Below are 68437 nucleotides of genomic sequence, written 5' to 3'. Positions count from 1 at the left end.
CTTTCCCAGGGCAGGTTGCCAACTCCAAACTCTCTGAAAGCCTTAACCCGCAGTGCAGAGGGTATTCTGCATCTCACAATGGCTGTATCTGGTTATTCATGTTGTTGTTGAAGGTAGTAACTTTGTTTAAGCTAGCAGGGATCAAGCTGGCATGGTTTACAGAAAGGCAGGTGCAATTCACACACAAGGAAGAAGGAATTATTGCATCGCGTGGAATGGTGCCATGTGCCTTGACAAGTGGCTTTGCTGGAGAGTGACCAAACCCTGTCTATTATCATGCACATATATTTTATATATGTGACTGAGAGATAACACCAAGAAATACATTACTAATATAAAAATACCCAAAGAGGAAAATCTTACCTGAAACAGCCAGTTCACATATTTCTGTGACTGCACTTTGCCTGATAATAAATCCTTTCTAGGGTTTGTGTCTTTAAGTAAGGTTCAAGGCTGATTGTTCATTAGCTACCTGTTCACAGGTTTTTGCTGTCAAATTTTGACAGGCTCCATTGAGTGATTCACCTGTGAGTTGTGGTCTGTATGCAATGTAGTATGCGGTGAAGTATGGTCTGTGCAATGTCTTCAACACAGCACTCTGCCACACTGACTGCCTTTAGTCTTAGAATGAAGTATTTAAAAGTAATAATGTCCTTATTTCTACCATTGGATGAGTTATAAATGGTGTATGTAAATGTGAAGACCAAGGGCATTTAGCTCCAGAAGGAGTGCCAGCTGAGTGAGGCTATTTCAATGGGCTCCAAGTCCCTGATTCAGTTACCATCACTTAGATGTCTGGTGCCATGTCATATGTGATGCTGTATCCTACTTGGCCTCCATCTGTCTTTCCAGAAGTGTGCAGGCCTCATCATGTGTTGTATATACCACTACAGGCAGATGTTTTAGATACTTTAGGGTGTCTAAATACCTATGCTTACACAACACAATCAACCCCCCAGTTTTCAACTTCATTCACCTAAGAGTGCAATTTGGCTCCAAGGCACAAAGTACATACACACAGCGAAATGTGAGCCACAGCTGTGCAGAAGCCTCACTGTCCAAAATCCCATTATAGTCAATGAGAATCTAGTCAGCAGATTCTAGAAAACCACACATACGCTTTGAAGTTGGTACCTACATTAGATCTACTGTAGAAGAGCTACTGCAGATTCCTAAATTAAGATATTTTAATCTGGATATTGTTCCCATGCTACATGTCCAAAGATGCAAAGACAATAGAGACAAATGTACAGGAACTTAGTCAGAAATATGTGAAACTAACTCACAAGAATTCAGAGCACAGAACAGAAGTAGAGTGTGTCCAAGACCAAATAAATACTTTTCAACCCGAAAATAGTAAGTAATCAAAACTACTGAAGTATACAGAACAAACCATGTGCCACTGGAGAATGAGAGAACACAAGAACAAAAAGCATAATCTGATAAAGATCAAGTTCTCAACATGTGTCTCAACCTTTTCCAGTTTGTGAACTTCAATGGGCTTGCATCTGTAAGCCTATCAGCTGTTTTTGTCTGCCTATAGATTGATTCACACACTAACTATATAGGATAGGTAACAATGTAATTTCCTAATTATGGCACAACATGAATCATTCTGTTAACTAGGATTAATCTGACTACCATATAGTGCTCACACCTATTTAGACAGAAACCTAAAACCTTAATAAGGCGCAATACTTTAAGCTTTAAAAATGTAGATCTAAAGGGATGTGAAGATTTTAAATTAGTAAGTGAGCATCACACCGGTCTAGGCAACACGATGAATCATTATGAATCACCTGGCAGAAACTGCAACCCAACTTCAAAGCAAAAATTAGTGGCTTGGACCTCTGGGTGGAGGCAGCCATAAAATACTAACATCAGCTTTTGTATGGAGCAAACTCATTATAGAAAGCTAACCCTGCCCAGTATCTTGTATCCTGGGACTCTTGCAACTCATCTTCTTTTCGTATGCTCTCTTTCAATGTAAATGCAAATGAAAAAGGTAATACCACTGCAGCATGTGAACAGTTTCTCTCTCTGCAGCAGTCTTTCACTTTTTATTTGCTTTGCTCTCTGCAGCAGCTTCCTGAAAGTTCCAGTTTCCAGGCCCAGCACTCTCAGAGGAGGATTCCAAAATCATTCTTAAATCGTTTGACCAGCCTTCTCTAGGATATTCCTCCCCTCCTGTTGTGTTCAGTTCTCTTATCATTTTAAATTGTTACCAACAAAACTGAGTTCAACAGATTTCCTGAGGTTTGAGTATTTGGTGGAAATCTGCATGATCCATCCACCTCTCCTCCACCTTGATCTTCTCCTTACTCTGTAAAGCAGATGAAGAACAACATTTTCTTTCCTCATGTCTTTTTTGAGACTTACTACTGAAACTAGGCTGGAAAGACCACCTAGAAGCAACAAAACTGATTTTAAAATTATTCTCAAAGAATCAAAGAGTCAAACTTTTTTCTGCAACCAGGTGTTTTCCAGAACTCTGGCATGTGTAGAATGAATCCTAGGGATAGTTTTAAACAGTTTACACTGTCAGAACAATATATTCAAGCCTTCTCTCAGTCTTGTATAACTCAGCTGTGGGTATGTCTGCATGCACTAAGACTTCAGTAAGAGTGAAACCGGACTGAGAAGATACCTCCCTACTTAAAGAAAGCTAATTAAAAGATGGAATGCAAAATAAATCAGCTAACTCATCTTAAAAGGCAGAGAAGCACAGCCCACGCAGGAGAAGCAGCCAAACTACTGCCATCCTCCTTCCAGGGGATAAAAGAGGACATCTGTGAAAAGTCCTCCCTTCAGTTTTTTCAGCATAGCAAGGGCAGGAGTTGAGAAGGCATTAATCACATTTCACCCGTTGTATCTGAGGAAAAAAAAAAACCTCGGTGGGGGGAATAATACGACTGAGAGAAAACACCTAACTTTGGGATGAGATTTTGTGATGAAATATAACTACCTCTTTGTTGAAGAGATTCTGAATCCCTGTGTCTGCGTTAAGTGGAAAGTCAGCTGTGTTTCTCTATTTTACAGAGGGAAAGATTCAAATCTCTCTGTCTCAAGATACCTTCCAGGAATGGAGGGGGAAACCTGTACAGACGGCTTGCAGCCTAAGTATACTCTTAAGTTGTCCTTTCAGATAGTATGTAAATTCAGAGCTTTGACAGTCACCACTGGTGACACCACCCAGTTAGTGCCTCTGTTGTTAGATCTTTCAGAGGTGTGTGTGCTCTGTAATATTTTCATTTGAATATGATTAGTGTTCTTTACTTTCTAGCTCAAGCTTTTTTCTTGTGTTGCTTTGCACAGCAGTAGCTAAGCTTCCCATGTTAGGTGAGGTGATTCACGAATATATATTATGTCTCTAAAAACACTTTGGGATCCTACAGGATAAAAGATACATTTAGAAATGCAAGTCATTCTTATCATCAATAAATTGGATGTTGGAGATACAAAAGCCAAATTCAGAGGCATGAACTCTTTTTTCAGTCTCATTTGTATCTAAAAATATGGGCGATATACACCACAGTGCCCATGTAATTCTTCAAGCTGATTTTAATAACAGTCATTATGTTAAAAGATTAAATTCTCCTTGTGTCAGAGATGAACTGGGAAGAAACAAAGAAAGAGAAGTAACTCCTGCAACACCTTTGTGCCTTTCTAGAATTGCTGATCATCATTCTTTCTTTCAGCAGTTCCCTTGCTCCTTTTGTGTAAAAAGTACCACCATTTAATGAAACAATTAAGGCCTGATGGTTTAAATATGCTATTCTGTTCTTTCCAACCATAAGTGCTAACCATCAAGACAAACGCTACCCACTGCTTCACTAACAGCAGAGCCATTGTTATCCCAGATAGAAAGCCCTAGAAATAAAAGCAATTCTGCATGTGCAGCTTCATCAAGTCAGGTCATGTCAGCCCCTCAGGATAGACAGCACTGTACTAATTCTATTATTCTATTTTTAAACATGACCTCCTTAGATCTTTTAGTGTGTCCCACATAACAATGCAGAACTGACACATTGTACTCAAGCTCCTGCTCCCAGCCACCCCCAATTTCTGAATATCCTACCCAGTCAGTATGCGTGCTGTCCAAAACAATGATGAAGTGGTCACATTTGGCTTAATGACACGTGTTGTGCTTTGCTTGACTGTCCAGGGGTCATGAGATCAAATCAGAATTACTATCTACAAGATTGATCAGTGTTACCACTTTAGTGGCCTACGCACTATATTTCACAGAAGGCTCCACCCCCAAAACCTGAACTGAGTTTTATAAGCCCATTAACACAGTTGCATTGGGAGGGTTTCATCCTGATTTACACCAAGATATAATAGTTAGAAGTCACCCTAACTATGGAGGAATCTGGGGGACCGACGCTGGAGCAGCCTGTTCCTTAAGGACTTTACTCCATGGAAGGGACCCACACTGAAGCAGTTCATGAAGAATTGAAGTCCATAGAAATTACCCCCATTAGGGAAGCTAATGGAAGACTGTCTCCCGTGGGAGACACCCCATACTGGGGCAGGAAAGGAGTGTGAGAAGGAAGGAGCAGTAGAGACAACGCATGATGAACTGATGGCAACCCCCATTTTCCATCCCCCTGCATTTCCCATCCACCTGCACAGCTCAGGGGTAAGAGGTGGAGAAACGTAGAGTGAAATTGAGCCCAAGAAGAAGTAAGAGGTTAGAAAAAGGTGTTTTAAGATTTCATTTTGTCCTGACTGATCTGACTGCTAAATTTTAAATAAATTTCCTAATTTAAATCTGTTTAGCCCATGATGGTGATGGCAATTGGTGGGTGATCTCCCCGTCCTTATCTCCACCCATGAAGTTTTCATTTTATTTTTCTCCCATATCTAGTTGAAGTAGGGGAGTGATAGAGCAGCTTGGTGGTCCAGCCATGATCATCCCACCACACATGGTAATATCCTCCCAAGGGAGTTTTGCACATGATAACAAGATCATAGAAGACACTAGGTTCTTAGAAAGGTCTGGTGCCTGCTGCACTGCACCCACTGGCTAATGCCCAGCAGGGCTTCTACAAACTTGACAGGGTGCTACATACTTGGTTTTTGCTGTTGTTGGGGTTTTATTTATTTGGTTTTTGGGGTGGGGGTTTTTTTTTTTTTTTTTGGTTGTTGTTCTTTGGGGAAGAGGGTGTGGATTTATTTTGTTTTGTTTGCTTGTGTTTTTTTTTTTTTAAGATTTTACTCAGTTATCTCTTGGTATGTAAACGTCTGCAGCTTGTATTGTGTTTTGGTTATTTATTTACTTTTTTACAGGGGCAGGGGGGATGTCGGCCAGGAAGGAAGGAAGGACATTAGCCCAATATTTGAACTGCACATTAGGAATTACTTAATGTCTCTCCCCACATACCTCATTAGGTAAGCAAATAGTAGTGAAGCAGGACTTAGAGGTGGCTATCATCTCCTCTCCTGCTTGACTACTTTCACAAAAACATATTTACCTTAATACATGTAAATGATCATCTAACACAGCAGGATGATGACCTGCAAGAAACCTTGTTCATCTGGTTTCCAAAGGCTTATCTGCCAGAACAAATCTGGCTTCTTCCAAAAATGGCGGACTGTAGAGAACAGAGCATGTCTTTGTAGAAGTACAACATCATGAAAAACATCAAAGCTAACTGTGAACAGGACAATTTTAGGCAGCAGTATGTCCGTGTTAACACAGCAGCCAGTCTGACACACTTGGCTGTTGGGCAGGTTTGCTCAGGTGATTTTTTTTTGCTCCTGTAGCACAGTTATGCTGTTGCCAGTCAGCCAAGTGGCACAGAGCCAGGAATCATACCACACAAATATCAGTGTTATCAGAGGGATCAGTGTTAATTGGTCAGATATTGACAAAGCCTGACAAAATAGGAATGTTCTACCTATTTATCTCAGTTTGTCATTCTGTCTGCTTTTATTTCATGTTCTCTGCTTTATGAATGATCAAGGCAACGGGGAACAAAAAAGTATGAGAGACCAAAGGTCTGTGTTTATCAGACCGTCTGAATGACTTGCTGCCTCCTGAATGTTTCTCTCCATAGGAAACAGCCCTGATGTGTACTTTTGCTGTTGGGCAAATCAACCTGTTAGCTCCGCACTTACACCACTTAAGTTTTCTCAAATTTACTTCTGAGAAAAATGGAGAAAAGACATACCAAAAACTTCTCAGGAGCATTTTCACATTTCTCTTTCAACATGTTTTGTAGGCAGGCAGAAGAATGCTGAAGAACAACAAGCTACGGAAATGCTAATAAACATACTTGCGTTAAATGTGTATTAAAAGATGAGTTCATGCTGAAGATATGGAAGTATGTTATTTTAATCTGTCTCAGCAACATATGCTTATGCTTCCTGTCCTAACAGGCAGAGATTTCTCCCCAGTAGAGCTTTTAGAGTCTGAAGCCTCCCTACATGGCCTCTGAGATTTTTGTTCCGGCAATTCCTGTCCAGTCCTATTTGCTGATATAAGCTTCAAAACTATTGCTAAATGGCAGTTCTGCTATATGTACTGTGAGAACTCAAATCCCCCCAAAGTACAAAATGCAGTGAAATGACCTTTTCTTCTGCTTGTTCTGTTGCAGCAGTGTGTTCATGTAATGATTTTCAGGCCTGGTAGCTGACTATTTCTGTAGGACATTGGCATTCATTGGCATTCTTTTGTTTCTGGATGAATATGTAAAAACAAAAGTGTCATGTTGTTTAAATAGATTTCTGGCCAATCTTAATTTAAAACTGGAGTGTGTGTGCATAGTTGGCTACTTCAAACTATCACTTACTCCAAAAAGTTTGCTTTGTTTAGTTAAGAGGCGAAAGACGAGAGTCAGCAGGGCTAATTCTTGGAGGCTGGAATTATCATATCAAACAGTGCTTAAACTTGCGACAACCCAATGCGTCTTCATCTGGCTTGTGCTTTTGGAACAAACAGTGCATGACTTCTTAGACTCAGTTTTCATACACATCATAAACTCCAGCCAAAAGCAAAAATAAGAAGAAACCCCTCTATTGTTATGACATGGCTATAAATGCAAACAGTGAATTATAACAGTAAAATATGTTATGCAAATTACAGCTAATTTTAAAATAGCCCAATCTGACTGCTTACAGAATGAGTGAAGAATTATAGAGCATTTTTCAAACTCTTAGTTAATTTTTGACTCCTTTGAATCATTCCTATTACTCCAAGTTTTTCAGTTTTAACAGCCATTAAAAAAGGATTTATATTGCCATATAAAAATAGATCTTGGCAGATTTGTTAAGCACTCCAAGTTACAGATTTTTTCTGTTTTGCTTCAGGTGGGTAGCTAGTGATTGCTTCTCCTTGCGCACATAGAGCTTCTGGTGCCTGCGCCTTTCTGTGACATTAGAGAGATTTACACAGATACCATTTGGCAGAATATTTTAAAGACATTTGTTTTAAGATGAGTGTTTCTTGAGCGTGAGGCATCACAAGTGGTTTTAGCTTCCCAGCTGTGTTTCTCAGCTGGCAAAAGCTGCATGTGATGTGACAGCACAGAATTAAGTTTGAAACAACACTTAAAGAAAAGGTTTGAAGAAGAAAACAAGGTCGCTATCCATCTGATGGAAATCACACTGGGTAAACAAATTTAGTACGAGGTCAATGAATTCTGGTTAAAAAAAAAAAAAAGAGATCTTTGGACTGGCAAAAGACACCGCTTAGGATCCATTTAAAGAGACCATACTACTTGTCACTGTCCCTTTCTAGCTCTGTCTGTCCTCTACTTCATGTGACATATGCATTACAAAAAAAGCTTCATGATTTGGGAAATATCTACCCACCAGATAAAATGCTTCATCTTTCCTTCCACCTTGCAAATGCCTGGCCAAGGCAGAGCTAATTACTATCTACAAAGGGTTCCAACAAAACAGAGATGGGTGGGGGGAAGGGAGAGAGAAGGAAAACTGTATATTGAAAAACATTTGGGGAACCAGACAGGAAGCAATGCCAACCCCTGATCTTAAAGCTAAAATATGTTTGTCTTAGGGGGCTTTCCTGTCTCCAAGTTGCTGTGTGGAGGGCCAGGCAGGGTTCACGGGGGAAAATCTCAGGTTGGGGTGAACTAAAAACTCAGCAGTCCCCAGAGTGTCTACTGTCTATATCTTTATCCTGCCAGCACGTCCCCAGTGGACCCACTGCCTTTGCAGTTAATACATTTGGGCAAAATGGAGCTCTGTTTCCTGTGTTCAATAACCAGGCTCAGCACAGACTGACAATCTGTTTACAACTTTCGTTATGGCCTTGATCACTCTTAGCCACAAATATGTAGTTTATCACAGTCATGGTCATCTTCCTCTGTTAAAAATAGTACATATCAATCATATGGGTTTTTGACTGTGCAAAGGCTTTTAAACCATATGTATGCATCTACACCTACCCCTCTGCCCAAACAAGTTTGTCACAGTATCTTTCCAGGCCACCTATTCTACAGTACTACCTAACGACAGAATGCTTTCAAGTTTATTTACTAAGAAATGATTGGCTTTTAGGGTTGGACAAAAGGGAGAGAGTACCCTGGATCACAAGGAAGAGCCAATGTATTTCCTTCATTCTACTGTGTTTCCTGCTCCCAGTCCATTCAACAACTGTGTTTCAAAAGATTCAACTTCTGCCCCTAGGTTTTCATTTTTATTCTTAATGGTGGAGTTAACAATACCTGAAAATAAATAGGCAAATTACACAGCTTGATACATAAAACACAGTTTGTGAGTGTGCGTACATGAGTGTGTGAGTATATTTGTCAGTAGCTGGATTAGAGGACTGTCTACAAGACATACTTTGTGTCATAATACAGTTTTTAAATTCTGTTTTTCCAGCATGCCCCACAGACAGAATTGCGATTAGATATGTTACCTTCTCTTCTAATTTAGTTGGAGACAGACCAGAAATTAAAAGCCAGGGATCACAGCATGGCATCAGGTGCCCAATTCATAAATTTTCTCTCTGTTATTGCTAGATTTCAAACACTTGCATTGTTTCTTACTTGCCCTTTTCAACTAACAGTAGATACTCCAAGGTTAGATGCGACATGCTGTTTTCCAGGCATGGTATCAATCACTCTGTGCATGCAATAAGCAGTGTAGTGTGTTGATGTAAACAGCTCCCAAATCTGGTGTGTTAATATTTCTTGCCTAATTTTTCTAAATGGAAACTGCTTGCCCAGTGAGTCACTCTGTGTTTTCTCCCTCCTTCAGAAGATTTTTCTCAGGAGTCTCCACACCCTGATGCTCTACCACAAGAATGTTTTTCTTTTTTCATTTCTCTGTAGGACGCCCAATTAAGACATTCCTTTCCTTTGGGTTGTTTGTTTATTTGTTTGTTTTCCCCAAACTGTGTTGCCAGATTGCACTTATTTTCTTTTTCCATTTCTGAAAACATTATGTTTTCCAATTCCCCAACCACAGGTTAGTGACTGGGATATATATTCTGAGGACTTGTCCTGGATTATAGCTGTCCCTGTTCCTGCAGATACAGCAGGTGCTTCACATGGCAGAGCTGTGTATTTTCATTCTAGTCTCATCAACTTCAGACTTCACAATTTATTCAGAAGAGGAATAGGGAAATACAGAGATCCTATAATGTATTCAGCCTCCTGAAGCACAAGCAGCTAGAAAGGTGTATTACATGTCAAAATATGAGAGTTTTATTATTTCTTAGCGTATTAAATCACACATTTAAAAGAGTTATCAGTTGCCTGAGAAAGCTGAAACTAGAGTGGTGGCTGCAATCTTTAATTTACTCCTTTGTGATTTTCTTGTTTTAATTATGTTTGAAACAAAGTAAACAGCTTTTGTGATGGCTTCTGGGATAAGTTTTCACTGAAAGGATGCAAAAAGAGCAAATAGCTGAAAAGAACAGTGACAAGACATCCAGATAATACTTCCAGGAATAACTTACTCCATGATACTGGTTGTGTGTCATGTATAAAACCACAAAAAAACGGATCTACCAATTTCATAGGAAGGTTATTACCCCCTAAGGAAAATTTTAAAAATAATATAAAAATAGTTTAGTTGTTTATAATCAGAAAGAATTTTTCTTCACTTCTTTTTGACAGTATTAGGCATAACACCAAGTAAACTTCTATATGGAGAAGACAGCAAGAAAGTTACATAATTTTTATGTTGATTTATTTTAGTATGCACTGCAGATCAAAAGTCTTCTTTTATTTCCCTGACTGTCCATCCATGTAAATAGAATAAATCTTTTTAAAAGCACTCAGCTGTGGTTTCTTTTAAATCACTGTTTTGTTTTAATTTTTATTTCCTTTTTTAATGAAAAGCAGTTTTACTATAATAAATTCCTTTATTTTGCCTGAAATGCATGTGATATCATCTGTTTGTCTAATTCATATAGAAACCAGCACCTTTTAACTCCTACTTTGAGAGCAAGGCTGCTGTCAATGGCCCAGTTTCAGACCAGATCTTCACCACGTGTACAGTGAACTGTGGCAGGCTAACTCACAATGAGCAGTGGGGCACAATCCTGAATACCAGCCCTGAAGGACAGGTTTGGCCAAAGGTCAAAATTCTGGTAAATGGGTTTTGGTATCTCCAAGTGGAAAAAAATATGAAAGGAATAGCAGCTACTCAGTATCCAGTCCAAGTTCAAACTGAACATTTTTACTGAGAGTGCCAGCAATCTGACAACAGGACAGCGCAGGAAGGTGTTGGCTAAGAGAGAAAAGGTGAGCATATAGGTCTTTTAAGTGAGTGTTTCTTTGTTTACTTGTTTTACATTGCTTATCTACATGGGCATTGCCTGACACCTGCTTCCACAGCTCCAGCACACCTAGGTATAGTAAGCATGTAATAAACCCTTGCTCTAAAATTCATCAGAGGGTAAAATGCTCAGCGTTCCTTCTAAGAGTGCCATTATTGCAACTTTAAAACATCTCACTTTGGCATTAAGAGTCGTAGGCTTTTAGTAGTTGTGGCTACAGACAAGCATGAAGAGGGCTTTAGTCTTCAGGACCTTACAGCTTCCCTGTACCTTGCCAAAGGTGAGACCTTAAAGCAATCTCCCTTCAGCACCATTCAATCGGAGCAGGAAGGAGCAGGGATTGTCCTTCCCTGCCTCAGCTCATGAAAACCATGCTGCCTTGACTTAAAGCCCACAGTGCTCGGTATCTTGCAAACACTTGCCAGTCAATTGGTCGTGGAAAGACAAAGCAAAGGGGCAGCTTCAGATTCAAATGCAAATATTTCTGGAGAGTATATGAACTAACTACCAGTATTCAAAAGTTGAAGGTCTGTCCTTAGCGAAAAGCCTTGAGCTTCCTTAAATGAAGCATGTAAGAAGTGGCTGTAGCACAAAGCATAGATAAAACACCTGCTTTCTGCAAAGCTATCTGAAAGATCTGCATGTCCCACCAGACAAATTTTGGTGGTAAAGGAAAAGGAAGGGAAGGGAGGCATGCACTGCCTGCTGCTGTCAATGGAGTCCCCTGCTAGGAAAGGTTGCTATATTAACCACTTCACTGTTTTGTAGCAATCTCTTTATCTGTTATTCTTAAATCCTTTATTCCTCATGGATGCAAAAATCCCACCATTAAACCAGCATAAATATTAATACAGCGTGCATTTAATTTAGCCACTTGGCAAAACTTCACTGGAGTACAGGGGTTTTGAGGAAATCTGGCTAATGAGACCAGAGCACAGGAAGCATGCATGGGTTTTCCTTTCTTTTTACCTGCAAATATAATGCAGAATAACTAATTAAATAAACAAAAATAAAAGGGGCACACATTCACTAGGAAGGATAATACATATACTTGTTTTGGCTTTTGTTTCAAGGGGAACACAAGGCCTTTTGTAATGTAGGCATGTGAAAGAACCAGGATATTGTAAAACTAATGTACAAAGCCTCATAAGCATCTCTGCATGGGTTCATCAGCTTTGCCTCACATTTAATGTCTAACCATTAACACTGGGCATGATCCACCAACCCATTTTAAACCAGCGCAGCCATCCTTTTTTGCAGTCCTCCTAAACTGACATGTAGATATATCCTGCTCCCAAAAAGTCATTTTATCTGTGCTCTGCATTACTGATTTAGTTTCAGGATTTTTTTGATGGCAAAGATATAATAACAAAAACTTACTCCCAAACCCAAGTTTAAGAGCCACCATTAAAGGATTCGCTACACAGAGCACTCAGCAACAGGGGGAGAACTCTCACAAGGTCCTGATTCTTCAAAATCCTGAGCTGTCAGCTCCACATATAACAGCTCCAGATACAGCCTTGGAGAAGCCTTGGCAATTGCAAGGTTTCCAAGATCTTTCTGTGTTAGAATGGCAAGGTGGGGTATATGTTTTTAAGTGCCAGTGGGTTTTCAAAACTGATCAGTGTTGGCCTGGTTGAATGGTAAATCTCTCCCTGACTTCCACAGCAGAGCTTGACCAGAGAACCACTTCTAGAAAACACAATCTGTCACCTTGCAGGTTTTCTTTTTAATGCTTATATGAATTTCAACAAATAAGCAAGACATTTACTCATGGACAGTTTACACCAGTAGCCATTTCCTTAGCTCGAAGTCTGCTGTATACTTCCCACTGAATGAGCTCTTTCTTCCCCACCCTTTTTTTCATCCCCATTGTAGCAGAAGGGCTGGGATACAGGCAGTGCAATGTAAAGCACAGCATGCCAAGTTTCCACTGAAGCATTCACACCCAGCCAATGGCCAGATTCTTCTGATCCTCCTCAGGCAAGGACAGTTGCTGCAGGACCACAGCTTGCCATTTGCAACATGTAGCACTCAATTTATTCCCAGTACTCAAGTATAAAAAGATCAGAACTTCAGGGTTGTGAATTTAGGCTTAAAGATGGTTTGCTTTTGTTGTATTCAGTTTCTAGACTTCCTTTTCTTTTGTTTTGCAATAGGTGAAGTGACAGTGAGGCAAGAAAAACAAAACAAACAAGCAAATAAACAAACAAAAAAAAAACCCACCAAGAAACTTCCTAAACTTCTTGGGCTAGGTGGTCAGAGATTAGTTGAACCTTTATTTAAAATACTGCAAGTAACAGTACATGAGAATGAAAGGCACAACTAGTTCTCAGCAATATGAGGAAGGGAGGAATGCTTATACCTACAATATCCTATTCGTTTGACCTTTCCTTTTACAAATACGACTCAGACAAAAACTTCAGTTTTGCCAATAGCAGTTTTGTCTGTTGATAAAAAGATGTGTTTAAATGTTAAAATTAGTACTGGAAAATGTATATTGCTAAGTGGGCAAGTGTGTCCCGCAACATAGCACTCAGCGCATGCTTTGAACGTAAGAACTCATAGATGTGTGTAAGAATGCACTCGAGATTGTATATGCATGAAGAGGTACCTTCCTTCTTTCCTTTACTTCAGAGATACATTACAGTGTGCATAAGCATCTAGAAATCACTCTATCCTCTTGATCTTGAATGCATTATTCTTTCATAAAGTTCTAGGCAAAACAAAATTCTTCTTGCCCTCCAAGAAGACATCTAAGTTGCTGCCCTGAAATTTCATGTATTTATATTCCTCCTTGTGTAACTAAGTGACATGAGAACTTGCTTGAAGAACCATCATAGGAAAAATGAGTGTTTCAAGATGTGCCGGTGGCTGCAAGAGTTATCCTGTGGTCTGAATTCTCCCAAATTAAATATGACTGTCAGCTAACATTTATCTGTGGGGGAGAGAATCAACAAAAAAACCTGCTTAGTTCTTCAACATTTTTGCAGTATCACTTCCAATTTGAAGTTTGCTTCCAAATTGAATTTCCTTCAAAGGATATTTTGCATCTAAAAAACACTGTTTTAAAAGCTAATATGTGGTCTAGGAGAAAATGTTAACAAAAATTTTAAATTGGTGATACTTCAGCTTGTTTTGATTTGTAGTAGCAAATCGAAATGGTGATGAAAGCAAACAAACATAAATAGCTGTCTCATACAAGAACTGCCTGTTTTGCAGACTTTACAGTGAAGATAGAGCCATGATCTGGGCTCTTAGGCATATACTTGTAATACAAAGTTAAATTGTGTTTTAAACTAAACTTCCTAGCAAGGGTAAATGCTAACAAAAATAAGAGCCCTAAGGAAGGGGGCACTTTTCAATCCTGTGCTGTCAACACCTGTAAAAATTTAACTATCCCAGTTGGTTACCACATCTCTAACGTATATAAATCAAAGCTTTGTTTTGAATGAATAAAACCACTTCGGGATACAACCATATCTAGTGGTAAGATACATGCCTGAATATTCCTAAAAATGCCCTCAGAGGTACTCTGGGAGCAGTATTATTCTGCAGAAGGAAAGATGAGGGAGCACAAAGGCCCATTGTGCACGCTGATGCAGAAAAATGAAATCAAATACCATTCTCAGCAAAAGCAGAGTGTCTTCTGAGCAAAGGCTATTAAGTGTGTCAGACTGCAAGATATTTTCTGGACATGGCTATTATGTTAAGACATACTGAACATGTGTCACTTATAACCCTGCCCTGGTTGTAACATCACAGCTCCAGAGGAAAAAAGTCTGGTTCATCAATTCTTTGTATCAAATACTCACACTTCTCCTCTCAGCAAGCTGTCACTTCTCATTTGTAAAGAAGGTTAGAGTAAGTTATAATTAGTACTTTCTGCCCTGTCAACTAATTAAATATAATAAAAAGCTTTCAGAGAGTTTAATTCTACCATGGTGTAATTACAGCTGAGTTTTGAATGCATGCTGCATGTATTATAGCTTTTGGTATGTGCCCCGCACCTTCTGTGACCTAAATCTTGAGGTTAAACCCATCATATGATTAGAGAGTGGGCACCATCAAAGACAACCATTTCAGACCTAAATACAAATCAAAACACCAATCCAGTCCTGTGCATTTTTAGAGCCACTATGTCAGCCTGTAGGGGTGAAGGTGAAAGTAAGAAAGAGGAGAAACAGCCAGCCAGTTGCTTGCTTCCCCATTTATACTTTTCCCTTTAGGAGGCACCCTTGCTCAAATTCTCCCATCCACAAAGCTCCCACTGCTCTGAGCCCTTTTCATCTTTTTTGTAAAGAAAAACACAGCTGAGATTTCAAATCCACTTCCAACCCCATCCCTTTGGCAGTCTGAGGGGCATTCTGGGTACAGGAGCACCTTATGCAACTGCCTTGTTTGCATGCCCTTGGAGCTGGCTCTATTCCTCAAGAAGCCAGAGTTAGATGATGCGACACCCAGAGGAGAAACGACGACTGCTCAGGAGGCCCAGAGGAGGGCAAAAGTGATGATGGAAACCATGTAATGCTTCAGCACATGGTTGGCATAATTCCTTACACTCCCAAGTATCTGGAAGAGCTATGAACACAAAAAAAACATGAAATGCAGCCAGGCTTTAGATCAGCCAGATGTTGGTAGTAACAGCTCTGGATAGTCAGTTGTTGTGCCCACTGCATTCTTCACACTTTCCCACTCATACTCCTCGTTGCTTGCCCCATCCCTGGAAATATTCAAGGTCAGGCTGGATGGAAGTCTCAGCAACCTGATCTTGTTGAAGATGTTCCAGCTCATTGCAGGAGGGTTGGAACCAGATGACCTTTAAAGGTCCCTTCCAACCCAAACTGTTCTATGATTCTATATAAGGTAGGTGCAATAAGCCCCCAGACTAAAGACGTAATTAATGGAACAAAAATATAGCCTAAGAGAACCAATTAAAATGATGAAAATCTTTAATTTTATTTAAGTATAATTGTACGGACACGTGTATATACAAATACAGATTTTATGGGGCGGGGATTTTCGGTGTTTTTTGTTGGGGTTTTTGTTTTGTTTAGTTTTGTTTTTTAACATTTTCTTTTAAGTTCATATAATGTAAGCATTTCAAAACCAGCACTCAATGAATAAGTGCAAAGAAACTGCAAAGCAGGGCAGTACAAGCACAGGACCACACGAGCTGGACTTTCATACCCAGATCCATACACAATGAGTGTCTTCAATGGGGTGTCAAGAGTAAGCATGGAAAGCAGATTTCGCAGACTCATGGGTAACCTCCAACATGCCAGCATCTATTAAACTGTACAGACAATGGCAGCAAGCCTATTGTAGGGAGATTTGTCTCACATCCGAGAAGCTCAAGGGCGAATGCATGGGAAAAACTCAGTGATGCCAGACCAGAAACAGGTCTGCCCATTCATAGCTCCAAATTAGAAAAGGAGAAGGGTGGGAGGGGAGGAAAGGCAGGAAGAGGGAAGAGAAGTGTGGAGGGTTGTACATTAAAACTGGTGATTACAAAATCCAAGCATAATGAAAGGAGGGGAAGAGTTAACACTCTAAGCCTCTGAAAGTGACTAAACCATTGCTCTCACAAGGCAATGGATTAAGTTCAATTTTGAGGGCTAGGGGTGGGAATCAACAAGTACAAATACAACCATTTTCCTTCCGCAATTATATAGGAGAGGAAACAATCTACTTCATCTACTCTCAGTACCTCCCAAATTTGTTTCTAGTTCTTTTGGAACCAGGTACATACATACATCGCACATGACACTGGCAAGTTCCTTTCTGGAAAAAACTATTCATAGAAACAAAACCAGAAGGAAAACAGGAGAAGAAAGAAAAAAAAAAAAAAAAAAAAGAAGAACACCCCCCAAAAAACAAAAAAAAAACCAAAAAAAAAAAAAAGAAAAAAGAAACAAACAAATAAAACAACGGAAGAGTTTCTATATCCCCAAAGTCTTTTTGGAACAAACATGATACAAAAGAACAAAAAATAACAAAGAAACCATAGGGCTCCAACATCAGACCTTTAAACACTGAGGACAAAACACTGATCATCAAGTCATGTTGTTCCAGGTCTTGACATTGTGAAGTCTTGCAACAGATGAATAATTTCCAAAGATGAGTCCTATATGCTGCAGTGTCATGGCCACTTGTCTCTCAGTTCTCAGCCATGATCACACTTGATGCTTCAAAGCTCTGTCTTGTAATCAACATATGATTTTAATATCCTGAAAGTCTATTGTTCTCACTTACAAAAGACATAAGAATCAAATTAATACTTTATTATCAAACACTATATACAACAGAGGTTACTAATAATACAGAATTTAAAGAACATAGCTTTAAGTTTTACTTGTCTTTCCTTCACCATCCAGGTAAGTACAGTACAAAACAATATTCTAAACTAACACGAAATGTTACCTTGTCTATTAAAGGATACACAGTATCCACTAAACTGACTGATCCCTATTTTCCCTGCTTCACATTGAAATGTCCTTGGCAGCCAGGAGTACACGTCTTGGAGATAAGTAAGCCACCTAGGCTGAGGGAGAATCAGTCCCTCAGGCTTGAGCCAGGGTAGATAAAGGGGAAAGGAACAGAAATCTCCATTAATTTGCACCAGCATCTGCATTTAAAGCATCCAGAGATATGAAATGCAACACAAAGCCCATCAGCGTTTATGTACTTGTTATGACTGGGATTGCCTGATGCCACTGAGTACCAAACTGACAGTGTCTGGTATGCTCCCAGCCACACCATATCAGACAGGGCAGGGATCTGTCTTGCATCACTCATGGTGTTCCTCACCTACCTTACAGGTTTCTGTGATAAAACAAAGGAGTGATTTTCAGTAGTGTTCAGTGACAATCCTTTGCTGTAGATAAACATATGTCTTGAACTCTGAAATCATTCAGAGATAAAGAATGAAAAATGAAGTCACCATTTCTACATTAAATTGGCACTACTGGTATGACTGCCTGTGCAATTGCTATGAATAGTTTTAATATGGTTACCTATAATGTGATATTATCTGTACTCTGGTTAATAATCCATTTGATAAGGTGCATTTTGATTAAGCTTACCTCATCCAAAGCTTTTTAATTCCTACCTACAGGAAATATTAGTGTGTGTACCAGGCACATCCACATTAAAGTAAGAAAAGTACCAGATAGCCTGTAATGAGATGATGACTTCCGCCGTTGTTTAGACTGCATACCTTATTGTGTGCACTTCATACTAGAGGAAATTTCCTACATTCCTCCTATTAGCACAGGCCCTACACTAACATTGTACGATATCAGACAAGCCCAGATCATAGTTTAGCATGCACAAACCTCCCTTTACTTCTTAAATTTATTTCCCCCTTTCCTCCTTTTTTGGATAGTGGGCTGCTTCAACTTTTGAAATGCTTTTCTTCATTAAAAAGAAAAAAGCCCACAAAGTGCTGCCAATTAATGGTATCACTCAATTTTGTTACAGCAGACTTCAGAATTAATATAGAAAACTTTTATTCTGCTTGATCCCAGTCCATATTTTGTTTTTCATTTAACATAATTATCACAGTTTTTGTTAGAAAAGCTTTGTTTCATTCTTGGTCTGCTATTTCCCTGATTATGCTTAGCAGTCCAAATTTCATGGCAGCCTAGCAAAAAAATATCCCAAGGCTTGCACTTCCTGGCAAATGACTTAAAGTTCTATGTTAGCCAAGGCTCAGATTCCTTAAACAGGGTCACTCCTAATTCCATCCAGCAAGACAGTCCCATTTCCTAATTGCATCAAGGGTTACCACTTCTCTCACATGTTTAAATAGGACAAGCATATATACTTACTCTCAGCATAAAGTATATCTAAATAATGTATATTCTATTCTAGTGGATTTTTAAAAAAATATTTTGTTAAGTCTTTGGGAGCCCATCTAGTTTATCTCTGGCTGATAAACACGTTTCCTCTACTCTTCAAACTGTGCTGGAAGGGGAAAAGATAAAAAATCAACACTTGAATTCGTAGTCCACACTTCTTTCCTCCCACCAAACAATGCTACTACTGTCCTGGCTTGTTCTACATGTGGTTGGTTCCCATGGTTGAGGAACTTGCAGGAGAGACAAATCAAGAGCACACTGGAGATCCTGTGTCACAAACACGTTTCCTCAGGCCACTTACGTCCTCTCTTAGCATGTATTAACACCCAGAGCAGCATCCAAGGCTATCAGCTACTAAGTCAGTGCTGGGGAAGGTCACTTTATTCTCAAAAGTGCCTCTGCATTTCAAGAAAAAAACTGTAGCACCACGGTGATTTGTTTTAAAATAAAATAATCCGGTGTGCAATATCCCCTTAAAACGAAATAACAGAGGCACTCACACCCCCAGTGAAGTTTCCTAAATCCGACCTTGCCTTCTGTGTGCCAACATTCCTAAATACGAACTTCCTCCTCTCACCAAAGACAGCATTTCTACTCATGAGCACAAATTCTACTGTCAAAGATGTTTCAAGATAGTCCTATAAGAAACATGTTCTTTCCCTTTCAGAAGCCTGTTCACTTAGAAACTCCTGGAGGAAATGGTGTTATATTATATCTATTCTTAATATTTCCCTTCCAGTCCTGACATGGTGACATGATGCCTTGCATGATCATCTTACAGTGCTGAACGAGAAGGCATAAATATTGTACCAGAGAGAAAAACTCTCTCAGGCTTTAACACACTTTCCTTATCCTTCACTGACTGCATATGCCACTGTTCTTCCTTGTCCACATACGGATGACACAGTGAGCTGACAGAGGTGACTTCTTAAAGGAGAATGCAGAGGAAAATAAGAATCACTAGTGTCACTATTATAGTTTGGCATTTTCATTTGGAGTCCTTTTATTTATATGGAGGGGTTAAGAAAGTCAAGGGTAGGTAGGGGTGGGTGTTGAAGCTAGTTATCCCCTTCAAATTTTTGCTGAGTTCAGGCTAAAGGGAGAAGAAAAGGGAAAAGGGAAAAATAACAATTTGACATCTGCAAAAACAATAAAGTCCCTTTCCTGGGATGATGAGTTAGGTGGATCTTTGATGTTCCAAGATCCTGGTATTTTCTGTGACAGGTTGCTGGAGCATACTGTGCTATAATATCAAAAGCATTGCCAGGAGGAACAACAGAGTTGCCAAAAGCCGGCTGGGTATCCTTGGTGTCTGTGCTGCATTCTCACCACGGGATGGCTCGGCTGACTCATGTACGGTATCATCTGTTCAAACAGAAAGCATACATTCCAATGAGATTTTGCATCCTTAATAAACTCTCACTGAGCCGACAACTGTAAGTAGATTTCAGTGCCTTTATGAAATAGGGCAATGAACCTTGTGCTGTCATTGACTTTCACAAGCGTGTAATACCTCATTATGTAACCAACTTGGGGCCAAGTCCTGCACTTCTTACTGGCAAAACTCCCACTGAATTCCAGAGGAACAGAAAGTAAGTCTGATTTCAGAACATTGAGGAATGAATGATTCTTCTTCTAATAAAACAGTGTAGCTCTAGGTTTGGATGGCTTCTTAGGTAGCAATGTCAACAGGGAGGCAGTTAAATAAAAACACCTGATTTTCAAAAGGCTTTGAAGAAATGCTGCATGTGATCAGAATTAATTTCACAGTTAATACTCTTACTGAGTTATAGGTTTTGGCTCCTGAATTTGAAATGACAGCCTGTAAACCCAGGTATATATTCCACTTCCACGCATGAAATTTCCACTGATGTGTAGCACATTTGAGGATGTACAGGGGGTATAAGATCAGTTTCCCTTTCTTGAAAGAGAATTTTAAAGGCTAACACATGATAATCTCCAATTCTATAGAACACCTACTCAATCTGGGAAACCTTGCAGGTAACAGACTACCTTTTATGATACAAACCCCCCCCAGATTTACATATACACTGCTAAAACTAATGCAAAAAAGAACCAGCTGTGTTAGGTAAACATGCTTATACATTAGTGACAGAAGATAACACAGTAGCGAGTACTAAATTTATGATACCAGATGAAGTTCTGTTTAGTTTTTGTAAACCAAAGATCAGCCTTAAAACCACAGCTTGTAACATAAATGTAGGTAGGTGAAGTAAAATTCAACTTTAGTGTTGTTATAGCTGTGGTATTTGCCTCTGCAAAGTTTTGCATATCCACAGCTATCTAATTTGGCTATTTTAAAGTAATCTGTCTGAGGCTTGCCATAAAAATTCATCTCTGGATTTCTATTTTCTTAGTACCAAATGAATTAAATAAGCTAAACCTTTTTAGGAATGATGAAGTGGCCTCAAAATTTATTCTGAAGTTATTTTAGAGTGCCTAAGTTTCCAGGAAAATTAACAGTATCTCACTACTTAGTGTAATAAGCTCCCCCATTTTGTGAGATATGTTGACATATCTATGATGTAGCTGTCTCATAGTCCCCATCTAAACAAATTGCACTGCCAGCGTGACCCTGGGTGAGAGCTGTGCAAATCCACTTAAAGGCAGGAGTCAGGACACTGGGATCACCATGCTGCTTTGGTGTGGAGCTTTCCACGTTACCTCGCTTTAGCTAGAAACAAGATCCTTTTTTTCATAACCTTGTCAGCTAGCACAAAAGCAGTTAGAGCACAAAAGCATAATTTAGGTTAATAGGCTCTTCAGCCCCAGTTCAGTTACACAGAAAGATGCATAGTAATCTGGATTAGTAATTTATAACATTTTTTTTTTCCAGTCCTAACTGATGCACATCAAGCTTACCAACAGGTCTTCAGGACTGCTCAAGGCAAAAGTATGAAAGGCAAGCACTGATCAGCTGTAAATATGTTCACATTTGTAAGAAAGGGACATCATCAGATGACAGAGCCACTGATGACAGTGGGAAAGGCTGGCTGGAACAACTTTGGTTACAGTTCTTCACCATGTACAGCAGGGAGACCTCACCAGGCACTTCAGCCCTGAACAAGGCCCTTTCAGTGAATGCTGGCTACTGAAATGTTCCAGTTCCAGTGGTTGCAAGTACCAAAAGCTGTCTCGCATTTCACTTCTGAGTTACACTTCTGTACTTTGGTGACAGTGCAATGAGAGTACAGTATTTCACAAAAGCAGGTACTAATTAAATCATACTCTAAAAAGTTATAGGGAAAAAAAATCCCTATTCTATGGGGAAAAAAATATCCCTATTGTAGCTGTTAACTCTTCATTCATATATATAGAGTCAGCTCTTCCCGATTTGGAAACATTTACTCACTGCTGATGAACTAAAACTGAAGATGACAATGAGGTGCAGTACCTTCCACCTCTTGCATCACCAATAGAAATGCAAATAAGTCTGATTTGCAATGTCGAGTGTCAACAGTTTTGTTCTAATTACATCCATGAGTCAGCACTAAAACACAATAGGGCAAAACTAGCATAGAGCAATAATAAATTTTCATTCACTTTGACTATCAGATACTGCCATGACTGGAACACTGGCTACTGCTAAAAAAAGTCAACAAAAAAGTCCTAAACTAAAAAGATTACTTCTTTTACATGAAAAATATGGAGATTTCTATGGTGTCATTTTTATAAAGCCATTCTTCACAGAGGAATTAATTTTCACGCAACATTAATAGGTTCCTTTCAAGAAATCATGGGGGTTTTCTGTCAGCACAGTCCCAAGGTTTTTGTACTCGTATGTTAGAGCACATGGTTAATCTGTGGTTCTCAAAATCACTTCACAAGTACAATTTTCCTTGGAGGCACACAGTTATAACACTGCACAATGTTTAATGCTTGGGAAAAAGGTTTCGCTTTATTTTTAACACTGAAGGCAAGTGATGAAGAGTACAAAATTTGTGCTTAAAATTTGGAAGGTCACTACTTAAGACTAGGAATGCCAGAAGAAACTAGAAAAAATTATTTCAATTGCCACGAATTTTCGTGATCACATAGGTTTACAACGTCTGCTTCAGGTGTAAATTTTCCGGATATGCACAGCTGCAATTTTTGTTTAGGGACTTTTTATATTTACTATTAAGGATGAAGAGAGGGGGAGGACAGGAGTAGACCAATTACTTTCACCTTTTCTGAAACAGGTGTAATCTCTGTAGACATTTTCATACAAGTTTGTCAACTGACCAATGTAATTACAAGTGTTCAAAAATTACACAAATTGTGATTTTTAAAAGAAAGGTGACAGCAAATAATCTGCTGAACATGACCCTCTTGCCTCCCAGTTTTCTGTCTGCTGTGGAAGAAGACAGTGGCAGGCCAGGGGAGAGCACAGAAGCAGAAGATGCATGTCAGAGGCAGGTAAATTAGTACATGACACAGATCACATGCAACAAGATCCACCAAGGTAGTGGCAAGTCTAACAGCCTAATAACAGATAAGTGTGATAGCAGTTGGCAGATGTAGGAATGACTGATAATCTAATGGTGACTGGTCCAAATAATAATGCAAATATATACTGATGTCAAGAGTGGAAACTTTCTACTACCAAACCTTCTCATTAAATCTATTATTTCCCACTGATAACAAAAACAGTATTTCATCTCAGACTGCAAGATGTCTTTGTATGATTTTTGTTCCCTGGTTTGCCTGCTGCTTTCTAACAATATGGTTTTGTGATGGTGCTAGTTAGGTATAGACATTCAATGGGAAGACAGCAGTGCTGCTGTAAGAAAAATGTTTAAAATAAGTTCGCTAAAATCAGGCATATAGCACTCAGATGATTTCTTTTGTAACAGGAGAAATGCACATTAATTTTCCCAAGCTCACCAAATCACAAAACATAAAGAAATTAATTGAATTTCTAGATTCATAGGTTACCTAGAGGTAGGGAAAAATCATCCTAATGCTTTCTGTAGAAGAATGCTGTTAATAAATGTACAAATATATTTTAATGTAAATGCACTCTCCTTGCATCTAAATTTGTTTAGAGAACATCTTTGATTCTAAAACCTGGTATTTTTAAGAGAGTTCCAAAAATTCTCTTAAAAGGAAAATAGTAAAATCTATTGTGTACCCATAGGTAAATCATTCAAATTGGATGACTTATGGAAGCATTATTTAGTTAAAGAAACTGTAAATAACAAAGAGAAAAAAAAAATTGTATGTTGTTTCATACCAAAAAGGAAGTCTCTTTCAAATAGAATAAGAAGGGAAAAAAAAGCCCAGATACTGGTAATCTGTTCTTCAGGGTATGTACAAAATGTGTGCAATTCTTTTTTGGTATATTTTTTTGTTTTTTTTAACTGGTTACATTAATTATTGAGGCTTGAATACAATGTGTGAGTAATGTGTAGGATATAAAACAAACAGGTAATACTACTATTGCAAATACTCTTCCTACATATCCACCTAATTTTAATGTCATGAACCATCCCACTGAACTTGGTGGGATTACTCACACCACTAGAATTAAAATGTTCCTGCCACAAACCTGAGTTATACAAACCATATATATGCACTTTCCACACAGAAACATATCAGCTTGTGATGGTGGAGGTTAATGTAAATTTGCCTTAGGCTACTGAAGGGCTTTATCATAGCAAGCATTATTCTTATTCCTAACGCAGTGTTTTGCAAAAAAGGACAGAAAAGCCCCCCAAAACTTAAGTTTGTTTCAATAAAAAAAGTATAGGAATTTACAGATATCAGAGTGTGTATGTGTTTGTGTGCACACATGTGTGTAAAAAATTATACATTGCCTAACCAAATATACATACAAATAAATATAATTTTAAAGGACTAGTTGCTTACTTACACACTAACTCAGTCAGATGCATACCTGTGTCATACAAGCAGTGGTTCTATTTTTCTTAAAGTCTTTCTAAAGCACACAATAAATGAAGTTGTGCCCATTGACTGTTTCTAAAACTTTGGGCTCAGTTAGTAAACAGAGTTTTGTCAGTGAGCTGGGGTTTTGGCTTGCATGGGCCAGTGACTTCAGGATACTGGAAAAAAAATTTACACTGGCACACACCGTATTTTATTAAACCACGTCACCAAAAACCAAATAAAGCAACGTTTTCCTCCCCTGCATTAAACAACCATACAGGAAAGCATAAGCAATATTAGCACTCTAGAAATGTGCAAAAGCAGAGCAGTTGTACCATGCAAAACATGCAGAGAGAAGAGGAAAAAAAGTACTGAAGCACCAGAGGGACACACGCATTTGTTAAAAGAGATTCTCTAAGCATACTAACCTGCTGGTTCTAATGAATTTTCTACTTTGTCGTTAACATCGAAAACACGATCATGAACACCTATAGTTTTCATACAGCTGTCTATAACAAAAATAGAGATAACAGCCAAATATGTTAGTGAGACACCCTTAAACTCCCCACTTTCCTTTTTTCCTCTCTTTTGTCTCTCTATTTAGTAGATAAAATTAAGCATATTTATATTTTAAAGTCTGTGGCACTTGTCCAAATGCCAGTATAGCCTTTCATTTGCACAACAGTTTAAGAAACAACAAGTTAGCAACTGCCATATAATTAAAACAAAGCTTTATGAAAAATGATAAGAAAATATGATGAAAATCATAGCACAAATGTTGCTGTACAGAACAGATACACAAGATTTAACACTAAAATAAGGTTTACTGCTGTTTACTAGACCACACGATAAAGCATGCGCTACAAAGCCACCCTCGGAAGCTTAATCTGAAGAACTTACTTGCTGGTCGCACAAAGACCTTAAGCTTTAGACAGGATCGCCTTCCATTATCTGGGATCGCAGAAGCTGTAAATGGGGAACAAGAAAAGACAAGTAGAAAAGTAAGAGAGTGAAAATTAAAGTCATTTCTTGTGCTAAAATAAAATATCCTTTATCTCCCCTTTACTTGAAGGGCTGGACACATTTCAGACTCTGATGGTAAGGACTTCAACTGCACAAACTATTTTGATTACGCAAAAGCAGGGAAAGAACTGCAGATTTTATTCTAATCCCTTTTTTGACTATTTTATATGGAAGAAGTGAAGCACACGGTATTTTCAATGTTTCATTATCTCCTTTTACCTTTCCACACCTTTTTCTCAAGAGGTTGTTTAATATGGTTTCTGCTGTAATGCAGGTGTCTGCTCTGAAAAATTACACTTCAAAATAATTAAGGTCACTTAGAGAAAAGCTAGTCTTGAAACATTAGGCCATGGGCTTCAGCAATCCAAAAAGGGATGAAAAAACAAAGAGACACTGAAGGTGACAATGCTAAAAATAGAACTATGTATATACTCCCAACAAAAGTAGAAATACAGACAATTGAATTATACAGAAAAATCATCCTCCATATGGTCAAATACCTCTGTATTTGTTGAGAAAAGACTCACATTGCTTCAGTAAAAACATGATTCCCCGTGTTCTATAACTAGCAAACCAAAAGCAGCTTATTCCTTCTTTCTGTCCTACCTCGTAATTTCCCATTCAAAGTTTTCCATTTTAAGAGTACTTACTGAAAAAGAGTAAGTGTAAACATAATGTCCAGTGCAAAAGATCACACACATAAGACTAGTGTCAGCACCTAATTATTTCCCAGGAATACATGCTGCTGTGAAAACTTCCTTTCTAGAACTATGCCTGCCTCAAAAGACATGATTATAGGGAAATGCGCCTGCCTGTCACCACAGACTGGATTCCCTAGTGTAGTATCTGTCAGTCTGAACACACTGGTAACTTTCACCAATGTCTGCAACTTTGAAATTGTACATTGGCTTGCATTTCAACATGTATGCTGGCATCCAAGCAACTTGATTTGGGCATGCAGATTTTCACTCCTGAAAAACTATTCATATCCATGGGTTTTTTACCCTTGAAAAAACCCTCAAAAGCTATAGCTGAAAATACTGCCTGCAGCACTGCAAAGTAATTTTTATTTCATTGTATAGTCTTACCCGTAATTAAAAAAGCTATGTATTAAGGCAGAATAAGTTGTCTTTTACAGCAAATGGCAACTATTGGAGACTGTCCTGATTTACAAAAGGTGATTGGGCTGGCAACATGCTAGTTTGTTCTATGTATCACTGTTTCATCCATTTTTCTTAATTCTGTCCAGTTTGTGACAAATAACTTACATGTTTTTACACAGACATGAATCTCATTGTCTTCATGCTAATCTTACACTTGAAGGGCTCCTCAACCAGCTAGAAATAAATTCTCTTGGTCTTTGATGATGTGCTTCCAAGACAGACATCAGCTTTTTCCTCAAATAACTTGCCAAGAAGAACTAGAAAATTTGGTACAAACACAGAAAAGGAGCAAAGTAAAGAGCCCAGTACAGCTAATGCTGTGGGTCTGCACCTGTTGGAAAGTGCTTGAAAAATTGTTTCCCTCTTTTAATCAAAAGACGAAAGTGTGCAGAAATGGTGTTCCCCCTTCACAATGACAAGTGAAGAAGTGTTAACAGCTGGCTTTGCTATAAGTTCTTACTAAATCAAAATCAGAAAACCTCTCTTTACTGACATTTATAGTAATTGGTGTGTTATTTAGGGCATGATATTTGCACTCTGCAGTTATATTCAGGAAATTGTGTCCTTTCTGTGGCCCTGATTGAACATACGCAACTGGCTAAATATTTTGCTCAGACTAAACAGACAGTTGTAGATCTCGAAAGATAAGAATTCTATAGTCATTACCACATTACTAGCATAAAGGCGTAAATAATGTTTCCAATATTAGCCAAAATAGAGTCCCTACAGTAATTTTATCACTAACAGATTCTTCTGTTCAGAAATCATTTCAGAAGTGCATCACAAAATACACTTATTTAAAGGGAATTTTTAGCTTTGATGCTATTAGACAGCAAAACTGGAACCATTCAGTGTACAAATAGCTCTTCATTTACCTAAGTCACTCAGCACATCTGTTTCAGAATGGGCAGACAGTGGTAAAGGAACAGAAACTTCTTCCTTATGCAGAATTGCAACAACCCCAAGCCCCGACATAGCATGCTGCAGCTATTGTGCAGATGACAACTCTTGCTATTTTGTATTTCAAGTTTCTATTACCAGTTCATTCAGAGTATTCTCAGAAGAATTATAAAGCAGTGTTCGTTAAATACTGTGGAGACAAGACTGTTCTCACTGTTTTAAGAAACGGTGATGAATGTTTTCTTCCGGCCTCTGCTAAGATGTCCAGAAATACGGTCTCCTTGTAGAGAAGATCTGAGATACCACACCAAGATCTCACCTCAGTTCACTGCAGATATATTACTACCAGCACCCTCTCTGTGTGTTACATGAATTTTGGCACTGATAAGTACTTCCCAACCACAAGCACTGACCATAAGTATTAGTTCAGACTGGGAAGTGAACAGGGAACTAATTTTTCAATTCTCCCCAGCACACTAAATTGAGATGCCACATGCATACAGCTAGAGTAAACACCTAACACTGCCCAGTCAAAAGGGTTGTACATGTAACTTCTGGTAATCACCTGGCAAAACACCACAAAGGGAGAACTTGCAGCAACCCCATACACAGGATGCTGCATGTTGTAAATCAGAAACTCATGTTTATGCAGTCTTTCCACTCTCTTAGTCCTGTAAGTTACAGACAATCTCTTCAGGAGAAAATATTTATAGATATGATTTGCCTATATTCCTTTCAGGCACAATACCACTACCATTAGTCAAATCCAATATCCAGGTAACCTTACATAGCCTGCAGATCATAACTCTACCAACCTGAAGTGTTTTAGCATCCAATATCCTGTGTCAGCTATGGACCTTTAGAAAGTTTTATTTTTAAGAGCAGTCATCTGCTTCTTTCTTTGTAAAGAAATGAGTATGTGTGGGAGCATTAAAAATGCAGTTTTCCATTATGTTTGCCACAGGCAATATTTCTCAATTTGTGCAAGTCAAAAGAAAAAGAAAAAATAGCCTATTAGTTGTTAGAAGAGCTGAGCCTTTCCCCTGTAGGTTTTCATGTGATTTACTATACAACAAAATATATGCAAATTAGGCAGGTAAATGCAGAATTAGATATTAATATTCTTATCACACTTTAGATTGAAAAAAGTTACAAATTTGCATAAACGGTACAACTGAAAGAGTCAGCTAGAATTTAATGAATCAATAAAGCATTCCCTTGTGTGCATACATGAAGTAAGACCCACATATCAGGACAACAACGGGTCTTCAAAATTATTTATCAAAAAAGAAGCTACCTGAAAGGATTTGCTGATCATTTTTAACTTGTAAGTGCTAAAATGAAAAATTACAAACAGATAAATACTGGTCTTATGGAAATCTCACCTTTCACTAATTCATGAGTTTAATTTTAAAAAAGAGTTCTTGCATGTCTGCTCTTCCATTTCAACATACCGGCAAAAGTTTTGTTCTGGTAGCAAAAACACAACTCCATTCCGAGAAAATTAAAGTATTGAATGTCTGTGACTTACTCATTCTTCACACCTAAAAATTAAGCACATATCCTCAGTAAATTGTGACTAAACTTTTTTGTACCCTTGCTATTGCAGTGTCTGTGTTTAGTCATCACCAAGATGAGATTTCACACAAAAAATTTTCTGAGCAAATTAAAGACTTAGAAATCTCAAGCCAACAGACCGAGAATTTTGTCTGGAAAACCACCTGATCTAGGAATGCCAAGAACACTTGAAAACTAAGAAAAATTACCTAACAAGGAAAACAAATAAACAATCAAACAGATGCCTAAGGATTAATAAATGCAAAATTACTATGGATACTAGTATTTCCAAATGAAGTTTAAAAATCCACAGTATTAAAAGGGCACCTAATAAAAATGCATATTTTGCTTTACTCCTACATGCTCAGCTACATCTTTATGAAGTGAATGTAAAACCAATCACATAGTATTTCTGTACTCATCTCTGTATATAGATATATACATGCCTACACACATACACAAACTTATTCATGTAAGATACAAATCACAAAGTGCAGAGCAATGGAGAAAAAGACTTGATAAAAGTTGTGTGCACAACAACAAACAAATTATGAAATACTACTTTTGTTTTCTAATGTTTTATACCTAATCCTCACCAGCTTTGGACTTGTAAAAACACTGGATTATTATGGCCTATCTGACCGGCAACTATATTTCTCAGACCCCCTAAAAAGAGCCTAGAAAATGGAAATAACCTGTTAGACAAATGTTATTTTAGTGAGAGTTCTTGGAAGAAAGTAATACATAGACCCTGTTTCTGCATTAGCACTTAATACTGAATTAACTGTCCCATTGCAACTGCTTGGCTAGGAAGAATATAATTTTTATTGCAGTTTCTAATCCATTGCAGTTTGTATATGTGGTTGAAGGCTGCATGGATTGAAAGCAGGTTTCCTATCGAAGTCATACAAAACATAATCAAGTAATTTATGGTAAGAGATGGACTTCCAGTTTAATTAAGCCATTAATCCAGAATTTCCTCTTAGCATGGTCCAGCCTTGTATCTCTCTCAGGAAGGTTCCTTATCTGTCCTAGAGGTTGATTTAATGACAAGACATCTCTGTTGTTGCCCTGGTTGGTGTACTGGAGTCAGACTTTTTTAGTCTGGCTAAACATCAGAATGGCAAAGCATCCCAAAGCCCAGTTCTTCTCAGCACTCCGTATGTCCAGACATGAGCAGCAGCTGAGGGCTCATATGAGGCAGACAGCATCACTTCGAGTTCAGTCCAAAGGTTTGTTATACTCATGCTTTTATTATCTGCCCCACCAAGTTACTGAGTCCAATTGAGTTCAGGAAAAAACAAAATCACCTTAATGCATGGCAGCCTGTACTCTTCACGCCTTCAGGAGGACAACAAAGCTGACATTTTAACTCCAGAAAAACCCAACCCTGGCTGAGGTGTTGCCCTGAGCCAAGCCTTGAACCAAAGTGAGAAGCAAGAAGCAAGCTTGGCTGTTCTTTGCAAAGACTTTTTTTTTTAAATAAAAACAAGAGCAGTTATGTTTGCTTATGTACTAGGACAAAGCTGTTATCTAACTGCAACCTGAGCTTCCCAGAGAATCAATCTTGCCTCTTTGGTGTTTCTTCTCATTAAAAACCAAACAAAGTTCAGCTGCAAATCAATGAAAGGCGTATCCTGCTTTGAATGGACTTTTAGTTGCATGTAAGCTCCTGTGAAATGAGGACGTGTAGGTGAAAAATATATCATATAGTTGCTCCTACATGAAATATTTACAGGCCTTTCTCTAATATAAGAAGGTTTCTCTTTCATAAAGGCAAACTGTATTACATACCATAAAATAAGGGCTAACATTTCTACACTAGCAAAATATAAATGACTGATGTCATACTATTCTATTGCAACAAACCAACACTTATTAACTGAGTGAAATAAAAACCTCAGATCTCATTACTGTTTTCAGTGGCATTAACAAAACCAAATACAGTTATTGTACATCATTAAGACTGTATTAGAGTAAATTACTAGTAAAACAAGTTAATACTATCAAACAGAGCACTTAGAGAAAAATATATCCTCCTCATACTTTTCATAAGCACTTCTGTACTTTGATTTTCCCTTGTTATCACTAGAAATAAAATGTTTTTCTTCAAGCAGGCTATCCATTTTGCTAATTTCCATCTCTAAGAACTAGACATAAGTAAATCCTTTGAAGAGACATTATAGTTTTGTTAATAATGACCTTCTCTTTTTGATCTTTAAAGCAACATGTTCACCCACATGGTATTTGTGGGTATTGTATCATGTTACTAAACCTCTTATACTTTAATGGACTTCATATTACCCATGTCTAGCTTTACGACTTCTGAAACTATAATTAAGGCAGAGACGTGTTCCATTCAACTCCATTTTCAGGGGATTGCCATTAACTTTAAAATATTTAGACACATTTCTAACTTTCTATGCTATGCTTGTAAATACTGTTAGCTTATAAAAATACAGAAGCAATTAGAAATGTTGTATACTGTTAGGAGTGTGACACATACATAGAATAGTTTGGGTTGGAAGGGACCTCAAAGATCATCTAGTTCAAACCCTTATGTCCTGGATAGGGACACCTTCCACTATAACAATTTGCTCAAATTCCCATCCAATCATGTCAATGAAGACATGAAAAGTTACTTCTGCTGACTCACCTAAGTAAAGCAACAAAATATTTTGTTTATGTCTCATGCAGGAGGAAGATGCAAAGGCAGGAAGAGATCTTCAAGAAGCTGCCTTAAGATTGGGGAACATTTAGAAAAATGCACAAACTAAGGATTGTATTTTGCTGTTATTTAATATGAAGGCAAACAGTGAGAATAATGCAAGTTTGAATGTGTTTGAGTGCATATGCATGCCCAGAAGTTTGCAAATGGACTGCTTGAAGAGAATACCATTGCTCAAAAGATTTCTGAAGAGCTTTTTCTCTTGCCAAATTTCTAATAGCACCTTGACACAGCCTTTACAAAAAAAGCCTTTATGCACACATTCAGCTTTTAGACAGATAAATCCAAATTTGTGCAGGATGGAAACCAGATATAAAATAGAAAGGGTAAAGTTTACAAAACATATGATAGTGCAGTGTAAGTCAAGCTCTGATTCTGACAAGTAAAGATCCTACGGGCAGAGAACTTCTGTTTCATTACACCTACTATGGTGGGGTCCTGGGACATGAACAAGTGGAGTACAAATACAATAACAGATGCCAGCACTATATTAGTAACCGTACATCTTTATCAGGTGAATTCGATTTGCTTCAGTCCTGCAAAGGGTCTATTGAACCTTCAATCATTCCACCATATGAACCAGAAATTTTATCCAGTCCTTAGAGGGATTTCCTTAACCCTTCATCAACTTTACCATTAAAAATTCTGGAGCACAGAAAGCTGAAGTCTTCTCTTTAGCCAAAATTTGTCCAGGGTATCAGGCAATAGCAGTTTTATTTAAAATTTTGTGATCCCTGCTTCTTTATGTCACTTGCCTAACGTACTCAATGCCACAGGTCACACTCATGCTTTGAAATCATTATTTAAAAAAACATAACCTACATGAGACTAACAGCAGCCTTGTCAGGAATCTGACAAGTCTCACCTATACCGAAAAAAGGACTGTAGACTGTCATAACTATGGCTGTGGGAAAGTCTAGAACACCCATGGGATAGCTAACCTTTCATTTTACTCTGCCACAAATTATTTCCTTCTGTGCCTTTTTTCCTTTGTTTTTTAGATTAATGTACACCACAAGATTTTTAGCCCTATTTCCAGTGATCATTCCCAGATGAACTCAAAATTAGATATATATGTGTACACTTTTCCGTAACTGGGACTCAAGAGCCTTGGTGGTTTGGAAACCATTTCTTAGAAGCAAGGAATACCACATCAAATTGTTGAAACAAATGGATACCTCTCAAGCTTTTATTTTCCTGAATGCTACAACAATTGTTCTCTCAGACCTCAAGAATTTCTCCACCTCTCTTCCAGAATAGTCTCTGTTTCACACTAACAATCTTCCCAAACAGATTGGGAAATCCTGATCTCTATATTCCACCTCCTACTTTCTGATCTAAACAAGTACCTCCCCGCTGCAAGCTTGCTCCTCTATTCTTTACACATTAACCAGTCAGGGAACTCACGTAACGGAGTTGTGAGCAGTTTCTAAGGGTGCTTCCTGTGTGTATCTAATCTAAGATCATACATATGGAAAACAATATGGGACAACACAAATCCACTTGCTTGAATCCATCCTGTTGATGCATACTGCAGTTCAAAAGAGATGGACAAAATCTCTGCCAATTCACTTCTCTCAACCACACAGTATCCATCGCTACTCAATTTAAGTGCCTCTAACCTAACGTAGTGCCCCCACCCCTCAGTGGATAGAGACCTCAAGCCTGGTCATACTAGAGCAACGCTGCTGTGAACTGTACAATGCCTGACCCACAGTGTGTAACCATGAAGATCTACTTACGCTTGTATCTCAGTTCCCGGCTGGTTCACACCAACAAACATCTGCACTGAATATAGTTCTAGTAGCTATGTAGAGATGCATGAGAATGTGCATCAAATGCTTCTTTCATCTCATGTTTTAAAGAGGGTTCAGTGTACTGAGTTTCTCTAAAGAAGCCGGGATATACTCTCATTTACCTTAGTCAGGAAAAAGTCACTTCAAATGTGTGTTTATTCTCAAGTTACTGCAGCAAAGATGCAGCACTCAAAAAAAAACCCTCCCAAGAGAACAAACAAAATCCTCAGCCTGAGATCAAATTTCTTACTTTGGGGTGGGGAAAGTATCAGATCTGTAAATATGTATGTCCTCTTTGATCTGCAGTCTTAAAAAACAAGGGAAGAGGATGCTTTCATACACGTGAATTACATAATATGATATTACTGGCCAGAAGGCCAGAAAACTCCTGGGTATGCAGCATCTACATGGATGCTGCAGTATCAGCTAAGGCAGGCTAAGCATGCCTGCTGCTTGCACATCCCACTCTTACAGCTGCCTCAGGCAGCAACCCATCGTGGAGCATGGAGACACAGGGGGTAGGAATTCCAGCCAGGACAACAGCAAATTCAGGTCTGCATAGCCAGAACCAATGACACAGAAGGATTCTTCTTGTTCTGTGTTCCTAGGTAATTTTTAGTATTTCTGTAAACTTCCAGTTTACCTTTCAAGGGTCATTGAGTAATTTGTTCTTTAGCCAAGTACGAGCACTTGTGGTACACCCCTGCATTTTTCTGTTCTCCCCTTGTGAAATATCCTGCAGAAACAGGCATATTTTTTTTCTTGGATCAAGCTGAATTTTTTTTTGGTTTTCTTTTGAAAGCCCACAAGGTGTGTAATCAAAGCTGGCACTGAAGCATCCTAATTATGAAACCCAGCAAGGAACTTTCACACACATTTTGTGGACTTCAGATTTCTTGTTCACAGAATCTCCTTGCTGAGACAGTAGAGATGATGAGAAAAGTTCAGGAGACGGATCCCAGACTGGCAGTAAATCATTTTTCACTTCTGCCTTTAATACCAAGATCAAATAAAAAAAAATTGACCCTCTATTTGTAACATGTCATTCCATATTTGTTTGAGAAAATATCCTGAACTCCTCAGAAGGAGGACTGATATGGGGGGAAAGGAGGGAGGGGCAGGGCGGGCTGGAGGGAGGAGATCAAGGTTTATAGTTTTATTTTGTTTTATTCAGAAAAAACATGCACCTTGAAACAGCTGCAGAAAAGAACAGGTCGGAAGTGCTATCAGTGCTAGCTGCTTTCTGATGAACTGAAGTGACCATTTTCAGATCCTTTCAATCTGTGGTGAAAAGATCATTACGATGCTACTCCTGGGAAGTCAGTCCTCCTGCAAGTAAGCTCCTTTGTAATGAATATGGAACAGATGGAACCAAATCTATCTGCTCCATAGGAACAAAAACACTTACAACATAGCTTGCTCTATTAAAGACTCTACTTAGCTCCTTTATAGCACTGGCTTTCTGTGCACTGCTGTGAGGTTTTGACTTTATAGAAAAAGGCACTTCATAAAGGCAATAGTTCTTACTCTTAAACCAAAAGCGGCCTAAGAACTGCAGAAGATGAATGCAGAGTTTAACCCACATGGCTCCTTGGAGATATGCAAATATTCAATTACTAATTTCTTTAACCTAGAGAAAGGATTTTTTTCTAAGGAGGAAAAATAGCAATATGTTGCAAAGACTGTGCGTCAACGGCAGTGAAGTACATAGATTTTAATATGCTGCTTGTTCTAATAAAGGTTGAATCTAACCACGTTATTGCAAGAAGGAACATGGATTTTATTTGTGTACACCTAAGTGTGGATCAAGATCACTCACAAAAATCTGTATCAGTCTTTCAAAAACTGACTTTTTTGAAGAATACAAAACCCTCTGAAATTTGGTCCCCACCATGAATATAAAAAAAGAATTAATACACCAATGTATTTCCAAATATTGCGTCTTATAGGGCCTATTTCCCAAGACTGCAACAGAAACTACATCAATATTACACCAATTAACTTCGTAAATGGAAAATATTCATAAATTGTAGCTCAAACTAATAGATTTACTTACTGACTCTGCTCATTAAGCAGGTACATGTAGAATATCTGTCACTTCTCTCACTATCAGAACAGTAATGAATGTTTATTCCCAGCACACAGATATGGATTACATCAACTTCTCACAAAAACCCATATAACAGAAGTCAATGGCCTCCTTTACTCACTGTTCAATATCTTAATACATTACTGTCTGGCTGCTTTTTCAGGAATAACTGAAAAAAGGATTTCTGTGGCAGGATGCTTTGATTCTGACTAAATCAAGTCTCCAGGTAAATCTCACCCTGCCAGCGAAAGCACAGCTTGCCTGAAGTCATAACCTTTGTTGGCAGAAGGGAACCGGCCCTGAAACAGATCATGAAGCAGATGTTTTATGCCAAATCAGAGTCTAGGGATACACAGGCTACTGGAAGTAAAACTCTTCTCCTGTCTGTTAAATCATTTCAATTCCCTCTAGTGTGAAATATGAACTTGCCAACAAATGGCCAGTGTGCTATGCAGCACACCAGGGAGAGCAGGTGCCACAAATGCACCAAAGGCTGGAAAACTCCTTTATTAGACCTGCTTTTCAGCCCAAGCCTCAGCAATGAGCAATGAAATGTGGGAGCCACCTCCAATGGAAAGAGATGGTGCTTGTAAAGACAAGTTTCCATCATCTCCAATTACAGAAATTGTGTGCACTTGCTTGGAGGAGAAGGAAGTTCATATGGCAGTATCTACATATAGATAACGGTCATTAGCAGCTCATGACAAAATGGGGGGTGTTTAATGATTTTTCTTTAAAATTTTCCCACCTGAGACATGACCGCTGACAAAATACGCACCCACAGGCTCACAAACAAAAATCCCATCCACTTAATGTCAGGGCTTTGCTACATAAATTAGAATCACAGAAATCAGCGAGGTTGGGAAAGACCATTAAGATTATCAAGATGAATCTCTCCCCCAGCACTGCCAAGTCCACCACTAAACCATGTCACTAAGGGCCTCACCTATGTATTTTTTGAACACTTCCACAGATGGCAAAAGCTCTACAGGAAATCCCACTGCTGAGTAGTGGAGCACCTTCATACCAGAAGAGGGTAAGAGGCCTGCTCCCGTCACCTCTGAGGAGCAAGGAACCTGAGAAAAAGGCTAAGACAGCCCAATGCTCCAGCTCCCTGTTACTGGTCTCCTCATCTAGATGTTTCCATCTGATTAAAGCATTACCTGTCCAGACACACACACTTGCTCTTGAGATAGCTCTTTAAAACTGTAGTTAAGCATAAAAGAAACCTTGTACTTTAAAGTCAGTTTCCATCCACATGAGCACTATAATGATTCTTTCATTGTGTTTCAAGTGTTTCTAAGCTAACACTTTACATTAAAAGGAAGGAACAGTTTACAGTACTAGACTATTTATCTTAGCCCTTGATTATGGGAAAGCAGAAATAGGGCTCAAGTATTTGCACTTAAAAAAACAAAACAAATCAAAAACCCCACAAAAAACAACTAACAAACAAAAAACCCCAAACAAACAAAAAAACCCAAATAAATGAAAAAAACCCCAAAAAACAGAAAAAAACACACAAATGAAAAAAAAAACCAAACCAACAACTGGTAAAATACAAAAATACTATTCAAAAGAACCTACTGACAAGCTTTCAAGATGTTTACAATCTGCAATAGAGATGACATTTTCAGAAGAATTCAGTGCAATTCAGAAGAATTCATGTGCAAAGCACTTTAGAAATCAGGCCAACTATTTGGATACCTAAGTGACAACTAAGTACTTCTAAAATTATGACTCTAACTGGGAATGCTAAGCACTTCTGACATAGGGCTTATAATATGCAAGCTATTTATTTTACCTACTTTTGGACTGGGATCAAGGAAGAACAGGACTGAAAATGCATACGTGCAATTTACATAGAATAAATTATAGATACTGTATCTACCCCGAGTTTAGGTGAGTTGTTGTTGGTTTGTTGTTCTTTTTTTAAAATCTATGTGTTCAGGTGCATTTCTTCAGTCCCCTAAAGCCTAGATAAATGTTCCACTTAAATGTAGAAGCACCAAAATCAATGTCATTTTCACTGATAGTCAAGTTAAAAAAGAATATGATGATCAAGTAATCTGTGTGCACAGTTGTCAGAGATCTTTTTCAGAAGTCCAGTTAAAGTGAATGAAATTAATAGTTTTTAACATTCATTGTACATACATAATCTCTATTTACTTTTCAAATCCCAAGCAAAACCGTAAGTGGGAAATTTATGCCTATAAATGAAGCTGTTTCTTCATGAAATGGCACAGAAAAGAATTTACCACTACTTTTAGACTTTCTTTTCCACTCCCCTCACAGAAAGCTATTATTTCAGGGTCTTCTTTCTTCAGCCTAAAATACAATCGATGAAGAGGTAGGGCAATGTCGTGGGACTTTCTGGTGCTGTTTTATTTGTGTGGCATTCATTGCTGATTTCTTGTTGAATGTGCATGTGCTTATAATTTCACCTCGTATTTATAAGGGTGGAGTACAGATTTACATGTATATATTAGCACACAGAATACCATATGCTGTTCACAAGCACTCTGTGGAATAGCGTACATCCTCATGAAAATCCAGCTGTACTCACACAAGTACCAGAATTGTAATTCAATTTACATCTCTAAAGCACAAAGTTCCTCATCTCATAGTCAATATAGTTCCGAAAATTTTGTCTTCCTTTTCTGTCTACAAATTAGATGTGGCATCAGATTCTCTAAGAGACTTATTTTTGACTTAAGACTATTTTTCACTCAAAGTCTTCTCTAGATGACTAAAATGAAAAAGTCCTAGGCAGAAATAACTCTTCTCAGCTAGGTTAGCATATTAAGAAATATTCTCCTTAGATAGTCTTTTATAAGGTCTTTTTCCAAGCTAACTCTTAATGTACATCTTTTAGGCCTGTGTAAAAACTAGAATAGATTATTGGATTTCGAAAATATCCCATAACTTGGTTAGAAACAATGCTATTGTTTTTGATATGAAAAAGCAGTAGATGTGACTGAGCAGAGAGCAGATCAAGGGAATGAATAGCAAACATTGATCATTACACAGAATTAGGTGCCAGGTAACTGTAAGGCTACTGGAAAAGACAGTTTTTCCCTCAACTAAGGAGGCAGAAATAGCATAGCATGTCACATAGTTTGGAGAGTCAGTGAAAATGAACATTTTATATTTTGCATCTCACAGATCTTGGTGGCAAACTTTCTGAAAAGTGGACGTAATTCCTTATGGAAGCTGGATCACATTTGTAGAGAATGGCTCCTTATGAAATTTTCTTCAACATGGAAAGACTTCAGTGGAAATGTTTCTCCTCTAATGCATATCCATTACCTCATTAGTCACCAGGAAGAATTAAAAGGGAAGTAAAGTTATTAAAGAGACAACAGTCACGCCTCTACCTGGAGAAGTATGGCAAGCAGTCTCTGATCTAAACTACGGCTGAATTTATCTTTACCCTCATTTTCATTTTGCAAAGTGTAAGCGATGCATAGTGATAATAGCATGGTTACACTGAGGATAAGAAAGAACAACTGGTCAGCCCACGCCATAGAGAAGAATGATAATCTAGTGAAAGTATAATACAATGCCCAGAAGGCACTTCACTGGCATTTTATATTGCAAAGATCTCATCTGTCAGGAGTTAGAATTATGCATATGTTTAGTTTGAAAAAAATAGCATTTTTATAATTACAATAGCCAAAGCCTTTAACACAAAAAGATTTTTTTAATCAAAGATTTAAGAAATATGTGACTTTTTAATGTTATTTTTTTAACATATGTGTGTATATGTGTGTGTGAAGGACATGGAGCTGTTGGAAGAAGTCCAAAAGAAAGCCAGGAGGATGATCAGGGGGCTGGAGCACCTCCCGTATGAAGACAGCTAAGAAAATTGGGGCTGTTCAACCTGGAGAAGAGAAGGATGCATGGTGACTTCATAGCAGCCTTTCAGGATCTGAAGGATGCTGGAGAGAGACCCTTCATCAAGGACTGTAGTGATAGGACAAGGGGTAATGGGTTTAAACTTAAACAGGGGAAGTTCAGGTTAGATATAAGGAAGAAGTTCTTTACTGTGAGGGTGGTGAGGCACTGGAACGGGTTGCTGAAAGAAGTGGTAAATGCTGCATCCCTGACAGTGTTCAAGGCCGGTGGCAAACTTTCTGAAAAGTGGACGTAATTCCTTATGGAAGCTGGATCACATTTGTAGAGAATGGCTCCTTATGAAATTTTCTTCAACATGGAAAGACTTCAGTGGAAATGTTTCTCCTCTAATGCATATCCATTACCTCATTAGTCACCAGGAAGAATTAAAAGGGAAGTAAAGTTATTAAAGAGACAACAGTCACGCCTCTACCTGGAGAAGTATGGCAAGCAGTCTCTGATCTAAACTACGGCTGAATTTATCTTTACCCTCATTTTCATTTTGCAAAGTGTAAGCGATGCATAGTGATAATAGCATGGTTACACTGAGGATAAGAAAGAACAACTGGTCAGCCCACGCCATAGAGAAGAATGATAATCTAGTGAAAGTATAATACAATGCCCAGAAGGCACTTCACTGGCATTTTATATTGCAAAGATCTCATCTGTCAGGAGTTAGAATTATGCATATGTTTAGTTTGAAAAAAATAGCATTTTTATAATTACAATAGCCAAAGCCTTTAACACAAAAAGATTTTTTTAATCAAAGATTTAAGAAATATGTGACTTTTTAATGTTATTTTTTTAACATATGTGTGTATATGTGTGTGTGAAGGACATGGAGCTGTTGGAAGAAGTCCAAAAGAAAGCCAGGAGGATGATCAGGGGGCTGGAGCACCTCCCGTATGAAGACAGCTAAGAAAATTGGGGCTGTTCAACCTGGAGAAGAGAAGGATGCATGGTGACTTCATAGCAGCCTTTCAGGATCTGAAGGATGCTGGAGAGAGACCCTTCATCAAGGACTGTAGTGATAGGACAAGGGGTAATGGGTTTAAACTTAAACAGGGGAAGTTCAGGTTAGATATAAGGAAGAAGTTCTTTACTGTGAGGGTGGTGAGGCACTGGAACGGGTTGCTGAAAGAAGTGGTAAATGCTGCATCCCTGACAGTGTTCAAGGCCATGTTGGACAGAGCCTTGGGTGACATAGTCTTGTGTGGGGCATCCATGCCCATGGTAGGGGAGTTGAAACTAGATGATCTTAAAGTCCTTTCCAACCCAAACCATTCTATGATTCTATGATATATTTGGACGTATAAGAACATACAATACATACACACATAGCTGCTAAATAAATACATGATAAACACAAGAAAAAGGCCAGCCGGTAGAGAAGAAAACATTGTTACAAATATTTTGTCATTTCTGAAAGAATAGTACCTCTAATCTAACACTTGACCTCAGGGAAAACAAGGAAAAGTAGCAGATCCTTCTCTAAACAGTTTCACTGCAAGTTTCACACATGCTTATATTGAGCCACGGATATGATCAAGTTCTCAAACCCCACTGAATTCATTAGTTGCCCTGTGCTAATTTGGAGAAAAAAGGGGTCACATTAACTTCATGTTACAGGAGTTCCAAAACCTTCATGAAACAGAATCACCCCTGCAGAAACCTCTTAAGTCTGATGCTGAACAGAAGCATTCCCAATTACAGTTCTAGTATTAGCCACAGTAAGTTTCTCGGGGGAATAACACTACCTCTACTGATTTTATCATGCCCTTTTCTTGTGAATTATTTCAATGAAAATAATTGGAACATAATGATGCTTCAGAGGAGTCTCTACGCAAGAGAAAAAAATAATAGGAAGAAATTTTATGTTTGAGACTACACTTTCTTTTCACAGGATCCTTAGATATCCAATGGGAACTGTCAGAGCCACAAATCAATTAATTTTCTAATCTCTCTGTAATGAGTTTTTTTCCTCCTTCAACTCTTGTTTGTCTCGTTTGTAGCAAAACAGCTGATTTTTACTTGTGTTTTGATTTCTTTCATATTATACCATCCAAAATGCCAAAGTGGAATTAAAAAAGGGAGCTAGCCATAATGAAACAAAATAATAGCATGTCTATTCTTTAACTATTTTGAACACGATAAACTCAAAAAGTAGTATGCTGGGAAATTTATTTTTTCTGTCCAAAATATGTGAAAGTGTGAAGGTCATGTTAGCAGTCTGCCCTGCATTGCTGTTAAACTCTGCAATATTCATTTTGACCTCTTTCTGATTATTCTAGTCATTTTTTAACACCCTGTACTGAGTTCATGGACCACTCTTACAGTACTCCACAGAACTACTTGCAGATGCACAGAATAGGAAGGAGTCACCTGTACTACTTTTTCCTGGAGATCTAAATAGGGCACATGAAGCCATCTTGAGGAAAAAAAGGCATGATGTGGGCAAAGAAAGAACAAAGCATGAAGACAAAAGGAACAAAAATGTGCTAAAATAGCAGTTAGACATTTCACTTCTCCTATTGGAAATTTGGACTTTCCAAAAAATTAAGAAATGTGGGTCTGGTTTGTTTTCTAACCTCATTCTGCTTTGTTGATTAACCTCTTTCTGCTCTTAAAATCAATTACCCCATCTTGTGTCTCCACTGTATGATTTTATCAAGGAGGCAACAAATCATGCTGGCGGTGACAGTCTGCATTGAAGTGGAATGTATAGTAAAATACAGTTTTCCTCAAATGGATTGCTGAAACTGTTAATCTTTATCTAAATGCCCATAATAACCCTTTTGTTGTCTGTGGCAGAAAAAACTGTCTTCCAGAAAGCGTTTTGGCAGCCAATCTGCTTGTTAATAAAACCTGGAGAAACATTTGTGATTAATATAAATTACTAGTTCACTTTTAATGCCTAAATGTGACAGTGACTAATTTACACAGTTTTGCTTGAGCTGCCACTGAGTACTTCAAGTGGTACTACAAACAAAATATGCTGTAGCACTAGTGTATGTTTCTAAGCAAAGCTACCACAGGTGCAGCACTACAGATGAGAAACTCTGTCTCTGGCAACAGTTTCTAACCATGCTGGCCTATCACTCTGCTCAGGCCAGAGAAAAAGGGTCAGCAGCGAAAGCTACCTAAGACCCTCCTATTGTAATTTGGAACGTGTGGCATGTTTTGTACAAATGTGGAGACCAGTTACAACAGTGAAGCTGTGAGGTGGCTGTTGTTTCTGCTACCTAGTTGGCAGTGTTTTTTTTACTGTCACAATGGGAAACAGCTAAACTCCTCCCAGTTTAAGTTCAAAATGCAGTACTGCAGCAAAGCACGTGGGCTGGAGTGTGGGCACTTCACAGCATATCATCAAACAGCTGTCAAGAAGATGTTTCATTCCTCAGAGACAGTCTTGTGACTGCAGTTATTACTCCGGTGAGAACCAGGTAAGAGATACAGCACTATCAATGACAGAAAATGAATAATACCTGCATTTCAAGGCTTTAGACACCTGGTTCAACAGCTAATAACTTTGTCATGTTATAGATTTATTTTAAATGTATTCTTACACCGGAATATTAAATTGAACCTCCAGTAGCATTATATTTTGCCTGTTTATATTCAACTGCTAATAAAATAATTTTAAAAGTCTTGTGAAAGATAGGAAAATTTGAGAAGAAACTGCTAAACAATAACCTACCGGTGTGTCTGAAATACACAACACTGTCATCATACTCACTGGAATGCACCTTTATTTTAAACAAACATATGCTTTGCTTCTGCATCTCTCTGAGAAAGAAACACATTTTCTAATTTGTTGATGTACCTATGGAGTTTCAACTATACCATTCCTCCCTTCTACTTCTTAATGTTGTTTATAAGAAGGACCTAAGGAGGTCAGATGTCACCTCCATGAAGCGCTAATAGCGAAAACTGGGAAAAAGATCCATTCCTCTGGGGGAAAAAAGAAAAATCATGTCTTTTCTGTGCATCACCAGCCAGAAGCCGAGCAGTGTTAATACTAATCCGTCTTCAAGAGGAAAGGCTGCATTCTTTTACAGACACCAGGATGTTGAAAAAAGACACAATTTTTTCAGTCTGACGTTACTTTATTTCTGCCTGATTTCTCAGTTATGTACAGATAGCACGCCCTGCTGCAGTTGCCACTAGGGATCCTGACTTCAGTCCCAATACAGGGCTCTATACTGTAGAAGAGTGCATTCTTCAATGCCCTCACAGCTAAACGTCTTCTGCAAAAGCCAAAAATATTACAGAGAAGTAGTCCACATGCAGTTTTTAATGATACAGGCATCAAGATACAGGAAGATGACCAGTATTACTAAAAACAGATGTGTCAGAAAATGCGTAAAAGGAAATCCAATCTTGTATCTTCAACAATATCCCTACCTACTGCTCTTAAAACATAATATATGTTAAGCCATTCCAGTGTATTTTTCCCTGAACACATTTTGAACGCCATCACTACTGAATTGTCAGGGCTCTTTAAATTGATTAATATACTGCTGTTCTGATTCTCCTTCAAATAATTAAGATCATTTCACCCCCAGAAGATCAGCAACAGCAGTGTTATTCGCCATATCCATCATCAGGAGCCTGGTTACTTTTGTGCATAGAGGTACAGCACGAATGAGAGATCCTGATACACTTTCAAGCCATTCTTAATTCCCTAAAGCTGTGCTGTATCTAAGATGGCTATACCACTTGATACTTAAAATATTAAATATCCATGATGTAAAAGGGAAGCCAGGGAGATTTTAGAGGCAGTAAAAATCTCATTTGGCCAATAATGTAGATCTGAGGATGACCTACTGCTTTCCTGAGGGAAAGTGGAAACATTTGAAGGTCTGGAAAGATTTTCCTGTAATTTTTCAGAATAAAGCACTTCTATGCATTTCTGAATACTCTGTGAAAAATCTGATTCTACATGATTTATTCTACTTGCCAAGAATCTTGAAGATAGGATAATTAACTGCATGTGCCATTTCTGGCCCAGAGTCTTGTCCACCTTTTCTGAATAGTATGCATTACTGGGGAATAAAAAGAAAAAGTTATTGAGAATTCCATAATATTCTTCTATTTTACAGCCTCCAATAATATCAGAGGGCTAGGTAGCTTAAAAACAAATCTGCATCTTTTAAATCCAAGTATTATTTATAAAAATATGGAGTTTAATGTTGAATATTAACCTGTGAAACAAGATCATAAACCAATTGCTCAGCATGTGGAAGAATTTTTTCATTGAGGGAGCTTGGTTTTGGTCTGTTGGTTGCAGGCATGCATATACACTCAGTTTGTATCATGAGAGAGACAGTATCAGCAGAGAAAGTGCTGCCTTGGTGAGTTAGTCTGAGGAACAGAGAGACTAGCATGCTGATGACATGGAAGCAATGAAATACAACACTTTTATTCCAAATGTCACTGCCACGTTACTTCCATTTCTGTTGGCATCTGCCCCATGTTAAAAAATGCGTACTTCTAATAACAACAGCTCATTAAACAGGTTTCAGTTTGCTCAGAAATCAAATTAGAACACTGTTATAGAGTCATAAGTCCTCAGATAATTATTAATAATACTCTCCACTTCTATGAGTTCTTCCATCCAAGGAACCCACATGCTTCACCTTATTAATTTCATAACATCCCAGTGAAGTGCCACTGCGAAAAAACCTCACCCATAGCCACCTCTGAGATGTTAAAGTTGCAGTTGTTGAACACAAAAACTGACTTAAAGCAATGAATGATGAATGATCCATCAGTATTTAATGGGCTGTATTTCATTCAGTTGTACCTGCAGCAGAACACTGGAATGTAAATACTTTTAAGAAATTTGCAATGCGATTTTTACAAGAATCACCAACGTTAAAAATCACAGTAATCCACAGCCAGCAGTCTGGAACATTTAGTCACCATTTGCCTTAAGGCAGGTGTGCCACATATGGCCATATCAAGTTCCTAATGCTTCTCGGTGGTCTTCTACCCAAGATCTAGCTGATCTATCTTTTTAATACTTGTGATCTGATGATCACATAACAACATTCAATACATGCTTTATTTTCCTACAGAATGAACTGGCCTTCATTAGCATGTTAGATGAGAAAGAAAAAAAGACAAGAGGAAAGAAAATCCTGTCTCTCATCCTTTCTGTCTGTGGGCACTCCCTCATTCTTCTAATATTTAAAATCAGTACTTCAGTAGAAAGCAACACAAGTCAGTGGTCATCCTACAGGGATAAAGACCTTACAAAATACGCTCATGAGACAGCTTTCAAAGTTGCAGTTATACAGTATATACTTCTTTATATATAAATGTAAGTTTTTATATTTATGCTGCTATCAGAGCTTAACAGCTCATTAATTTTTGAAGCACATGAATCCAAATCATCTTTCAACTTGTTATCTGAAAGACTTTCATTCCCTTTGAAATACTCAAACAATAGAGACCAGCACTTCCGTGAGTTTTCTCTTCATTTTCTTATATGGATTTCTCCTGAGTCCCAAATTATTCAACAGTTTTTAACGCTCCCTTTGAGGATTCTAAGAACACTACCAGCATCAAAATCTGTTACACACTGGTGATTTTTTTCTGGTTTCTTTTTAGCAGGACCAGCACTTCATTCTTCTGATGCTTTCTAACAGAAACCAGTCCTTTAATCTACACACTAGGCTAAGCATGAGTCTCCTTTAAAGGTCACCTTCCTTGTCTGCCTGATATTATCACATAAGAATACTTTTTTAAGTACACATTTATCAAACCCTTTAAAATGCTTCCATTTCATTCAGAACATCTTGAATGATTTTAGTAAACCAGCTATCAAAGCAGGATTCATAGTGGAGTGGCATCTCTGAGCCCACTGCTGTCAAAGTAGCATCAGTGTTTATGCTGATTAGATCTTGATTGAAATGTTAATGTGTTACCTTGCAATAAATAATATTTCCCCAAAAGAAAAGGGCAATTAACACACTAAAAGTGTTTGTAATTCCCTTAGCATCCTTTATTAACGTTCTTTAGCTAATCTTCATTTTTTTTAGCTTTTGGTGTGAACCAGGACATCCAGAGAAGGGATCTTCTGACCTCATGTCTTCAAAAAGCAATAAGAAAACACAAACACCAGCAATACCTGCATTAAATAATACCTACCAAATTGAAGACAGATGGTTTATAATTTGCTGAAAGAGAAATCCAGTCTTCACTTTCAAAGCAAAATATCTACTATTTAAGTCAACCATTTCCACAAGTAGAAACAATTTTTAACAGAAGCTTAGCCTACAGAGTTAATACAGGGACTCCAGTGCCTACAGTTTAAGCTGAGTATGGCTTGACAAGACTTATCACCAATCTGTTCTACTCATTTCTCTAGAGCTCATACAACTCCCTGAAGCTAAAGTCCAAACTTCACCCTAAGATAAATCTTTGAGGCTGAATCCCAGTATTGACAGATTAAAGTGGGGAAAACTTCCAAACCAGGCCTTTTACAGCATATAAGTTACATATATGAAGGAAAAAAACCACCCTAATAGAGGTTTTGCTGAAAGATCTTCTCATACAATTGTAGACTGTGCTCACTGGAAAAAGCTAAATAATCTGTTTTCATGTATGAATAGTCTTATTTTGTCCTACAGAAAATATCTCCATGGGTATTGGTCAAGAAACCAAATAGAGATTTAGCCAAGGACTCTATGAGACAAGCAGCATTAGAAGCATACAAAATGTCCAACTGGCTGAACAAGTAGATATACAAGATGCAACATGGCTGACTGCAAGAGATGTCTAGTCTTTATTTTAACTATAAGCAGAAGAACAGAAACTCCCAGAAACTGTATTTACTAATAAATTAAGTATTGCTATTAAAATGGGAACTAATTTCTTCACCACAACTGTAAGGATGCTCTGAATAAGTTTCTGTATACATTTACATAGGTAAATGTACAGATAAAATGTTCACTTTACTTTCTCTGAGTTTCCCAAATGGTATAATTTGCCACTTATGCCAAGGTCAGTTTGCTGGTTAAAAGATTTGTCTTTACTAGTATGCCTTCTTACAGAAAAAAAACATATTCTAAGTATTGGCTGAAAAAGAAAACATAACCCCAAACAAAAACCAGGAACAATAAAAAATACAACCAGGCATTTCTAGACTATTACTAATTAAATATTACAGCGCTACCCCAGCTGAGATACAATAACAAAAGTAACAGCTGACTTCCTCAAAAAAAAAGTAAGTAACCTAACCACCAGCTGAACTGTCTACAGGAACCTTTGATTGATTCCAGCACTCCAGGATGCAACTGAGTAGTCAATCTAGTTTCTCTACATTTTCTCCTTTTCCACCAGGAATTTCCTCAAATAAGTCAGACTCAAAACCTGAGAAATACTATACTTAAGTCCTCAGACAGCACCTCCTACCAGCAGACACTCAGTCAGCAGTATAAACTGCTGTGCCAACACCACCAACTGGTTCTAAAAAAGCAGGATTTACAGGTCTGTAACAGTATGAAAAGAGAGAAGTGTAGTTTTTTTGGGGAACTCACATTTACCTTTTCCAGTAGGTCAAGATTACAGCTCTCAGTCTTTCTGTTTTGTGCTCCCATTACATCAAACTAAACCTCTGGCAAACATGCAGAGATCCCTAAATCAAACAATCATCTTACAGTGAGTTGTACCTGTTCATGCAGAACATTGATATCCACTGATATTAAACTGGTGCTCGAGCAAGAGCAATGAACTCTATGCTGCTGTTTAATACCATTCTTTGAACACATGAAAAATACTAAGTAACTGTTATTAAACTACACCATAAAGATTTCTCAGTAGTTTTGTCCCACATAGTATCACAAGCTATTCACCTTTGCCTCTACAAAGTCACCTTTCTTAATTCTTGCTATAACAAAACCAGTCATAAAAGAATAATACAAAGTTCACAATCTGGTAAGCTATTCCAGGTTCTTAATCACAGAAAGCCTTTGCTAAGTCTGAGTTGCTTTCCACAAAAAATGGACAGTGCCATTCCGAAGTTAACTGTTGATTTGTACAGGTGTATGTACAGGTCCTCCCTGAGTTACACTTCTAAACTTTGTCAATAGTTCTTCATTAATAATCAAAAATCCTTACCACAACCACCACCAAGTAGTGGTGGTTTTGTGTCCTCCTCATCTCCACAAGTTCAGTGGCTAGGCTACCTGGCGAAAGCATTTCAGTACAGGTTCTACTGCAGGCATCTCCAGGTGAAAAAGAGGGAACAGGAATGATGCAACATGATGATAATGATTTTAAGATATCTTTACAGCTCTGAGACAAAAAGCCAGTAAGCCTCCCAGAAATTAACTGCTAGAGGACAGTAGGAGAGACTAAAAGAAAAATAATAGCACAAACAAACACTCAACACCTAAACATACACTCACCAAACAAGGCAGAAGGGAGAAGAGGGAATAAGCTCAGCTTAACTGTCATCAGAGACTGTTACTGCTTCAATAAGAGTTCAGATTGAGAACTTATTAATAAGATATGCTAACTACCTAATTAATAGACAAAAGAAAGAAAAAAAAAGAAGTGAAGGTATTATAAACATTTTTTTTGTACTACTGGATTTCCTTAAGATCTTTTGAATCAGAGAAGCCTCCAGAGGTGGTTGCAGAGAGATGGTCTGACTACCCGGCAGCTATTAGACAAAAATTACAGGAGGATTCAAAAAGTTTCACAGGTTTTGGAACATGGTGAGGCCAACTTCCAGTCGTAGAGATGGAAACAGCTCAATTTTATATTCAAAATCAGGAAAATCACAAGCTGTCCTACAGAAGCAGCAGCTGTGACCACCAGGGTGGAATGTCATTTGACCAAAAGCCTTAAGGAGATAGAAGTCGGAAATTTCAGGAAAAGTATTAGTGCAGAGGAACAAGAATAATGGTGTACAAAGGCAAGCATCACGAAAATCAAGGAAGCAGGTAGCAGCAGGCTTTCTGGGAATATATTCTGTGAGGAATAGGAGTACAGGAGAGTTGGATGTTATTAAGAAGTGTATGTACAACTGTAAGCAGAGCTTTACAAACTCAGTTTCTTAATTTAATCACAAATTTAAGAATGATTTTAAAATATTATTTATAACCATAACTGAATTCAAATCATAAAAGCATACTATCTTGGTGTATTTGTGAAGGAATATGATTACACCGAAACTTCTGTGAATGACAATCAGAAGCCTTATGCAAATAAATGGTGACAACAAAGACACAGCAATAGTGACACATCATTAAAGGTGATACAAAGAAACAGCATAAACATTTTGAAATAACATCAGAAAGACACATGCATGAGATAAAGCAGAAAGGAAGAGTAACAAAAAATGTTACATAAATAAAACACATGTAAGACAACAGGATTTTTACAAGATGAAAGGAGCTCTTTTCTCAATAACAGTGATGAAAGAACTACTTAAGTTACATTTAGATAGACCATATGTAAAGCCTGCTAACTGCTAAAACCTGCTAATTGCTAGCAAAAGACTTCAAGACCTTGCAGAAAACAGGAGAGCAGCAAGAGGACTATAAAGAAGAGCAAACCTACCTGGTCTTTCTAGGAAAAGGATGTAAGAATATATAAATGACAATATGCACTGTGATCAAGTGACTAAATAAACTATACATATAAAATCTTCGAGGAGAAGATGATAAAAATAAAATGGATTTCTTAAGGATAAATCATGTCAAATACCGAATTCTTTGATGAAATAACTGGACTGATCACTCAGAAAAATGCATATGCTACAGCTTAATATTAGTATAACTTCTGACACTACACCAATGATACATTGCTTTCAAGAAAAGAACAATGTGGTCTAGCTTAAACTGACACAGGATCTTGGTTCGGAAACTGCAGTCAGGATTCTGCAGTTATCTCTAATAGTCTAGTTCTTGCTATGCCTTAATTTTCTATTTCAATAGCTCTGATGTACATCTGTCAAGTTGCCACTGGTATTTTATTCAATACTTAACACATTAATAAAAATAAAATAATGATAACTAAGCTAAAATAACGAAAATTATACCTTCATTTTGAATTACATAATTATAAGCCAGTATACATTTTAGGATGTTTTTTCCCCTTCCTAGCTTTTGTGTTCATCTCCCTTTGCACAGCACCCCACATAACCTATATACTCAAACTTATGTTCCCTTCTGAAGGATATTAAAATTAATGTCATATCACTAAGTATTCAGTTTCTGGGGTTTATTCCATTTTGTTCGCTTATGTTTCAGTAATAATGCTGGTTTGGCTGTTTTCGGGCTAAGAACTAAGTAAAATTTTATATTTCGGGCTAAGAACTAAGTAAAATTATTTACTTTCCCCAGTCCCTCACTGTTCACTCCCCAACTAAATAAAAGTTAATTTCTCTGTAAATATTTAACAATCTTTTCTTCTTTCAAAAGTAAACTCATTCAGTACTTGTTGATCACGTCTGCAATGGTGAATTCACTTCTCCAATGTATAGAATTTTTTTTCTTGTATTTTCCTAGAATGAGCATGCAAAGATCTAAGATCACCTCAGCAATATGTGCAGGCAATGGCATAACACAGAAAAATGACATTTTCCAAACCAGCAGTTCAGAAAGGGAGAAAATAATTGTTCTTAAATTATTGTGTTTTCTGAAAATAATGGAAGAGAGACAAGTCACATACTTAAAAGGTAAACCATGAAGATCTTCAAAAAAAAGCACCCAACAGTAATTAAGCTAAATACCTAACCATCCGCTTAATAATTCTGTCTTTCCTGACGTATTTTGTAACTCCTAAATAGAATATTCCAAACTGATGGTACCTAGTCAGCCTTCCCCCTCTCCTGCAGAGTGGGCTAAGGTTTCATGTCTGTTGAGAAAAGCAAACCTTCCCTAGCAAAACATGAATTTCTTTAACGTGAAGAAATCACTTAAGGTAACAAAGGTGGACTCCCTAGCTGAACTACAGCCTGCTTACAATATTGACGAAGAAACAAGGAACAACAGTTCACGATCTTGTTTCTTCAGAACAAACCAAGAGAAAACATTCTAGGATGGACAAGTCTCCCCAAGAGAGCTTGTATATAACTGTTAACCTAGTGCACAGTGCTTGCCTGCAACTGCTGCAATGTCAATATTGTTACTGTCTTCATCAGAGTGAAGGATGAAGTAAAAAATACTTAAAATACAAAAAAGGAGGAAAAATATTTTTGTGTTTCTGAAACATGCCTAAAAATTTAATTTGAATGAATTAAATAAGCTATTAGAAAATGAGTGTCTCTTTGCTGCTATTTTTTGCTATTTTATTTTTCATTAAAAAAAAAAATCCATCTAAATGCAGTAGGATATCATAAAGCTTTTCACATTTTAAAACACTTTGGAACAATTATCTTGAAGGGAGCCCTTGACAGTTAAATTACTCAGTTAAATGAATCTTATAAAAGATATATAATGATTTTAGTAAAATATTGAATTTAACTGCAAATAAGGAAAACCAGGCACAAGCAACCTGGGTGTATTTGAATAATATTGTCTTGCTTGAGAGTTCAGTGGATTTTGTATGCTCTAACAGTGAATCTATTAGCTAGAGAGACCAAGTTGAAATTTTTTCTATCTTTTTCCTTCACTTTCATGTTTGTTTTTCACCTCTATTAAACATCTCTCTATTTTTTTCTTTTTTTTTTTTTTTTCTTTAGAAAACTGTTTTTTGGTTTTGTTATGCTGGGGTTTTTTGCTTGAGGATACTGATGCCATCCATCCCTGTGTTACATTTTACTGTGATCATATGATGGTAAAGACTGCATTCCTTAGCTTAAGCATTCCTTCTTGTTTTACTGATGATGCTCAGAAACTGAAAAAAAAACAAACCCAAAATTAAAAAAAAACCCAAACAAACCCCAAACCAAAGCAAACCAAACTAAAAATAAAAAACAAACCCAAAAAAGCCCTCGACAAAAGAACAAACCCACCAAAAAAATCCAGTGCTCCCATGGAGCCTGATATCAGAATTTTGACACAAAAAACTACTGTTGAAGTTAGTGGGAAGCTTTTGTGGGTGACATGGGTAGAACCAGGCCTACACAGTATAGATTTATTTATCCTAGAATATTGTCCACTTAACTCTGGTATCTTTACATTATTTCTCATGACCATATTAAAAACCAACTTTAAATAACATACCAGTTTGCTTTTTAAAGTTATACGTATCATTATTATTATTATTGTTATTGTGCTTCAGCCCAAGAACAAGGCACTATTCTTTCAATGCTGAACCACCATTCATTTAAGGTCTTTATTTGCTGGGAGAAAGATAAATTAATGGATAATTACCCACTAGGAATGTATGTCCCTGTAGATAAAGAAAGAGAAAAGAAAAGTCTCAATGCTGGAGAAGTGAGGCTGAAAAACAGGGATCATACATACTCAGTTTCTCTGGTGAAATGAGGTGGAATGACTGTTTCACAGTAGAAGGGACAGCTACACATATGAAGGCGCTATTTATTGGGATCTACAGTCTGTCTAAAGCTTTCAACTCTCTAGTTTAACACTAAAAACAGAAAAAAAATTGCTGGAGCAGTCAAAACTTGTTAGGAGTGCAAGATTCAGGTAAAAAACCCCACCAAATTGATGGAGTAAGATCTTTTTTTGGAGGAAAAAACAAACAAAACAGCTGAAGCAGTATCAAATGCACAGTGGGGTCAGGGAATCAGTTTGCTTAACCCAGTTTTTCAACCTCCTGAAGTTTTTACTTCCTTATACCCAGACGATATCCTACATCTACTGTGGGTGCCTGGAGCAGCCTGATGCAGGCCTCCTTAGAGGAGAGGGCAGAGCTCTGAAGGGTGCTCCCCACTGCTTCGGGGTGTGAAAGAGCATGAGCCTATTCATTCTCTGCTGCTTGCTGCCTGCTCCCACAGCACCCTGCATCGCCCACCCTGGCAGAAAAGCTTGTTTAAGAAAAATCGGGCGTGGAAATCAAGGAAATAAAAAAGAGTCACTTGGCTCTATTCTAGGAGCATTCACCCTAAGAAATTAAAACTTTAAATATCACTGGAGTACTAACATCAGTAGCCATACCACTTGGAAACTACACAGACCTCACTGTGCTTGGATAATTACTATTACAGAGGCAAGAGCATTTTAACTGAGCAAAGGATTAATTATTTTCCTCATATACCCTTCTTGCCCCCTCCTCCTCCTTTGCCACCTCAGAGTGCTGGAATAAACATAATAGTGCGTTTTGCTTTAAAAGTCAGCCACGGTTCAGTGAATAGGCTGACATGCTATTTCATGTGAGAAAAGAAGCTATGATTTAATCTCAGTTTCACTAGCTAAATTCACAGCTGATGTATCTGGGGATAGTTAAGCCTGCATTCACTGAAAGTCATCTGTATTATATAGCATTTGGCCCTCTGCATTTCCACACAGCACAGGTGAAAAATTAACTAGATTTCTTGCACTTGCTGTGCAACAATGGTAAATCTCTATATACTTACAGATGTAGAAATATTCCCGGCCTGGCCTGAACTCAAATCCTAGCGAGAAGGGTGTGAAGAGCTGGAACTTTTCAGAGAACTTCAAAGGTCCATTTGGGGAATGCGGCCGATTACATTCCCACCTCTTGAACCCTTTGGAGGTGTGATCACAGGAGCTGTAGCCATCAAAGTTCACCATATACAGAACATAGCGTTCGGTCTTATCTTCTGGAACTGAATCATCGTAGTGAGGGCAGAACACATCCAGGTAGTCATTGATGCAGACATCGATGTGGTAGTCACCCCGCTGAAATCTAAAAATCACAGGAAGAGTTCAGATGTAAGCACAGTTAACTCAGGATAACCTTGTTGCAGGGTAACATTCTCATGAAAGGGGCAGCACTAATGACACTTCACTCCAGACATGTGCATTTTCTCTCAAAAATTCACCAGAACTATCAAAGACTGCTTATGCAGGACTATGATCTTACAACCTTCTGGATAAAGGTTTTGCTCTCTTCTTTTACAAAATGAATCTATTGCTAATTCTCACCAAGTTACAGCTACCTTTACCTACAGTTTATTGAATAAACAAAGTGTCTGCTTTATTTGGTTGTGGCTTTTTTTCTTTTTTTTTTTATTTGAAGAAACAAGCAAGATGCAGAGAAGAAGCCAAAACTGTATCAGCCTCCCCAAATCAGCATCTATATAAACATCTACATATGCATGCATATAACTCAAACATACCCTCTTCGCTGAATCAGGCACCAATCACCCCTATGCTGAAAGCTGATTTGACTGAGAGTACTTACAGTTACTACAAGAGCACAACCAGGTTTACTCTTTCTTCATGATTAGCAGCAGTTTGTCAAGATGCAAGGAAAAGTCTCTATTCCTTTGTGAAGATACTGAAAAGCAGTGTATTTCCTTTGCCAAAAGTACACAGTGGAGACATTGCTCTGTTCAGATAAAAGGATTCTGGGATACGAATTATCAGCACTTAGCCTAATGTGACAGTTCTGAATGAGTGCCAGCTGAGAAATGCAGTGCAAGGCACCAGCCCAGATGCACTTTATTATTACTATTATTATTACTATTATTATTACTGAAGACTTCTTAGAGATGTGAGATTATTGTTTTCCTGGTGACAGGAGGGTGTCCTTTTTTCTCCCCTCCATGTTTCACTTACATTACTTCTCTAATGCCTGCCAAAGTATCTGGAAGAAACCATGGGAACAAATTCACTGCCTCCATGGGAGCTTACACCATGATGGATTTAATGATTCCATAAACCAGGTCTGTATGTCTATCAAACTCCCTGGGGCAGCCAAAGAAACCAGCCACTGACCTACTCCACTTCAGGCTGACTGGGCTACTTGTAGCTTCTCTTTTTCACGGCTGCAGTTGTCAAGTGTACCATACAGCAATAAAAAGGCCATGACAGATTTAACTATAATACTTCTTTTTAGCTGAGGGGCATATTTTAAACACCTGATGGGCTTGAAATCTGCCATCTGGATCCTTCTCTCTAATTTCAGAGAAAAAGCAATGATCTGCTGGCCCTCCAAGGATAAATTCAGAGCAAACTACACCTTTTCATACCCTTACAATGATTTAACTTTAATAAAATAGCTTTTTTAAGGGGAAAAACTGAACACGCATCAAAGCATGATATATCTGTATAATTTCAGCCAGTGCACAGCCTTACAGTTCCATTCTGTAACATGGAAAAGCCTTTCTGAACCACAGTTCTTCCAGAAGAATTTACATTTATCTAAATCATTAGTTAAAAATGTATTTTCGTACTCCAGTGCTTTCAAAACCTGTCACCTGAACAGATACTGTCTTAACAGATTTGTAGTAATGTACTGTGTTTAAATTGGTGTCTGTTCTCTGAATCGGCTAGCAGTATGCCATTTCTTACAGGTAATGAAAAAGGTACCTAACAAGTTATGAATAAGAGAGCTGCATTCTGGCAGTGATTTTTTTTTTTAAATTACAGTTTTAATAAGTAGAAATGAATATCTATTTATTATATGTGTGTGTGTTTGCGTGTGTGTGCTTTTTTTTAACCATGCATGTGACAGACAATGCAGATTTCTTAAGGGATTCTCAAAGTTACCTCATATATCAGCCTGTGCCTTCACAATAGTGCCTAATTACAGTTTTGTGACAAAAACTATATGCTTTCAGAACTATAGTTATGTAATTGAAGACATCCAGGATCAGTATGGTCTTCTTAACATCAGACTTTCACAACACAAATAGCCTTGTATGAATTGCTTCTCCTCATTCTCTAAAATTAATAGAGAGAACGTGAGTTCAACTCATCTGACTTGTTTAGGCCCAAAGTACACTGGAATGAGATGGATCACACTCTAGAAGCAGCTATCATCTCTCACCTTTAACCAAAAGGAGAGTCTAGACAGACATTTTCCAGACAGAGTCTGTATTCTCAACAGCACAGGCTATGATAATGGAGATGTTAAGTACAGGGAGACAGACATCTGCATTTGTGATCACATCTTAAATCCATGTTAGCAATGAAATCAAACTTGTAATCTGCACCAGGTGAACAGTTCTACCCAATAGTGCACACAAAGAGCTCATCTGACTCCCTTCTGACAAAATCCCTACACTACTCTTGCTAAACAAACAAAACCACAACACAATCATCCTCTTTGATCACTCATATTTTAGTAGATTCATTCTTATTTCTGACTTCCTAAGTGCTGGAGCAGTTGAGTGACCACTGCCTTGTCAGAAATATGGAAAGTAAGAAGCAAGCGCTGCCTGCAAAACAGGTCTGAGCATACAATCAAGTTCTTTTTATCACAGTCTCCTTCCTTTCCTGCTCTCTTACTATTTTCACTCCACAGTCATTCCCCATAGCCAGAAGGTGTTTACATTTATGCATCTGAAAACTGGAGGAGATGGTGCATATTTTAAGTGATCTAATCTGGCCTTTAGCTGAATTGCTGGCACAGCAGTGAACCTGGCTCCAGGGAAAACACTACCAAGCAGCTCTGAGGGCAGACTCTTCACTCAATATAGTAACAGCAATACTGAAAAAAGGTTATTAGCCAACTAAGAAGCAGCAGCCAGGTATTTATTTCCCCTCTTGTAGTATCTTACAGAAGTCAGTAATCAAAACCTCAGCGTGTGTACTGAAGAGATGTAGAACTAATTTTATTTTTCAAAAAAAGGCTAATATTCCAGCATGCCTCCTGAAGTTAACTGAGACCATTCTTATGTCCCCAGCTGCAAGGAAGTGTGTTGTATTTACCATCTTGAAGAGGAAACACGAAGGCCTCTAACCCGAGCAGACAAGCAAGGGATGGCCACGAGTAACTCACAAAAAAATTAATCAGCTGAGACTCCTCAAAGCTTTTAAAGGAAACACTTCAGAAACACATTTCGAAGAATTTTAAATGACATCCAAGAGGAAAACACTTAACATTCACAGGCTGAAAACCTCTTATTAGTAGTGTAATGTCAGGTATTGGAATGAAACAAAAGTTCCAGTTCAAATGAAAGCATTTATCAATGTTTAGCCACCTACATATGCTAAGGAGCACAACATATGAAGGGAAGATAGAATCCATTAAGAAATATATTTGTAGAGATGACAGGAATAGCAGATATCCTGTTGACTGCATTTAAGGTTTAATAACTTTGGGTTTTTTTCCAGTTCCATTTAAAACAGAAAACTTGCTTTCCTGCTCTCTCTAACAGTGCTACTGATGTACTTTTCCTTTACTCAGCTAGGTCTTCATCCTGTTCTGGTAGATCTTCATCTGCACTCCCACGCTCTTCTGGAACCACGTGGTAATCAGGATCTTTATATAAATCTCATTGCAAGTCCTATCTAGATTTTACGTAACAGAACATTGTGTTGTGGTATAAACCAACCGAAAAGGCTTCTCTGAAAGCCTGACAGGATCTACAAACCTTTTCCAAATAATGTCATTTGTCTCTGTGCACTCTGGCTTAAACACAGCAAAAACAGAGCCATTCTTCAAAGACAATTAACCTTTGTTTTTTGTCAGGTGGCATTCAAAGAGTGTCCTGGAAATGTGTATAGTACAAAGCTAGCTATTAGGTGGTAGGGCCATAAAAGCCATTTTGAAGACAGAGACAGATAGTTAAGTAGCTTCTAAGCCTAAACATTTCCATAAGTAACAAACACCATCTTGCTACACAAAACTTGCATACTGCTTCCAGCAAAGACAGTCATAGATGTTTCTGTCTGGCTCGAGTGCCACTGATTAAATGGTCAGGTATTCAGGACTCAGAGAAAGAACTTCATGGTAATTTTCACCACAAAAACACAAGACTAGCAAAACATTTTCACAGTAATTAATGCCTTCTTTATTCTGTTTATCCATTAGCACAAATGAAAGTACACAGACTGTGTGCATGTTTCTCTTCATAATTGTAAGTTCTGATGCATATGTGGCTTATCTTGAATTTAATAACTTTGCTGGTCTCTGAAACAAATGACAATTCATTTAAGCAGATATTTGGAATGCAGAAACAGTTCTGTTTGGGTTTTGTTTCTTTCTTCCTTCCTTTCTTGGAATAAACACTATAAAAATCCAGTTTAAGAAGAGCTAACAACACTAATTGCCCATTATCATTTAGATAGATAAAAAATTGCAATAGCTTCTGCTTGTTGCTTCCCATACAAATCTGATTAGTTATATTCCATCACCCTTCCTGTAAAATTGACACACCAGATGCTCTACTTCAAGATAAGTGTACTGGAAAATTTTCTTTCTACTATGTCAACCTTTCTTTATTTCAGTATGTTCTGTCAAATGAACGTGGCAAGGCTTCATTGTGAGCAAGAGAAGACTTCAAACACCTGCTCTGAAAACGAATTATGAAATTTTGGTCTTCGATCTGGCGTCAGAAGGGATCAGATGCAAATTCTGCTGCCTGGAGCCTGCACAGCCTATAACATCAGTTTGCAGAGGACACTACCACTGCTGAATGCCTTACACCAGCTGCCTTGCTCTCAAATGATAATCTGAAATGCAAAGCAACATCAACTAAATTCTCTGAATCCATTCATTCTTGGGACAAATACAAACCACAATTACCCATAGTTCTTCAGAAACAGCACAGAAAAAAGTTATTCGTCCTGTTTCCTAAGGAAAAAAGGCTTCTGTGAGCAGCATGTGCATACTCCAGTAACTGCTGGTCAATCAGCTCCTCCTTTTTTTACTTTTAATTTTTTTTTTTTAACTTTCATAGCCAGTAAACCAGTTTTAACTAAATTTAATGGAGACAGAGAGGTCTCAGAGAGAAGTCCAATCCTGAAAGTATAATGAAAAAAGCAGATCCTATAAAAGATCCTATAAGTATCCCAACAAAGGCTGACTCACAGTAAATTAAATGTTATTAGACAATAGGAACATCTCTTACAAATGATCTAGACTCAGGAAAAGCTTCAGAAATAAGTTGAAAATTAAGTTTATTTCTGTTAGTTGTGAAAGTATTTGCTTAAATTATTAGTAACAGAGAGATGAATATAAAGTACATATTTGTATATGCAATAATACACAAGCCCCAAACATTTTCTGGAAAATGCTGACATTCTTTAGAAGGACAACATTTTAATTGCTCTTAGGATGTGATGATGTCAGTTATTTACCAATCCATACTAGTGAGCTTACTCACAGCTTCTTGCGTCTGTTTAGGTGGCAAGCGTAGTGCGTTAGACCATCCCAAGTTCTACTACATGCTGTGCCTGGAACACAACAGAGTAACTTGTGCCTCATTACTCTTTTAGACAGTCCAAGCCCCCTCATTTCAACTAATTTAAAGCTGTTATGTGTGATGAGGGAAATCTTGTGGTTGTTAATTATCTGAGGGGTTGTGGGATTAAGTGTACCATTTTACTGCAGATAATTTTAAAAATGCTATTTCTGTGCTATGCAAAAATAACCTCTTAAATGCTCTTCTGCTCTTTTTAATGGCTTTGTCACAACATTTTCTAAACTCTGTTCCCATAGCTCTGCTGACATCAATGATTCTGATGCACAAACAATGAAGTAATCAAAGAGCTATTTTAATTTTAGCCCTATTCAAACCAAAAGAAAATTCAACATTTTCCAGATGCTAAGAGAAGCAGGTTTGCTAACGGTAGCAAGTCAGTGACATTTTAGATTTCTAGCAGGATATTACTAGCCTGAGCAAGCAAACAAAAAATCCCTGAAATATGAAGGAGCTGTCTATGACCTTTTAGTCCTTAGGTTACAGTTTCACGAGTTAAGACAAGTTCAAAACACCATGAAAAAACACTATGTAGGAAAAAAATACTGACTGACAAAACAGAAGAGCAACAACTAATCAACGCTGTTGTTCAAAAAAAACCAGTTTCCAACAATTATGCCTAGAAAAGACTGCAAGTTAAGTACACAATGCAGAGAGAAACTTATTCTCTTGTCATTAAGTCCTCTATTCAACTAGCATTTATTGGAGTAATTAAACACCGGGAAAGGATGCCGTGCTAATTGTTAGATTATGATAATTACACAGCTTTGCTATGCTACAGCTGATCAAAATATGATGTGGTCACACGCACTCAGCTAAAGCTTCTCCACAATCACTGGGTTTCCATGAGAAACTTATTACTATAATAAGGCTACTTATTACTAGTTCATTGCCAATCAGGCAGAGAAACTTATAATTTGTAACCTGCATTTTGCTCTCCCACCTACTCTGCTGGAACAGGCCTCCCTAAAGGTTGTTCCCAGGTGTCTGCCATCGACTAGCTCCCTTCCATCAGAATTACACAGCTGAGCAGAATCAGGCTCCTGCACTTGAAAGAGTTCATCAGACTTCAAATTACAATTTCACAACTGTCTGCAAGAGCCTATCACATCTCTTGAGAAAGCTGAGTGATATCCCTGCATTGCACTTCACATGCATCTGCCAGAGATGTGCCTTCCCCTTTTATTCCTGCTATGTTCCCCTCATCTGGGAGATCCTTTACACTACTTGGACAGGTTCAAAAGCAAACTCCAAACAAATTAAAATCAGAAAGAACAGAGCTGTATTAAGCCCGACTTCATGAGAAGAAGCCTTAGTTTTACATATCTTGTCTCCCTGGAGAATCTCATGCCTTTACCCCTTCTTTTCAGCCAACGGTACAAGAGAGACATTGTGCCTTCCTATTTGGACGGCTGCATTTTTTTCCTGTTAAATAACAAGATTCTGATCAGTTACCATTGTATCGGGTACTTCATAATGACTATTTAAATGAGTCAAGTGATCTACTACAGGGACTAGAACATGGGAAGAAACATGAAACAAATCATCTTGGGTTAGCATCTAGGCTCTTAAAGAAAAGAACTATTAAGCACTATGAAGAGACAAAGAATGTTTGGCCGGAACAGAAGAAATCACTAAAAAATACCAGCCTCATGACAATTATTTTTATTCTGTGCTAACACAAAAACTAAACCTTTTGAAATGTCAGAGGCATCTACTAGGGCGTAGGCAATTGATCTGGAAACTGTCCTTAAATAGAACAAGCCAAGCTTTACAACACTGGTAAAGAAAATGCTCAAGCTTCGCTTTCTCAGACTTCATTTTTCCCATGCTATGAAAGTTTACAGCTATCCTACAGGTGACCACTTACAACCTTGTGATTTCTCTTAACTTCCAGAACCAAGAAATCTCCTCAAAACCAGTATGGTAAAAGCCTTAGATTTCTGGGGAGGAAAAAAAAATTAATCTCAGCTTTGGTTTTTTTGTGGGTTTGATTTGGGAGGTTTTTTGGGGTTTTTTGGGGGGGGAAGGGGTTGTTGTTGGTTTAGTTCTTAGTAAAAACTGATTGTTGAAAATTTCCTAATGTGCCTCGTCTGAAACACATCCTTTCCAAACTAAAGAAAACCTACATTCAGAAGGAGGACGCTTCTACTAGCAGAATCATGGAAAAAAAACCCTGCAAAACACAGGGGAAAAAGAGTAGGTTTCAATAGAAAAGGCATATGTGCTATTTAAAATGTAAGAGTTCTTTGAATGGCATATGTTGTGTTAATATCATTAAATTCAAAGACCTGAATTATCTTTTTTTCTGATGTTATCACTAAACAAAAATTTCAGTTACACAGTAACAGTTAACAATGACACTGAATTTAAAGTACAGACATCTTTTACTTGGTTTTATGCTTTAAAAGCTCTTTAAGAAATAAATTCTACAAAAATGTGTTTACTCCACTTACTGTTAATCACTTCCCTATTACACTCATAACTGTGTTTATTTGTACAGCTGGGTTCTGTATTGACTTTTTATAGCTGGCATTACAGAAAAATACATGTTCAATGATAATGCAAACATTAAAAAATACAAACTAATTACTTACTTCCTATGAAGGAGGGAATAAAAAAATCAACATTTATTTCCCACCTATAAATCTGAGTACTCCAGAGATTCTCAAGTACTTCAAGACCCTCACCCACTTAATTTTGCATCATTCTGCACCTTCTAATCAATGAGCTGGACATTTTCCATTCTGCTTATTAAGACTGTTTCCACAGACCCTGCATTTGTAAAATTTGTTCAAAGCTGACACAAATGACTTACACCAGATCTCTTAGTATTTCTCTTTTTCTGCAGCCTCTAAAGCAAAGCACTCGTTGCATCTTGGAGCTTCAGTGACATAGTCATGCTGTGGATGATAAGACTGATAAAGGGGTACAACATGTCATAGCAGTGCTACCAAAGAGTTCATTCTCAGCTGTCCCAGCTCTGATAGCTTTAATTCCCATGATTACAGACTCTACCTGGCTAACAATTTTCTGCTGCTGTGGGCATTTAACTTGCAGAGATGCATGAAGAGAGAAAGGAGGGAAACGTAAAGGAAGAGTCACTATTCTGTCAAAAGCATCACTTAGATTTACAGGGCAAACTTCAGTGTTGAAGACACTAGTAACATAATCTGAAAGGTAACACATCCAATCAGATACTACAGGCAGCCTGAGATTAGTGTTTGAGTCTCTATCCACACTGTGAATCAAAAATTACTGGCCTGAAGCCAGTCTCCTTGTTTCTTCACCTGTTGGTCTGATAATTCTTTGAATTCCTGGAAACCTTTGGAATTTGGTGTACTACAGCCTGTGGACAGTGAGTTGTACAGTTTGATTCCTGCTCCTCTCTGCATTTCTGAGCCTGACACCTGAGACACATCTTTCTATGAGGGATACAATTTGTATTTTATAGTTAAGAAAGTAATTTATAATATGTGATGCTGCATTGTTTAGAAGAAGACTGATAAGAAATTATACAGCTGATTACAAATGTCTAACCAAATGCAATTATCTTCAGATATTTATCAATTGAACGTTTTCACCTTCCCTACCTCTAGCAGTCAGAGGCAAGAGCACTCCTCATCAACCCCTCGAACACAAGATTTTGCGGAGACAAATTTACTCATTGAAGAAAAAACAAATTTTTATTATCCCAGTTCATAATTTTAATCAAAATAAACACTTAAGATAAAGAATCTATTCGATCTCTGTTTAAGTGCATCTCATCAGCTCTCCAAGGAGGCTGCTACATAAAAAAGCATAGACAAATGAAGGCTGCCTAGTTTTCTACTGTCTGCAACACAAGTTTAGCTAAGGATTGACTGTAACAGAATACAGACCTCAAGATCTGTCCTTTCATTTTGTATGTCCTGACTCATGACAAAAATAATATAACTGAAAAGACTTTCATTGCACTTCAAAGATATCTTAGACTTTTATATTGCGCAGCTTGTCCTGTTCTTTCAAGGATGCACACTTCCTATTCAGATGGTCATTTCTTCACGAACACTATTCTACTGCTCAGGCTTGTTCTCTAAGGTTATTGAGAGGTTATCAATGCCTAGAGATGCGTTGCAGTAATTTTCACAGCAAAGCAAACATAATCCACTTTGTTTACACCTGCTTTTTCCTACCACATGGCAAGAAACATATGTAGAGACCTCTACTTCTTTCCCTCAAATGAAAAATCTTCTCCTAAATTATGCCTTCCAAGCTCCCAGGAGCAAAAGGCAATTTAAGGCTTTTGTATCCACCAAACTTGCAGATAACATGCTGAACAGCTGGAGGTCATTTGCTTTCTTTTCCTAACATTTCCCTTCATCAATGAAGTGAAAAACCAAACCAAACCAAACCACCACCCCCCATTTTAATTATTTTGTGCATTAAATATGTCAAATGAAATACAAATAATGGGTTTAGATATATTAAAAATAAGTTTTAATTTATTAAGACACTGATGAAGTATAGAAATGTGTCCACCTACTTTAGCTTTTACATCAAAAAAACAAAGCAGCCTACACCTTCCAAATCCTTTACAAAAGGTTAACAGTTCCTTAGATTACAGAAAGAAATAAACCAATAGAAAATTACTGCTTTTTGCTAAGCTATTAGACTTTTTTCTGAGTTGCTGAATCAAGCTGCTTAACTGGTTTGGGGTTGGATCTTTTTCCATTTCATGTTATTTTGCTTTTGTTTATCAACTAGTTCTGTTAATGATCAAGCTTCTTCAGCTTTTTAGGGCATTTTCCGCCTTACATGCATCTTGGCATGTTTTAACTCAGGCATTTAAACACACTTAAATTTATGTTAAGACATCTTTTGTTAGATTACAGAATAGTCTGTAACCATTCTGTAACAGCATATGAATATTTATTCTTTATTTAAATAATAGCTGTGACTGATGTAAAAAATACATCCTGACATAGTAGCTCCAAAGTTCCCAAAAGGTTACAGATATGTGACTATTAAGGGACTCTGTTCTAATAAGCAGCTCTGTTCAAGTCAGCAATTAAGCTGATGCTTTAGAATTAAACACATACTAAGCTGAAGGATTTAGGGTAAATGGTTAAATGCTTTCCTGCATTGAGGTCTAACTGTGCAGAAAATATTCAACAAAGCAGTGAATCTGCATGGAGTACACAGGGGTATAAAATTATTTATTATTATACTGATGTCAGAGGAAAACTACCTCAGCGAAAGAAGAATGTGTGAACACAGCACTTTATGATATGAAACATGGTAACAAATAACTTCATACTAAGAATGATTCATTACCAATATTATTACAGTAATTCCTCTTACGACTTTCATTTAATTATTCTATCTCCGGGAAACTGAACTACAGATATCTTCACGGTCAATACTTGACTCTTAATCCAGAAAATGAAAGGGTTAAAAAGCTTTTACTTTAATGAGCGGGCACCTTTTATTGCACAAAAGAGAAAATTCTTACCAGGATTAACATTTTAAATATGGTTCTTTGGTCCATTAGAAGGTCATGACATCACCACCACTATCCCTACGCTAAGCAAGATAAAAAATGACCCAAGACTTTATCAATACACTACCATTGATCTAACCAGTAACCTGAATGTAGGTGGCAGCACGTAATTCCTATGTGTTCAAACATTAAAGCTTAATTCACTTCACTCATGTAATTTTCTTGCTTTTATGTGCTGAAATGATGTTCTTGATTAAATACCCAGACAGCAAGAGACTAAATCGGCTCCAGCGGTTAGTGTCAGTTATGTATGTGTGTGTTGCATAGAAACACAGTCTGTTCAAATGTCTGTGCTCATAACACACAGGGTATGGAATATCTCCTCTTGTAAATGCATTACAAATGAGTAAACTTGCATTAAGGCTAATTGAAACCTGTTCTTCCCTTCAAAATCAATTATTTTATACTTCTCAACCTGAAACGCAGAAATCATTTTCCAGTGTGGCTCAACAGAGAAGATGACTTCTTCATATGTCGGGGTTGATTGGCTAAACATCGTTTCACTCATTGCTATATCTTTAAATTAGACTTTTTTGGCTGCTGAATGTTGCTGTTAGAATTCTCCAAAGCAGATAAAATTCATGTATCTCCACACTGCTGTCTAACACTATAAAAAACAGCTTCTGTCCTCAAAATTTTATTTGCAGTGGTAGCAAGATCACACAGCTAAAAAACAGCCAGTTAAGCTGTGTTTTGTCATCAAGAAATACAGAAAAAGAATCATCTTGACATGACTCATTACTTTTAAGAATTCATTAAATTTGATGTAAAACTCTTCATCTGACCCAAGAAGCAATTATTATATTCAATAAGAACTGAAGGAATCCATACTGTGAAAAAGCAAAAAAAAAAAAAAACCTAAAAACTTTTTTGTAACTCCATACTAATTTTTGTACTACAGAAATATTATGACATTGACATTAATATTATCAACAAGCTTCAGAGTGTCATGACAGGTGTTGAAATGAATTACCAGTTCAGTCACCTTCTGTGCTCTACTATTTCTTTTGCCTGTTAAAGAAAAGCTAAACATGCCTTTTATGTTTTAAATAGATTGGGCTTATCTCATTTTCTAACAATACTAAACCACACACTATACAAAAGGAGACTAGAAACTGAAGACAGAAAAGCATCGTTGAGTCACTAAGATTTCTAAGAATACAGGAGAGAAAGGGGAAGATCAAGTTAACGTGACAGCTTAGGGTTTACTTCAGTTACACATGATCTGTAGACAAAAATGTCCATCCCCCAAGAGCTACTGCATCAAGTTTCACCACCCTCTGCAACAGGGCAAAATAGGGAGAAACTCCCTTGCTTCAGCGCATAAATACATGGGATGAATAGGAAAAGAATCAGGCCTACTGAGTATAATATTTAGTTCATTTAAGTATCAAGTATGCCAGTTGGGTAGATAAACTCCAGCTAAGCAGAACAGCATCAGGTGCATGCAAAAATAATTGGGGAAAACCAGAATTAATGACTGAAGCAGTCTGCTGGCAGAAGGAGTATGTTGTCATTTACGAACACAAAGGTTCACCACATGACACGCCCAAGTTGTATATTCAATTACATAGCTGACAGTTTATATGTGTGAAAATAAATGTTACTGATAAAAATACAGATTAGCTACACACTCACAAATGCATGCATGGTATATCAAAACAATGTCTACAATTTCATACTACACACTAGAAACTTAAACTCTGTATTTATTGTCTGGGCTAGCAAGCTTTCTCTTCTGAATGGCAGCTCATGTCTTCGGGATCAGTGTAATATAAATGAGCATACGCGCAACTAAGCACTTCAATAGAAGAGAAGAGGGTCTTACTGACAACAGGTGGAGCAAAACAGGTATTACTGAAATAGTTGTTGAAACGATTCAAGAGCGCTCAAGGCCATCTGATGCTTAGGGCCACAGGAGAAATCAGCAGAGACCTAACCTAGCTAATTGTCTGCCTTGATTGTGATGGTTCTGATTAGAAGAATAATCAGCTTTCAGCAACCCTTAGGCAAAAACACCAACGGAGGGCTTTTTTTTTTTTTGTTTGATGATGATGCTCTACAGAATGAATGCCAGATCACATCATTAAACCACTCTTGCAAATATTAAAGGAGTTCCTATACGAACAAAGCCAGTAATTCCTTTCGTAATTAGCTTGAACATTATACTGCTGTCATGTTGAGACTGTATTTATACAGACTAAAAAAAATGCTGATATCCAGTTTTTCTTGGATTTGGAGAACCAGTCAAATGCTGGAACTGAAAAACAAGACATGTTAAATTCCAGGAGTCCCTAGATCAGCAAAAGGTTATCTAATGTTCAATTAAATTATTAAGAGCTGACTGCATTCGACACAAATTAATTTGAATTCTTTTTTTGTGGTGTTTTGACTGATTTTATCTAAATATGTCCATCCACAATAAAACATCCATTTTTCTTTCTGTAACAGACTACAACATCTGTCCCACTTTTTTGGTACATTATTTACACTCCCAGTCACCAGAAAAACTTCGAACTAGTCATATTCAAAGTAAATTTCATACTACATTTTCTTGGTACTTCTCTCTTCTGTATTCTGAGACTTTTGATTTCTGACTACAATCATTTCATCCTTCCATTAGTTGCTTGGTGCTGAAAAAAATTTGAATATTCATTTGAATGCAGAGTAACATATTGACAATTACATTCCCAGGCTAGTAATTTTAAGAATCATATCTTACCACTGTTTTTTTACCATGGTATATTAGCCAATTTAATAACTTCCAAAACTGTTCAGCATATCACACCCAAAAAGCTTAAAAGCAAAGGAACAAAAAAAATCACCATTTCTTCAAAACAATCTAGCTATTCTACACATAGAAGAAAAGCTTAAAAGCAGCTTTCAATGCTTAAGTTATGCAAGGAGATTTAGGCATCCTTCCACACAGCTGACTGAAACAGCAGACCAAAAACGTGTCTTCAGAAGACTTA

The 68437-nt window shown here is 37.7% G+C and overlaps 1 protein-coding gene across 1 annotated transcript; it reads right to left on the bottom strand.

Annotated features, from left to right (window-relative positions):
- Positions 1-19733: 19733 nt before the first annotated feature.
- Positions 19734-54456, bottom strand: EFNA5 (ephrin-A5; the record flags this gene model as incomplete). The annotated part of the gene is made up of 4 exons (XM_010018034.1): positions 19734-19986; positions 24939-25019; positions 25411-25476; positions 54164-54456. Coding segments are annotated over 4 exons (562 nt in total), but the record flags the coding sequence as incomplete, so codon positions are not given.
- Between the last annotated feature and the right edge of the window lie 13981 nt (positions 54457-68437).

Source organism: Nestor notabilis, unplaced genomic scaffold, assembly GCF_000696875.1.
Source record: "Nestor notabilis isolate BGI_N333 unplaced genomic scaffold, ASM69687v1 scaffold2317, whole genome shotgun sequence".
In the NCBI taxonomy this organism is placed as follows: Eukaryota; Metazoa; Chordata; class Aves; order Psittaciformes; family Psittacidae; genus Nestor; species Nestor notabilis.
Note: the sequence above shows the minus strand (reverse complement) of the source record. Positions and strands in the feature narration are given on the sequence as shown.